The following is a 70,240-nucleotide window of genomic DNA, read 5'->3' as shown; positions in this document are numbered from 1 at the left end:
ACATTCCGTCTATAATATAGAAACCTAGTTCCCACCAAAACACTTTGTATTTCTCAGAGGCACAAATACATCAAAGGCTCTCTCGATATCTAAAATACTTTCAAATCATAGAAAGTGTTATCAGTTGAAACTCTGTGATATTCTGATTGGCTTATTGCTCACTTGGTGTGACTCTGATGCTGCCCGCGGCACAACTTAATTCCGGAGGTTGACCTTCTTTCCCTGTTTCCCAGTATATTCTAGCAACATAGGTAGCATTCCATCACTCCTTAGACAGCGTTAAAATAATTGTGATTGCATTTAACATTTGAGTACAGAAAAAGATGGTGAAAGGTGGCAGAATGTGTCACCTCAAAATACGCCACATTGTGGCACAGTGGTTGAGAGTCTGCCTGCCGATGCAGGAGACGTGGGTTCGTGCCCTGGTCCAGGAGGATCCCACATGCCGCGAAACGGCTGGGCCCGTGAGCCGTGGCCGCTGAGCCTGCGTGTCCGGAGCCTGTGCTCTGCAACGGGAGAGGCCACAACAGTGAGAGGCCTGCGTACCGCAAAAAAAAAAAAAAAAAAAAAATGCCACCTTGGCATAAGGGCTATTTTGAGCTAAAGAACAGCAGATGCAAGAATGTCATTCTGACCTCCCTTTTTTCCCTGAAGGCAGGCGTTAATACTCCCATGTGAAAGATGCCCTCCTGTAACAGAGAAGAATAAACCTGCCTCCATATTGGATCTATTCCTTTAGCTCTAACCTTTGTGCTCTGTTGCCTATGCTTAGTCATGCTGGCTCTGCAGCTTTTGTAAAAGAATGTTGCCTATAGACGGAAATACACAGGATATACACAGGAGAGCCCATTCTCAAGGCTCTGACCTTTAAATGTATAACACTCTTCCATTCACAGAGAGAGAAAAAGTTGCAGAACAGGGAATAATATTTGTCTTATTGGAGGTTTATAGGAACACTGTGACCAGACCTACATAGACAGCTGCAAGAAAGAAGGATTCAGCACCAAGAAGTTTGCAACAGTCGGCCACACTCCTGCCCCTTTTAGTGTAAAAGAAGTCTGAATTCTAACTTGGGTAAGATAAATTGTTGGGACACTAGTCCACCATCTTCTCAGTCTGCTGGCTTTCTGAATAAAGTCACTATTCCTCGCTCCACCAACTCATCTCTCAATTTATTGGCCTGTCTTGCAGCAAGCAGTATGAGTTTGGACTTGGTAACACTCTCTATACCAGGAGGAAAGAAATATTATCATCACCAGAGATGGGGAGTCAAAGCAGAGAGAAATCCATACAAACAGCCCTTGTTAGGATTACTCTTATCTCCTTTTAGTATCCTCATATATTGTAGTAAACTTTTCCACAATTGCTACTCTTTGTTCAACCTAGTATATGAGCACTTGGGCCTATCAGCTTTTTTGGGTCTTCCTTTTCCTCTGGCAGCTCCCATGTACGTGCAAAAATCTATATGCTTGTCTCCTCTTATTCTGTCTTATGTCAATTTAATTCTCAGGACCAGCAGAGACCCTAGAAGGGTAGAGATAAAGTTATGCCTCCCCTACAATGATCTACGTTTATTTACCAAACCGAGCCACCCAAGATTTGGGTGACATTCATCCATCCCACGTTCTTGTGGTCACTCGCCTCTGGGATGCTTCAGCTGCGTTACTTGACTTTTGGAATAATCTGGCTGTCCTGTTCATATTGCCATTGCCCTGCATACCACTGACCCAGGCACTGGACTTGCTGGGACTCATAACAGGCTGCCCCAAGACATGCCACATTGATTATTTTGAGTTAAAGTTACTTAAGAAACAGCCCGTGAGAAAAATGATATAAAAACACACAATGACACCCCCTCTTTCCCCTTGAAAGTAGGAAATAAATCTCCCATGTAAAAGTAACCTCCCTACATCAGGAGGGTAGAAAGTATCCTCACCACTCGAGTTAGGGAATTCAAGGCTGAGAAAACTGTATAAACAAACGTTGTTACTTCTTCATTAGTCTGCTATCCCAAGCACAAGGCCCTTTGTTAAATCTTCACACAAAAAATTGTTTCCTTGTCGAAAAATGATATAGAAACAGCCTGCTTTGGTCGCTTCAAGGGTCTTATTTCTATGAGACCTCCATGCATACAAATTAAATTGGTTTTGTTCTCCTGTTAATCTGTCTTATGTCCATTTAATTATATGACCAGGCCAAAGAACTGCAAGAGGGGTAAGGGAGAAATTTCCCCCTCCCACATACTCAAACTACTTTCCCAGTTTGGGGTGTGTGTGCGTGTGTTGAAGGCTCTACTAAAAATCAGTGCATGTGTCACATATATAATTCCTTTTTCATTTTGATTTGTAGAATAGCTTTACAGTAGAAACACCAGCAAACAACTTTTAGACTATTAAAAGGCTTTCTTCCCTTCCTAAATGTTTTAATTGTGCCAAGAAGCTTTTTATGGACCTTGCAACTTTGTTGCTAGCTTCAGGTTGATTATTGTGATTGTACTGTTCACTGTGCGTAGAAATAGTATGAATACGATTTACATAGATTGTTCAGTTTTTAATATTAGCCATAGAACTGGTTAGTATCTCAGTAGTTCAATGAAACGTTTCCTATATTCTCATCTATTTTGAGAAATTCTGTGGGGTTTTTTTAAATTGTGTCTTATGGTTCAAGTTTGTAGATTTTAATAAGCAAAAATGTTTAAAGATGTGGTAATCTTCCAACTAATACTTATCTGTCTTTCATGACCGCACAAACTGCATCTTTAAATCCATAAATAAGTTTCCTTAAGTATCATACTTTTCTGGTCTTTCATGCTTAGTGATAAGGGGGAAGCACAAGAAAAATTTCAGTAGAATACAGTTTTTATTTTGTAAACACTAATGTATTAAACTTGCTATACATTGAAGCAAATAATATCTATTTTTATTTGAATCATATATATGAATTGGGTGTTATAACTAGTTGATTTTTTTCATTGTGTTAGAGGTATTTTCACTGAGCAAGGTCAATTGGTTACCTCAGTATTACAACCAATATAGTCCAAGGGACCATTTCAAAATAAATAAATAAATAAATAAATAAATGAAAATAAATCAGTGCATGGCCTCTTGCTTCCTCTTTCCTCCCACCCCCCAGATACAGGAAGTGGTTTGTCTCTCTTTTGTTGCTTACTGGCCAGGGCCTTCAGCATCTCACCTTCTTTGTTCAGTCAGTCAATAAATATTTATTGAAGGCCTGCTACGTGCCAGGCACTGTGCTAGGTGCTGGGGGAGAAGCAGTCACGTAGCTTAACTTCAGAGAGCTTACTGCCTCATGTCAAAGACAAACCTTATTCAAAGAATCACACAATCAAATATAGTTCCCTAAGTGCTTTTTTCTTAACTTCTTATTCTGAAATAATTTTAGATTCACCTAGAAATACTATAGAATTCCTGTGGACCCTTTGCTCAGCTTGCTTCAATGACAGTACCCTATGTAATCACAGTACAATGATCAAAACCAAGAAATTAACGTGGATACAATACTAAGCTACGGCCCTTATTGGATTTCTCTAAGGGCTTTTTATTACATTAATTCTTTAGTAATTATAACAATCTTGGGAAGTAAATATTGGGTTGGCCAAAAGGTTCATTTGGATTTTTCCCTAAGATGTTATGGAAAATCCCAAACTAACTTTTTGGCCAACCCAATACTACCATCACCCTCCATTTTATAGATGCAGAAACTGAGTTTCAGAACAATTACATAACTTGGGCAAGACTCCAGCTTGAAAGTGGCACAGTGAGGACTGCAGACCCAGGCAGCCTGGCTGTGAGGGGTCTGCTCCCCACCATTGAACTACACCTCCTCTTAACATCAGCCAAGCAAGTTTCCTTGTTCAAACTCAAAGAACCTTCCTGTCACAGCACTACAATAAACGGCTGGGGAGGTATTAGAACGAGTTGTAACTGTTGGATGCCATCTTTAAAGTCAAAATATTTGCTTCCAAAATCAAAGTTTGTTTCAATGGCAAAGGCTTCCCAAAGGAAATTACTATTTCAATCACTATGGATGAAACAATGTTCTTTGGGCTAACAAAGGCTGAGCTCTCAAACATTTCCCTCTGGTTGAAAATAACTTTAGTTGAAACATTTTGACTCTCAAAAGGAAGTTTCTTTGTAAGAAACTGCAAGAAATCCAGGTGCAGTTAAGGCTCACCCCAAACTGAAGCCTTCGGAAAAGCCAGCTTCCTCTCAAAATCATACCGTTTCCAACTGTCTCACCCCTGCATGACTCAAAGCCAGAGGAAATCTGCAAGAATAGAGGTATGTTGATCTGCTTTGCATAGGAGGATATCAATCCCAAAATGGGAGCGAGGGGGAGATCAAAAAAAAACTGAACAAGGAAAAATACCTTTCTTGCTTAACTATGCATCTGTGGAATTTGTACTTGTTACCGAAATGCAGAAGTTACTTAAATGACCGCAGGGTTCCACTTCTCCCTTCTCCAGCGCTGAGATGCAGTACTACTGAGCATGTCCCAAAGGCAGTTCAGTTACTATAAAGAGGAGTCTCTTTTTTAAGATATCGCTGTTAACAGTAACATCTCGTGATTCCGTCTACAACAGATTATAGCTCGGGTTTGCTCTCCGCTTTGTCCTTCCTCTGATTTCAAGCCAGTCGCCAGGCCCTTTGGAATGGCTTACTTTCTGGATTTTGCTGAGCAGAAAGCAAGGAAGCTACAAATCAATGACTCCTTTACATTTTTGGGAGGTGGGGGGTTGGGGAGGGGAGAGACAAGAGCTACGGAAATGTAGTGAAGAGGTGTGTCCTCAGAGTGGAGTAAGAGTAGCAAGAGAGAATCTTCCAGCCTGCACTGGGGAGCCATGCATTGCTTTCCAGCAAGATCTGAAGGGATAGCCAGCTATCTGGTGCACCTAGGGGTGCTGAGCCCCAGACACCAAGGCTTCAAGTCTTCTCAAGAGTCCCTTGCCCCAAATGTGGCACAGACACAGCAAGGGCCTAAAGGAACATGCAACAGGGACATAGGGGTCCCAGAGTAGCCAGTGGGACTCAGGACAAGCAGAGTATTTCAGACGAGGCTTTAGAGCTTAAGGTTTCAAGGTCTTCGTGTAACCTGGAGAAGGTGGGACACTGTGGGGAAGACCCAGTTATCACTGAAACTTAACTTCCCACCAGTTCAACACGTGGGATAAACCCAAGATGACTTAATACAAAGAAGTTTAATATTTTTGAACATCTGAGTTTGTGAGCTGACATTCACACCAACTATACATTCATTTATACATCTATACATACATTCAACTATACATTTGTTCATCTGAAAAACACATCATACACTGAGATGGGACCTGAGGACATGGTGGTTCCCCAGGCTCCCGTGATCAACAGTCAGACGTGTCCATCCTAAAGCAAGGAGAGGCTGCTACACGGTCACTAACGGTAAGATAAAGTCCTGGGGTGACTTACAGGCGTCATTATAACCTTCCAGGGACTTTAAAGCATCCCCATTGGACACAGCCTGGCATCCACAGCACTGCTGGTCTAGCCCAGCAGGATGGCTTCCTGCTATAACCAACCAACAAGACAGAACCTCTGGTTTTCAGAAAACGTCACTCTCCTGCTTACCAAAGAGAATGGGTCCACGCCCTGTCCTTCACCCACAAAGATGACACCACCAATGCACACTGGCTTTATTTCTCCAGGGGTGGAGATGGTTAGCCATGTTCTAGCCACACTCTCTGACCCGGTCTGACAAGCATATAGGCAAAGAGGGCAGGCTTTGGTAACTCTGGAATGGCACTGACCAGCACTTTTAGAGTTTCACTCGTGGCACCAACGTGTCATAAACCGGTGATGTTTGCCCAACTGTGAAGTTTGTCAAGAGGTTCGATTTTACAAAGACAGCCTTTCGAGTATGGATTTTTAATTTATACGTTCACATATTTATTTTTGTGTTTGATATATATGGATTAAGCATCTCCTCAGTGCCAGGCACTGTTTTAGGAGCAGGAGACATGGTGGTGAACAAGACAGACACTGGCCCTGTTCTCATGTTGCTGGAAGGAGAGACACTGAACAAGGGTTCAGAGGGCTTTGAAGAGGGAGAAGTAATGGGTGCATTGTGTGTGTGACAAGGAGGCTGCACCCAGTCTAAGGAGGCAAAGATCCATGCTCCCCAAAGAGCCAGAGTTTAAACCCAAACATGGAAGGTAAGTAGGAGTGGGCCAAAAAGGGCGGGGGGTGGGGGGCGGATCAGGAGGAAGAAGAATGCGTCAGGCAGAAGGATGTGCTAATGGCCAGAACCTAGGACTGCAGTCTGTGCGTAGCTAAGGAACTGAAGGCGTCCGAAAGGGTTGGTGAGTATGGACGAAAGTCAAGCTGGAAAGGCAGGCAGGGGTCAGAATGTGAAGGGTTATTTTAAGTCCAGTTAAGAAACTGAGGCTGTCCTTACTCCAATGGGAAAGCATCACAGAGTTTTAAGCAAAGGGGTGCTTTGCTCCCAGGTGGAGAATGGATTGCCTGAATCTCCAGTAGTGGCCCTGAGTCATGAGTGATGGTGGTTGTGTAGCATAAACCCTATGGAAAGGCTTACTGCAGCCTGGTTTAGACAACTGAAAGGAAGCAGAGATGCCCACCGGGACTTCTATGCTTCCCACACTCCCCATCACAGCTTTCAGAACCATACAAACAAGGACATCTTAAAACAAAATGGAGTAGAGGCAGGAATGCCACACTGTCCTAAGCACTACAGACTTATCATACCTCTGATCCTGCTGGCATACATCTTCCAGCTTTCTTTTTTTTTTTGCTCCAGACGCGCAGGCTCAGCGGCCACAGCTCACGGGCCCAGCCGCTCCACATGTGGGATCTTCCCGGACCGGGGCACGAACCCGTGTCCCCTGCATCGGCAGGCGGACTCTCAACCACTGCGCCACCAGGGAAGCCCTCCAGCTTTCTTTTTCTTCTTCAAGATTATCTTTACTCTTCTTGGCCATTTGAATTTCCATAAGAATTTTAGAATCAGCGTGTCTATTTCCACAATGTAAAACCTGCTAGTATATCGATTGGGATTGCATTGAATCTAAAGATGAATTTGGAAAGAACTGACCTCTTTGAAGTATTAAGCCTTCCAATCTATGAACATGGTCTAGCCCTCCATTTATTTAGGTTTTCTGTAATTTCTTTCAATAATGATATGATGTGTCCAGTGACGAGGTCTTGCATATGTTTTGTTAGATCTATTCCTAGATAGGCGACGTTTTAGGTGATTGTAATGGGCAAATATTAGAGATGCTAATTAAAGGAAGTAATGTCTGGGGAAAGTACTTTGCAAAATGTAAAACTTTATACAAATCCAAGATATTCTTTCTCACCAACACTACTGAGCACATCACTTTGGAAAGCCAGTCTACACACCCATAAGGCATCTTTCCCAGTAGCTATGGAATAACCAAGACGCTAAGGCTCTAGAACCAGGAACTGCCAAAAAGTGACATCAGAGGCCAAAGAAGAGAATTACTGGCCTGGAATAAACTCTTAGAAAAAAACAACTCCTCAGTCTGAGTCTGAATTTTACCCAACAGCCATCAGATGGCCTCAGGGGGGGAAAGAGCTCAAAAAGCACATCCTTCATTCAAAACTCAGGGACTTGATACAAGATCTTATTCAGTCTATGAGCTCCTGACACTGTTGCTGAAAATTAGCATAGACCAGCCCTCAGTGGGAGCTGAGGTCCTGCTTCAGCTTCTCATCTTCACAGGAATTCTGCGCAGAACCAACGAAGGGCAGATCTAGCTTCTTCCTGGGCACAGTCCCTGGCAATGCTGACGCTCTCACTTTCAGCTGCCTCTGAGTCTGAACTAGTGACTCACAGCCGCTTCTCTGAGCCCAGCCTCACAGGCACCCTCCCCCTCCTGCCAAGCGCTGCCTGCCACAGACACAGCTCGGGTTCTCACCTCCTTCCTCCTTCCCCCAGTCTGGAGGAGACAGTGGCCAAGCACGAAATCTTCAGGATATTAAGAGTACTTATAAAATACAAAAAGGAGACAGACTTTGCCGTTATTTACCCCCAAATCATTCCATTCCAGTTTCTCGGACTCCTCTCTCCATTCATCAGTGTAGCAATAATCATTATTCACTGAATCAACAAATATTTTTTGAGCATGTGCCACATGCCAGGCAGTATTTTAAGCACCCGAGATACAGTAGTGAACAGCACAACTAAAGTCCCTTCCTTCGTGCAGATTATACCACTGCGGGAAGGGGTGACCGCGTCCCCAGGGAAGGAGGAGAGGGGCAGGGAACAGGGCCATCAGTTGCAAATCGAAAGGATTTTAGAAGCCCGAGGTCTTAGTTTGGGTTCCCCCCAAAGCAGACGCTAAGATAAGGATTTGAGAGCAGGTTGCTTATTGAGGGAGTGATCCCAGGAAGTATAGGTGAGCAAATGGGGAAGTGACAGGAAAGAAGGAAAGCCATAGTTTGTTAATGAGGGGGGTAAAGCTGTGGGCGACTGAGGCCCAGTCCTGGGTGTCCCTCATAGAGATATAAAATGTGCCTCAAAAGTATCCCTCTGCAGGACAAGGAAGCTCAGGGGTTTATGCACCAACTCCCACCCTTGATTAGTCGAGGGTCACTCCTAGGATCTCAACTCCCTGGCATCTCAGGCAGAGAGAGGCTGGAGGCCACGAGCATGTACAGGAGCTGTCTGCAGGTCACCTCTGAGATGCGCTCCGGGGATGTGGGTGGCACCGTTGGCATCCGCTACTCCCAGTCATCTTGTTCCATGACATGCCCAGCACCTAGTGTGGTTTCAGGTGCACGGCAGGCATTCAATAAACATATGTGGAGTAACTGGGTGTTTTATCACCTGAAGATGCCTTTAAAGCTGTCCCAGAGTCAGCAGGAGAAAGGGCCCTGAACGTGAACTTGTCAACAGTGGGCTCCAAGCACATTAAGCTAATGATCTTGGGCAAGTCCCTAACCCTTTCCAATCTCAATCTTCACAGCCATAAAAAGGAGACTCTAGCAACTTCCTTGCCTGCCTCATTGGACTGTGATGAGACGCCAATAAAAGAAATGCAGTGAAAGTGCTTTGGAACACCAGAACATGCTAGAACTATCTTTCTTGTGGAAAAAGCCTGGAATATGGAATGTGTTCTGAAAAAGTAGATTCTTGGTCAAGTCAATTGTGTGTGTGTTTCCTCAATTATAAAACAGGCACAATGATAATCAGGCCACGACACGCCTCAGAGTGCTGTGATGGGGCTCACGAGGCAAGATAATGGATGTAGCGTGCGCCACTTCCTTCTGAAACTCTACAAAAATGACAAAAAGGGATGTGGATTTTTAAAGGGGGGGGCATCATAAACCCATGATGACATGGCAACAGGAGAGGAAACAATAGCAACAAAACTCTGGAAGCCGGAAAGTAAACGGCCAATTAGCAAATGGCTTAGCCAGCAGAGCAAATTAAATACTAAAATAGTGCTAGGGAATGAAGGAACGTAGCTCGCCCCAAACTTTAGGCACAGACACCTCTGGCAGTGAGGGTGAAGGTGGGGCAAAGAACAGGAAGATTGGCCGAAAGTCTTTTTAAGAAGTCAGAGCTTCAAACCCCTCCTCAACCCTGGCAGAAACTCTGGGGGCGGCCCCCAGCCAGCTGTTTCTACAAGCCCTGCAAATGATCGAGGGGCTCGCTGGAGATTATCTAATCCCACAAGGGTGCACATTGCATTTACAGCTGTCTTTCTATGGCCTTGGCTAGTTTACAACCCTGTAAGGATAAAAGTTTACTTGTAGAAAAACTGAGAGCAATGCAAATGTTTCTTGGCCATAGAAATGCAAATTAATTTTTTCCAGTAGAGATACATTGGTTTTTAGAAAAAAATAACCCCATTCCAGTTCATTGCCCTATAGCATATTAACTAGATTTACATCCACTGGCAAATTCGTTTCAGTATTACTGATTATATAGTTCTGTTCAAATTTTCCCCTTAACTGGTTTTAACAACTTCCTAGTTCTCTCATTAATTAAATAAATAAATCTTTAACACAAATTCATTTTACACATGTATGAGAGCTACTTTCAGCTTTTTGAAAAGTATACTTTAGCACAGGGATTCTCAGAGTGACGTCCTGGACCACCGGGGCGTCACCTGGGAACTCGATGCAGATTCTCAGACCTCACCCAGACCTGCTGAATCAGAAACTCTGGGGGTGGGGGCCAGCCACTTGTGCTGTTAGGAGCCCTCAGGTTCTAATGCACACTCAAGTGTGAGAAGCACTGCTTTAGCACTTCCATCAAACACTACCAAGATGCTACCTTAGTCCTGACTCAGTTGAAACCTTGGAACTTGACAGTCTACGTGGTCTCTAACATAGCTCTGCCCGTGACAGATGAGAACAGGCCAGGCCCTCCTTCTCTCTCATCTCCAGGGATGCCTCAGCTGTCCCGTCACTCACTCCCTGTCTCCTTGCAGCACCAAGAGATGGAACAAGGGTCCTTCGTGAGCTGGACAGAACATAAAATTCAAGATTCCTTGAGAGGATTCGTTTAGGGCCCGTTGGCACCTGCTGGTCTGACTCTGTGGGACTAAAACCCTCAAGCTTCGGAACTAATGGTCCCAAAGGGACCATTACCCCAAAGAGAAGGGATGAGCATGAAGGAAAAAACTACCTCAGAACCCAGCCCCAAATGTTGTGTTTATGTATTCTCTGCCTCCTGCAATAATAATAGAGTGTTATTTCATTGCTGACAGATGCAAAATAACAAGCCCGTTGTGTGCTGATCTGGAGCACATATGCCACCCATTTGTCTTGCAGCCTGACCGGGCGCTCTGCCCTGTTCACAGGCAGCCCTCCCTGACAGCCAAATGCCATACAAGCCCGATAATTGCCCTTCACTGGGGGGAGGATCCCCTTCATCTGCACAACTGATGCTAACGTGTAGCTGGGCTTGAGAACCATGGTTGTAATCTGGTCAGACCAGTGAAGTGAGCTGCTTGAGATAACCTGAAAACCTGAATCAGCATGGGTCTGACCTCCATTCTGGGCTTGTATGGGGAAGGGCATTCTAGCCACTCCTCACTACCACAGCCCCAACTCTGCCACTTAGCAGAGGGGTCAACTTGGACACGTTTTTTTCCCCTCTTCTAGCCTCTGTTCCCCTGGTAGAATGCAAATAATAGAAACACCTTCCTCTAGGGGTGCTGTGAGGACTAAATGAACTGAGGATTATAACGCCCTTAACACAGAGCCACTCCCCAAATAAGTGTGGGTGTTTGTACTTGGTGGTGGGGTGTGATGATGAAATAGATTCCCTGACAGCCCCTTGGAAGGGGAGTAGGGGCCATAGGAAGAAAAACAGGCTGAACTAACTGAGGCCAGGAAGGAGCTGGTTCTAGAGGACCCGCTCCATCAATGAGAAGCCCCCAGCCTGCACTGAGGTCCCGTGGCAACTTCTTGTGACTGTCCTTTGCCTTGTATACGACAGAGTGAGCCGCAGGGCCAGTGGGAAGAGGGAAATCTGAGTGGACGCTCTTTGTCAAGCAGGAAAACACTAATTAAATGATTTTTTTCCTCCTTTCTTCATTGCCAAAATACTTGTCTTAACAAGATCCTCCTAGGTCCAGGTGGAAGGCCACTGCTTACCTAAAACCAGTGGTTCCCAACTGGCAGTGATTGTCACCAGTGGGAACTTGCTACTAGCTTCTAGCGGGTAGAGGCCTTGGATGTTGCTAAACATCCTACAGTGCACAGGACAGCTCTTCACAATAAAGAATGGTCTGGCCCCAAGCGCCAACAGTACCTAAACAAACATGGTTGCCCATATTAAGCGAATCTCTCCCTCCTCTATGCTCTTCAGACACCTCGTTTGAGCCTGTGCTGGGGCACTGGCCTGACTCTGCCAGGTGTGGTGGTTAGCTGGTGGCCTCCTGGAACAGCAGAAAGGGCAGAGGCTCTGAAACCTGGCTCAGCCACCCACTGGCTAGGACCCAGAAACAGTCATTTAGCTTCTCTGAGGCCATTTTCTCATCTGAAAATGGAACTTAGAATCCTAATTTGCAAGGTTATGGTCAAGATTAGATAAAATACTCTGTGTAGAGCACCTGGCACATGGTAAGTACTCAGTAAGTTATAGGGTCACATCTTCCTAGATACAACCCAGAGGGCCACAGTGATGTCTTGCGTATCTTTACATCGCCTACAGCATCTCAGGCTCTGCCATGCACACAGTAGGTGCTCAGAAACTGTTGAACTAAAGTGAAGTCTTGCCTGGAAGCCAAGGCTCAAGAAATAAACCTAGCCCACCTCATGGACCTATAGTCCTGCCACTTGTAAATGGTTTTAATTCAGTCCTCAGGATGCACCCGTACCTCAGAACAGGACCTGTTTCTCCCTGTCACCAAGTCCTGGGTCCTTCCAGTGAGCAGGGACGCTGAGCTTGGCCTTTGATTCTTTCAGGGACAGCCAGAGCCTTGGCCACTGGGGAGCAACTACCACAGTCCAGCCATTCCCAGCTGACCAACTCGATAACCTGCCAGTAGCCAAATACCTGCCACAGTACCTGGAGAAATAAGTCCAAGGAAATGCCAGTTTCCTAGCAAAGGAGGGACGCAAGTCTGGATGAGTATGATTTGCTTGGAAAATGAGAGGGGCCATCACCCAGTCCTCCAGATTGAACGGAGCCTTCCTAAATACACACCCTGCCCACACCCACCCGCTGACACACACAGCTCGGCCAGAGCGGGAAGCAAATGTGAGAAGACCATCTCTATCCCTTTCCACTGAAAAGCTTTCAAGGGTTCATCTACCACCAGCTTCTCCCCTGCTAGAGAAGACATCAGGGAAGGCATATTGGACCAGGGGGGAGACCTGAATGCAGGTGTGATCCCTGCCAATAGCATGTTGTGTCATTTTGAACAAGTCCTGTCACCTCTCTGAGCCTCAGTTTCCCAACTATGAAATGAAACCTGGACAAGAAGGGCCCTTCCGGCTGTGATATCCTATGCTCTTTCTACGGCCAGTCGTGGCTTCGCTCCCACATAGACCTGCTGAATGCCACGCAGACAAACGCTGATCCATTCCGAGTCCAGCCCTTGCTGCTCTCCAAGGCCTGGATCTCCTATTACTTTACCAGGTGGCCCCCAGCGAACGGCAGGGGAGCCCTATCTCCCCCTCTGTTAGAGTTCTTTGGAATGGACACAATAGTCCTGCCCCTCCTCAGCACCCCACCCCCACCCCGGAGGCCAGGCCAGGCTGCCCAGGAAGTATCAGGCAGGGACTCAGATTGCAAAGATACACGGTGACACAGACACTCTGCCAACCTCCAGGAATCCTGGCCAAGAACAGGTAATGCTGACACCAAGCAGGCACCGTAATTGCTAGGTGTCTAAGAGCTAACTGCTCCAGGTGTAACATCGCTCTAGGCTGCTTTCTCCAAATCCCTGGATAAAAGGACTCTAGGCACAACCATCAACAAAAATGAGAACTCCACTCCAAATCCCCTCTCCTGTGCTATTCCTGAATCTTCTTCCCTCCAGGCTTAGTACCCTCTCTGAGTACAGTGCCTAGGTCCCATTAGCTCAGGGGCTTCCCCTGACACACAAAGGACTGCATCTCACCTGCACAAAGCTTTCTTTCCTATGGGGATGCAGAGCAGTACACAACTGTCTGCCAGCTGCCCTGCACACTTGGTTACGGGGTAGGCTCAGGGTGGGGAAGCGGAAAGGACACCAACTCCGGAGTGGGAATCCCAGCTGTGCCAAGTAGGACAATTTATAATCCTCAGTCTTTTTGCATCTTAGTTTGCAGATCTGTAAACTGATATTAGCAAAACCTACCTTACAAGAGTGTCCTGGGGATTAAATGAACTGACCTACCCTAGGTGCTCGGGAAAGGGCGCTATTTTTATAAGGGGTTTCACCAACTTGGCTGAGCGATACAGTTCCAGGCACAAAACACTCAAAACAATTTGTAAAAGAAGCATTTGAAAACCAGAGTTCTATTGGCACTTTATTGGAAGTGAATCGGATTCCCTTTAGACTAAGGAAGAGCAGACTTCTTCTTCTCTAAGAATTGTTCATTCAATTCAGACAGATGCCAAATGCATGGAGAACTTTGATTCTGTTGTAAGAAGCCCAGAATGGAGGTCATGGGACCCATGCTGATTCAGGTTTTCAGGTTATCTCAAGCAGCTCACTTCACTGGTCTGACCAGATTACAATGGTTCTCAAGCCCAGCTACACGTTAGCATCAGCCCAGGAGCTGTTCCAACCTATGGGTGTGCAAGCCCCATCCCAAAGCAATTTCACCAGAATCTCTGCCAGGTAGGGTGAGGTATCAGTACTTTAAAGAGCTCCCTGGATGCTTCTCATGTGAGATCCACTGGACGAAGAGATCTCCATGATCCCTCCCAGGCATCCTGGTGTGTACAATAACGTATGATTCAGAGTAGACATTTAGTATACGTTTATTGAATAAATGGATGAAGATTCTGACTCATCTTTTTTGCTATTTCCATATTCACCAAAAAAAAAGAAGAAAATAAAAAGAGCTGAATTCCAAGTAAGAATCCTAGAGCAGTACTGTCTAGTAGAAATTTCAGCAATGATGGAAATGTTCTATAATCTGTGCTGCTCAGTACAGTAGCCACAAACGGTCTGTGGCTACTGAGTACTTGAAATGTGGCTAGTGTGACTGAGGAACTGAATTTGAAATTTTATTTAATGCTGATTAAATTTAAATAGCCACATGACTTCTGGCTACCACACTGGACAGTGCAAACGAAGAGTATGTACCTTTCATGAACACATCTACAGCTGTGTGCTTCCACGTCCCTCTTTTACCAAGAGCACCCCATTTTCATTTAGGGCAGCCCCCTGTCACCACCACCTGCAGTCTTTTGGGGACAGCTAATGAAGTTGCCCTGCCCTTCTCCAGCCAAGGGGTGAGCCCAGGACACAAGCTACATCAACCTCTCCAGAAATTTTACTCTAGCTTCAGTGTCACAAGAATAGTAAATGATGGGCTTCCCTGGTGGCGCAGTGGTTGAGAGTCCGCCTGCCGATGCAGGGGATACGGGTTCGTGCCCCGGTCTGGGAAGATCCCACATGCCGCAGAGCGGCTGGGCCCGTGAGCCATGGCCGCTGAGTCTGCGCGTCCGTAGCCTGTGCTCCACAATAGGAGAGGCCACAACAATGAGAGGCCCGCGTGCCGGAAAAAAAAAAAAAGAATAGAAAATGAGTTAGAGTAGATAAATACCAATGTTAGTAGTGGCATTAAGACACTGTGTATCGGTTTCCAGAACATTAGTCCAGAGTTTGACGATCACAACAGTGACATATGAGATGGGCTAGGCATTATCATCACCATCCTTGTCATCATCAAAGTCCCTGGTACCTAGAAGATCTGATGTGCCAGCTTCTGAACTAAGTACTTAAGTTGCCTAGCTTCCCTGTGCATCATTTCTTCATCTGTAAATTGGGAATTAACTCCTCCTAACCTCTTCCAGCGTTTTTGTGAAGACAGATCAGGTCCATAAGAGCTTTGAGCCAAATAAGGAGTTACCCAAGGTTTCCCTCTCTGGGCATTAGTGTGGGGGAATCATGAGAGGATTTGATGCAGGACACAGTACCTAGGCCCAGTTTACAAGCTGTGTGACACCAGGCAAGACACTTGTCCTTTCTGGGCTTTCAGTTAAAATGAGATTGAGTTAGACAACTCCCTTTCCAGTTTCTCCATTTTCTAACTTATTTGCATGCCCCTCCCACCTGGACTGACACCTATCCCTTCCCACTTCTAAGAACACCCCCCAGAAAACTCTCTAGCCAAGACCATGCTGGCCTTTTGGCCAACTCATTTCTTCTTTCCCCGACACCCACCTGACCAGAAAGTTGCCCGGGGTAAGCACTCCCGTACCTTCCTGTACTAAGCGTCTGGCAAAGCACTTTACTGGAAACATGTTTAAACATCTCCTCTACTAGTAGACCATAGCCCTACTAGGGCAAAGACCATGTCCCTCTTATTCACCACTGTATCCCCAGTGCCTAGTACAGGGTCAGGCACATAAAAGGTGCTCAGTAAGTACTTACTGTTTGAATGAATACCCCAAATCTATCTATTTCATTATTTATCATTGCAGGAAACCCACAGTATTCATTATCTAATGCTGTGTAACAAAGTATCTCAAAACCTACCGGCTTAAAAACAACAACGATCACTTCTTATCTCCCAATTTCTGTGGGAGAGAGATTCAGACAGGATACGGTGGGGTTGGCTTGTCTCTGCTCCTTATCTGGAACGTTGGCTGAAAGACTCAAAGGCTGGGGGCCGGAATTGTCTCAGTTCACCACCTAGCTGGTGGTTAAGGCAGGCTGTTGCCTGAGAGCCCAGCTGGAGATACCGGCCAGACCACTTCATGTCACCTCTCCCATGTGGCTTGGGCTTCCTCACAACATGGTGGCTGCGTTCCAAGGGTGGGTGTCCTGAGACAGTAAGAAAGAGACAGGAGGAATGTCTCCTTTTTATGACCTAGGTTTGAGAGGTACATCCTATCGCTTCCACCACCTTCTATTCATTAGAAGCCAGACACTAAATCCAGCCCACATTAAAAAGGAAGGGGAGGGCTTCCCTGGTGGCGCAGTGGTTGAGAGTCCGCCTGCCAACGCAGGGGACGCGGGTTTGTGCCCCGGTCCCGGGGGATTCCACATGCCGCGGAGCGGCTGGGCTCGTGAGCCACGGCTGCTGAGCCTGCGCGCCTGGAGCCTGTGCTCCGCAACGCGAGAGGCCACAGCGGTGAGAGGCCCGCGTACCGCAAAAAAAAAAAAAAAAAAAAAAAAGGAAGGGGATTAGACTCCATCTTTTGAGAGAAGTGGTAAAGAACTTGCAAACATATTTTAAAACCATTACAACCATTTAGCTAGCACAAGAGGCAAAATGCATGGTGAAAGCTAAGTGTCTGAAGAAGCAGGAATTCAGGTCAAGTTATTAGCTGTGTGAACGTGAGGAAATGACTCTCTGAGACTGGGTTTCCCTATCTAAACAATCAGTAGGTTGCAGTTATTGGTCCCTGGTGGTATTTACATGCTTGGAGTCTTCTTGCCTCAGTCATCTTAAAAGGATTCCCTCGTAACTTTCTTGACATCCACTGACCCTTCCCATCATTGATCACCCTTGGTTTCTGACAGTGGAGGCAGCAAGAGTTTGCTACTGGAGCTAGGGGACCTAGGATTCAGACACCAGGGGCAACTTTAAGGAACAGATGTTGAACCATTGAGGACCTCGGGATTCCCCAAGGTCTTCTCAGTCCCAGCCCAGGAGAGGTGAGAAACGCAGCAGTCACAGACCTGAGGAATCTGAATCTGCCTGCCGGGGCCCAGAGATCTGCATTTACTTTTTCACACTAACTGCTGCTGGGGGGAGGGGAGGAGTCTTAAAGCACGTACCCCGGCTGTCTCACTTTCGTCAAGTTCCTTGCTTTTGCTCCCAGTTCGAGGCTTTTCCGCTCCACCACTCTGTGAAAGGGGGAAGGGGAGGGTGCCTTGAGTCTCCGCAGTCCTGGGCCCCGCATACAACAGTGAGCCGTACTTTCGCCTTTTTCTGGGCCGGCTGACCCTCCCCAGCCACCGCCTCGCGTGGGTCATGGTCCTAAGACTCGGGCGCAGCATCCCCCTGCCGTGTGCGCCCGGCGCCCAGAGCCGGGTCCTGGGAGGCCCACAGGGGCGAAGTCAGCACACCCCGCTATCACTGGTGCAGGTTATGGGGTGGAAATGGGTGACTTTTAACTCTTTCATTTTCAAGGGGTAGTGACCCTGACCCCTTGATAGCCTCCTTTAAGGAACACGCGCGCCGGGAGATCTCTGTGCTCACCCAGTGTGAAGACCTCGGCTGACAGATGGGGAAACCGAGGCCCATAGAAGGCAGTGATCTGTTGCATGTCCCACACGATCTAGAACCCTGGATTTTCAAACCATAGTCTGGTTTCTACACCCTGAGGGAAATTCAGTCAGGCAGTCCCCTTAGGAAATTCCCGACCGCGGGCCTTCCGAGCCCGGAATCTCCGTGGAGTTTGAGCTCAGTTTGGCACGTTGCGAACTTCGCCTGCAGCTCTGCACCGGCTTCGCGGCGTCCTGAGAGAGGGGTGAGAGGGGAGCGCAAGCCCACCGGCATCCTAGAGGTAACTGGGGGCAGAGGAATGGCTGAGGGAGACGGAGGCCCCGGCGGGAACGCACTGGCCCTTTAAGGGGGGGACGGAGCGCATGCGCGGCGCGGGCCGGAGTCGCGCCGGGTGGGCGGCGGGCCGGCAGTGGACCCCGCCGGCAGCTGCTGGGTCCTGAGGAGGCGGGGGTGGCGGTGGCCTGATCTTCGCCGAGCCGCGGAGAAGCGACCTGCGCGTGGACCCCGCGCTCGGCGGGCTGCTCTCCGGGGACTAGCGCAGCCCGCGCTCGCCGAGGCTTTGTCACTCGCCTCTAGCTTCATCCGCGGCCGTGGCTGCGCGAGCCTCCGGGCTTGCTCTCCCCGCCCAGCTGTCCTGCCTCCAGCCCTTAGCTGGGGGCGTGGGGTACGCAGCTGGAGCCCGAGCTAACAGCCGCGGAGCATCCTTCGCCCGTCCCGGCCGCGCCACCGCCCATGCTGCAGCCAGTCCAGGGCGGCGACCCTGTGGCCGCAGCCCGCCGCTCGGTGACCCTGCGCCCCGCCCGAGCCTTCCCCGCTGAGCCCCGGGCCCGGGAGCGGGACCCGCGCCCCGTGATGGCTCGGCTGGCGCAGGTTGGCGCCGGGTGCCCGCCATCCGCCCGCTGAGACGCGCCCGGCTGGGTACCGACGGGGCCTTGGCGCTCCCCGCTTCTCTTCCCCGCCGCGCCCTTCCCCCTTCTGGGGGCTCCGCCGCTCCTTCCCGGGGGCGAGGGCACAGGGGGCCGAGACAAAGCCCACTTTGTGCGGGGAGTTGGCTGCGGGCGTGGAATGTGCGCGTCGGCGCGCGCTCCCTCCCCGCGCCCCGCCAGCTGCGAGTCTTGGCTCCCAGATTCCTCTCGTCGGAGAAATCGCGCCCCCTCACCGCCCTCCGGTCCGGGGGTCCCGGCTCGGAGCTGACGCGGCCTGGAGTCGGGTCGGTCCCCCACCCCGGAGCGCGCGCAGGTGTGAGAGTGCGATATTTTGTAGTGGAATTTGCTTGCCTTCAAAACTGGGAGCTGGGGCGCCCAGTCGGCGTGGGCACCCGTGCCTTGACCCTTTCGTGGCCGCAGATCTGAGCTGCCGGGCCTCAGTTTCCGTCTGACTTTCCTCTGCCAGCCCAGACTGCTGTCCGTTATTGTTCTCGCCGTCAAATGGGGGTGCTTTGTGAAAGCTGCCAAGTTGGGAAGTATTCTCTAGATCCCGTTTTTCATAAAGAACAAGGCCTCTAAGGCTCATCCGGGACAACCAACCCCCTCTGCCCCGCACTTCATGTTGAGGCACTGATTTTTTTTCCCCCCCATCAAGTAGTATTTTATTGTACGGGAGCCACGCCCTGGTTTCTTAAAGGCGCCTTGCACTCTGTTTGGCCATGTGTTATCTCTGCAGCTGGTGTGTGGGAGGCCTCCTGTGAACCACCTTTCTTACCCCTGTCCGCTGAGACCTCCTCCCACCCCCGTCAAGGATTTGGGGATGCCAGGGGGGAAGAAGGTGGTCGGGGGCGGCAGCAGCGGTGCTGCCCCCACTGCTGCTGCTGTCCCCTCTGGGGCCAGGCGTTTGGAGACCAGCGAAGGAGCCTCAGCCCAGAGAGATGATGAGCCAGAAGAAGAAGGGGAAGAGGACCTGCGAGATGGAGGCATCCCCTTCTTTATCAACCGGGGTGGGCTGCCTGTGGACGAGGCCACCTGGGAGAGGATGTGGAAGCACGTGGCTAAGATCCACCCCGATGGAGAGAAGGTGGCTCAGCGGATCCGTGGGGCCATGGACCTGCCCAAGGTGAGGGGTTTGTGTGTGGGAGGGGAGCGGAGAGCTAAGATCTTAGTGACCTTGGGGCTTCCAGAGCAAAGGGACACTTTCTGTGTTGGGGTGGGGAACTACTGGCATGGTAATATGTTAAAAATATAGGTAGCTTGAACCTGTCCAGAAGAATTTTCTCTCAGTTGCCATTGAGGTTGTTCTGTGAGGTCCACATGCCCTGTTTCCAGGAGGCCCTCCTCTGTCTCTTCTAAAAAGCCCATGTTTTGTGGGCAGAGCAGCAAATTAACTAACGAGTACACTAAAGTGGCCTGACATCTTATTTGCTAAGTCAGAGAACTGTGGGCAGAGAGAGAATGAATGACTAAGGAGGCTCCAGGGCTTAAGATGTTGAGAAAATATTTTCATGTGTTGTTTTGCTGAATTCTCCAACAGCCTTGTGCATTAAGTGCAGTTTGGGGACCCATTTTACAGACAAGAATGCTGAAAACTCAAGTAGGAACTAGGGGTCCCACAGCCAGTAAGTGGCAGAGCTTGGGTCTCACCCCCAGGTCTTCCGGTTCCAGGGCCTTTGCTTGGGGGGACACGAGGTTCAAGGGCAGTTAGAAGAGGGCCTGTGGAGAGGGGCAAAGTTCAGTCATTTATCTGTGTACGCCTGGAACTTCTCCATGACAGCTCTCCTTCAGTTGTGTCACCGTGGAGGCTGAGGCTGTCTCATTCATCTTTGTCTTTCCAAGACCTCCTGTGTGCTTGGTACAGAACAGGCACTTGTAAGTGTTTGCTGAATGAAAGGGTTCTTGAGACTTTCTGTGCCCTATAGTGCTAGGTGGAAAAACGTGCCTGATTTTTTTTTTTTCCCCAACGTTATGGTTAAGACTAAGAAAGCACTCTCCCAAATGCAGAGTCCTGAAATCCCCCAAGAAAAGCCAATTGGACAGAGGTCAGAGCCCCAGGCTCAGGTCCTGCCTGCTCAGGTGAGAAGGAGGGGGCCAGGGAGAGCAACAGTTAATGTGGATTAGACATGGAGACAGGTGGCCTATTTTGTTTTCTTTTTACCAAGTTATTGGTAGAACCATCAGAGACTATCTTCTGGGACAGGCTGAATTCAGAGGTTGAAGGTTGAGGAACTGCCTTATATTTCCAGGGGAAATCAAATGTGGTTTGATTTTGAAGGCTACCTCATCGCCTTCTGTACTAATTTAGAATTTAGCTAATTCCCTGTGTCTGGACATTGTTTCCGATAATTTACTCTTAAAGTGAACACTGTGTTGCACATTCTAAAACATGAGTTTGGGTGTCCATCTCTGATTATTTCCTTGGGATAAATGCCTGGAAAAGGAAGTGTGACGTCAAAGGATATGGACATCTGTTCTGATCACCCACCTAGCTATGAACTCAAGCAGACCCCTTCAACCTGTTTGAGCCACAGTTTTCTCATCTGTAGAATGGGGTTGATTGTAGTGAAGCTTAAATGAGAGAATATGTTTTAAAGCATTTAAGAAACTGTAAAGCCTCAAACCAGTACTGGTTACTGGATGTTCATTACCTCTGTTCACATCCTTCATCAGGAGAGGAGGCTAGATCTCACTCAGCATTTGTTCCAGTGAAGCTAGAGCCACATGCTTCTCCCACGTGAGCAAGTTGGGGATTAGCAGATGGCTATCCAGCCATCCTGCTGATGTCTAAATCAGGCTACGAGAGAGTGTGAATGGACCCCTGCAGAACTGTCACAACTCCTGGGGGCTGAAAAAAAAACTGACAACCTCATTAGCAACTGGTTTGGTAATGTCATCTTGTCATCTTCAAGCTTTGTGCATAGGAAAGATAATGATGAAGGAATGAGGCTATTGTCTGTTGGGGGGTGTCATGACTGACAGGAGTGTGCAGGTCCTGAAGGAATTTTGTGAGAGGATTGGGAAAATTGAAACTTCTCCTCCTCAAACCACAGGGAAAGTGTTCCTCCTCCAAAGGAGGGTTCCTCCTCCACCTCGGCCCAGAGTAGGAAGGAGCCCCAGAGTCTGGGCAGGGTGGAGGAGGCCGGGAGGCAGCAGGGTCAGGTCCCAGAGTGCCAGCAGTATGCACCCGGTGCTGGGCTGGCCCCTCCCTGAGTGGTCATGCCCTTGGAGTTGACACAGAGGCATTCACAGAAGAGATTACACTGTGGTGAGACTAAGAGTTTGGGGATGGCATAATGGTTTTTTTTTTTTGGTTATTTTGTGTTGTTGGTTTTTTTTTTTGGCTGCGTTGGGTCTTCATTGCTGCGCACTGGCTTTCTCTAGTTGTGGCGAGCAGGAGCTACTCTTTGTTGCGGTGTGCGGGCTTCTCATCGCAGTGGCTTCTCTTGTTGCAGAGCATGGGCTCTAGGAGCGCGGGCTTCAGTAGTTGTGGCACGCAGGCTCAGTAGTTGTGGCTCGCAGGCTCTAAAGTGCAGGCTCAGTAGTTGTGGTGCACGGGCTTAGTTGCTCCGCGGCATGTGGGATCTTCCCGGACCAGGGATCAAACCCGCGTTCCCTGCATTGGCAGGCGGATTCTCAACCACTGTGCCACCAGGGAAGCCCTGGCATAATGTTTTAAAAGGCCACTTGAGCCAAAATTTAAAATAGGGAGATTTCACATTCAAGGTCCAGATTTTTGGCATCTTTTCAGAAAATGAGAAGATCTGGAAACAGAGAATCTGTGACCCCACATGGCAGCAGGCAGCTGGAGGTGAGGGCTGGTTCCACTCCCCCAGGTGGCCACGGTCCCCACCACTCACTCTCAGCCTGCTTTCCCTGTGGTTACCTGTACGGCCCCTGCAGGTGGTTGAGTCTGGGGCCCCTGCAGTGTAGTGTGATAAAACATCACATCCACCATGTTCAAATCCTGGTTCTTCCGTAACTACTTGTAGGTGGAAGGTATGCAAACTCCTTGTGCCTCAGTTTCCTCAGCTGTGAAATATAAAATGGGCATAATAGCAATACCCACTTTTGAGGGGTTATTGGGAGGAACTGATGAAGTAAAGCATGTGAAATGGGTGAGCATGTAATACGTACCCAGCAAATGGAGCAAGGAGGTGAGGGTGCAGCAGACCACCCCACAGGCGCTTTGGGGAAACGTCCTTTAAAAGGATGATGCCAGTATGTTAAAGGGCAGCAGTTTCTAAAAGGATCACAGATCCAGGAGCAGTTTGTGCCCCTTTGTATGAATGTCTCCTTGATGTTTCAAGCTGCCACTGCCTTTTTTTTTTAATAAATTTATTTATTTCATTTATTTATCTTTGGCTGCGTTGGGTCTTCATTGCCGCGTGTGGGCTTTCTGTGGTTGCAGTGAGCAGGGGCTACTCTTCATTGCGGTGCGCGGGCTTCTCATTGCCGTGGCTTCTCTTGTTGCGGATCACGGGCTCTAGGCACACGGGCTTCAGGAGTCGTGGCTCACGGGCTCTAGAGCACAGGTTCAGTAGTTGTGGCGCACGGGCTTAGTTGCTCCGCGGCATGTGGGACCTTCCCGGACCAGGACTCAAACCCGTGTCCCCTGCGTTGGCAGGCTGATTCTTAACCACTGAGCCACCAGGGAAGCCCCTGCCACCACCTTTGTGAAAACTCAGTGGCCACTGGCAGGGCTCTGGACACCGAGCTCCTGCAAAATGCGAATTTGGACATCTCCCCCAAAAAAGCCAGCATTGCCAGGGTCCTCATGGGCTGGCACGCACAGGAATAACAGTGACCTTGGGCAGGACCCGAGCCTCTGCTGTGTACAGAGGACTGTGTGCAGGGCCTTAGGCCCTGTCCTGAGGCCTGGACATGCAGTGTCTCATCTAGGCTCTGAGGCTGGTTCTGTTATGGAACCCACTAGGATCCTGCTGCCAGGCAGTGAACGGCAGGCTTGGGATTTAGACAGAGATGGACCGGTTCCAGATCCAGCTCCATCAGCCTTTAGGCCATCGTACATCTTGTCCACACACTCAGCTGCAGGCTGCCCCACCTCCCCCAAGCCTCCTTTCTGTTCTAGTCTGAGATGGACTCCGCCGGGGGAGAATGTCTTAACAGAACTCAGGACTTTAGGGGGTTCCTAGAGCAAAGGTAACCCTTGGCCTTGGTAGTGGAGGAGGAGTCATCCCTGAATTGATCTGGGCCAATATCACTTACCTCCACTGTGACCCCACTTAACCCCACAGCTCAACAGCGAGGGCGCATTTCCTGGCTTCTGGTTTGGGGTTGGGGGCTGTGGGCAAACCCAGGCTGCCAGCCCTCCACTAGGCCCGATCATTTGGATGTACAGAATCTTGCCTGTTTGCTTTGAATGAATGAGTGTATGCTTGTGTGAACATTCAGAAGAAAGGTGCCGGCCTGTTGGCAATGGTTAATGTGAGTTAATGTGTCACTGAGCCGCTGGACAGCTCCCTCCAGCTAAGCCTCAGTGATGGTGGCCTTTAAGCCCCTGCTCATGGATCCCAGGTCTTTTTTAACTTTTTCGGAGCCGTTTAGTTTTTGCAGAGCCGCCAGTTCCTGGGTCCTCTGTCTGGGTGGCAGGGGATGCCCTCGTGGGTACCGCCCGGCCCTGGCCCAGGGCTGGCTCCTGTGAGCTTAGTCTAAGGACTCTTGGACCACAGTGCCCTCCTTGTTTGGAGTGTCTCCCGGGAGGGTGTACTTACAGTCCCTACCCAGGCTCCTCGAAGTCACTGGATGCCCTCACGGGAAGTGGGAACGACGTGCCTGGGATCGATCTTCCACCTGAAGAAGCCACGTGCCATGCTGTTTATAGTAAATTGTGCAGTAATTCCTCTCCCACCCCATATCCTTGACACGGGGAGGCCAGCCAGGCCCTCGGAGAGTTCTGGAGCCCGTCTGGCACAGGGTGGTCAGGCAGGCAGGGGGAGAACCCACCGTCCGGGGCTTTTATCCCCCTGCTGATTGTAAGTGGTGGCGACAGTTTGGGCAGCAGGGGGTGGTGTGAAAGGGAAAGTAGCTTCCTCCAGATGAGGTGTCAGTGGCTTGGGACTGCCCAGACCGGAAGGAGGGGACTGCCCAGGCCGGAAGGAGGGGACGGGCACAGACCGGAAGGAGGGGACGGGCAGGGAAGGGGAGGAAGTTCACGCAGAGCTGCCTCCTGGACCTGGCCTTCCTTCTGTGCCTCGGCCCCTTGGGGCAAGTAGGTGTCTGTTAGAGGCTGTGCTGTGTCCCCCTGCCATCTGTGATCACTGGTGTCACTTCCCTTCATATCAGAGCCCCAGCCGCTGTAGCCACGTTATTTAAAAGGCTGTGCCTTCACCGCACCACGGGGAGCACCTCCCCCAGCCCAGCCCTACCTGTGGGCTCCTGCTTTGCCCTTTCCCTTCACTACCTGTGCACACTGACACTCTCAGCAGCCCCTGCCTGCTGGGGGGCTGGGCAGAGGCCTGGGGGGAAGAGCGTGGGACCTTTTCGTGTGAGGAGCCTGAGGCTACCTCACAGCTGGCAGTGCTGGTAACCAAGGGGGACCCCAGAGGGGTGGGCCTTGGCCCTGGAAATCTGGTTCTTCTACCCAGTGAAGGCCGTTCTGTAACCCCGAGGACCCGGTTGATGCTTCCCTTGGCTTCTGAGGCCTCACTGACTTGTGGCAGCCAAACCGCCAGCCATCGGGCTCCCCTGGCCAGAGAGGGTGGCCTGGGGGTGCACACCTGGTGGTGGCCTCTTTCCTGGCAACGGCTTGGTTGCCGAGGGACAGCCCTGGGGGTCCACAGCTCCTAACCTGACTCCCAGCATCCAGGCAGCCCAGGCTGGCGGTTCCCAGCCCTCAGGAGGCCCCTGCCCGACACCCCACCTCTCCCCTTCCTGGGTCTGGCTCTGGAAAGTCTCTTCTGGTGAGGAGGACTGTACAGTTCCCTGGTTACCTGTGCTGGTTACAGGTGTGGAGCTGGTAGGACAGGGGGCTATTGAAGGGGAACCGGAGTTCCTGTGCTGCCGTGGAACCCCTTCAAAGTGGCTACTCCATGGCAAGACCTGTCCCAGACCACGTGCCCCCTGCACTTACTCCTGGACAGCTTAGCTTGGAGCTGGAAGGCCTGGTCGCTGTGCCGTAATATGGGGGGGGTGGTGCGTGACACCACCTGCCGAGGGTGTGTCCGCCTCCACGGAGCGCTCCCCCAGCCCAGGACAGGGACACCCGATAAACCGATTTTGATCCGGCCCTTGAACCAGAGTGAACACCACCCCAATACTGACATGCCTGTTAGGCCTTGAAGTTAATGAAATTTAAAATTCAAACACCTGTGAGTCAGGTGAGTCAACCTGTGTTTTTCTGAAATCATTAAAGAAGCATAAAATTGGCACATGGACGTAAGCTCCAAATTAGAAATGCTGTCCAGTGCCAGGAGGGAGAGGAAGGGCTGTGGTGGGGGCCTGACGGGAGCCTCTTGAAGGGGCTGCCGAGGAGAGAGGCTCGGCCGAGGAGAGAACCGGGGTGGCCCTCCGTGGGATGTGGCTTCTCTGGGGGCTAATCTGAGTGTTGGGTGGGCTGGAAGCTCCACGGTGAGCGTCCCTCTGTGACCAGAGCTCTTTCTCCGTCCCCAGATTCCCATACCGAGTGTGCCTACGTTCCAGCCCTCTACTCCTGTCCCTGAGCGCCTGGAAGCCGTGCAGCGCTACATCAGGGAGCTGCAGTATCCTCCCTGGTCAGGGTCATGGCCACCGTCCGGCTGGTCCAAAGGCCAAGTGGGGCTTGTTTTCGGACAGGGCCAGAGAGGGCTCGGCAGAACAGCCTCACTCCACAACTCCAGGGGCGCCGTTTCCGTGGCATCTCTGTGCCCCGGAGTCGTGTAAGCACAGCCTGTGTCCGCCCGGGTGTTGGAGGTAGTTTGATGAATGCCAGACGCACTCCAGCCTCTCTGCCACCTGCTTCCTCCTCTGTGTGATGGGGTAAATGTCTCCTGAGCGACCTGCTGGTGGAAGCCTAGTCCAGGTCCGCCAGGCCAGACCTCCTCTGCTGACCATCCAGCGCCAGCAGAGGGAGAGAGGGGAGTTTCCCTTGGGGCTGTTTAAAAACTGGTCTAAAATGGGGATGTGGTGGGAGGGCGGCAGGTAGATGGAGAAAAAGGATTTTATGCTTCGGGAGGTAACTTCCCCATCTTGGAAGTTTCTCCCATTTCTTCACCTTTTTCTTCCCTGGCAGGAGGCCAGTTGCCCAGCATGGGAAGAGCCTCCCCTGAGCCCAGGATTCCCCAGTGTCCCTGAGTTGGGCCCCTCTACCCCTGTGCCCTGCCTGGAGCTATGCGACCTAGGCTCTCCCCCGCCCTCCTAGCTGCAGATTCGGTCAGAGATGGCAGGACCAGGCACCAGGCGCGGGTCCTAAGCAGAAGAAAAGCCAGGCTGGTGACTGAAAACTGGGTCCAGCCCTTCCTTTGCCGTGGGGGGTGGGGGGGGGCGTTGGGGCCCAGAGAGGGAGGCGGTTGGCTTGGGAGCGGCACTCAGCAACGCAGTCGTGCAGGAATCCCACCCCAGCCTTCTCCCAGTTCGCGCTGCTTCTCCCTGGTTGGACTATGAAGTACTGCAGAGAGCTGTCCAGGGCTCAGCCTCTTTCCCAGCCCTGGCTGCCTGCCCCATGGCTCCCTCCCTAGGAGAGTAAGGGTGGCAGCAGAGGATGAGAGGGAAGGACGCAGAGGGGCCCTGTGGGGCAAGGAGAAGCAGCGTGCTGCGTCCCCTTCTCCCTTCAGACAGTCAGGTCTTGAGCATCCTCCCAGGTGCCTTACAGAAGCATTTTGTGGGGTCCTTACCCAGCCTGCACCCCTGGGAGTGCTGGACCCCCAGGGTCTGGATGAGGGCAGAGGGACACACCTCTTCCAGGTCAAGCCAGGAAGCCCTTAACCGGCACCCACAGGTACAATCACACAGGGACGCAGTTCTTTGAAATTAAGAAGAGCAGACCTCTGACAGGGTAAGTGTGGGGAGTGCCTCGTCCCTCTGCACCAAGGTAACAGCGCCTGGTCCAGTTGGAGCCCCTTGGGCACCTGTGGGTGGAAGCTTATGAGGCAGGCAGGAACTCTTCCCAGGGGAGCCCGCCAGCAGGACAAGTACCACCGTGGGGCCCTCCTTAGGACATCCTAAAGAGGGGACTCTGGCCAAGACGGGCAGCCGGGGCTCCCTTGGGGATGAGGAACCCTGACATCCACGCTGAGCCAGGAGGGTGATGGCAGCCCCCCAGCTTGGTGATGACAGAGGGCAGTCCCAGGTAGATGTCTGGGTGTGAGCCTCGCTTATTTTTAAGAGAGGTGGGCCTCGCAGGAGAGAGCCCTCCGCCTCTCTCCATTCCCTGGAGCTGCCTGTGCACTCCCCACGGCAGGGACCTGCATGTCACCCCAGTGGCCTTACTGGACTCTCTTCTGATCATTTAATACAAGGCCCAGTTTCTGAGCAACAGGGACCCCACTGGAGAGAACACTGCATCTCTCACTTCCCATTCTACACCCCAGGTGTTGACCCCTGACTGGATCCACCCCGAAGAAACCCTTAGGGCAGATCAGAATGGAGACTGAATGCCACAGCTGGGTCTGGGGGCCCAGCCCAAAGCTGTCCAGGCGTCTAAAACCCTATGCTTTTAAAATTAATGTGAATTTTATGTCTTGCTCCACATATAATCTGTCCATGTTCACTGCCGTGTAAAAAATGCTTTAAATGGCCTATTAGCTAATTACTTAATTACCCCCTTTCCAAGCCCCCGGGTGGAATGCAGCCTTGCTCACCCCAAAGCTTTGCTCTTGTTGTCCTGTGGCCGCTGTGTGTGTGGGCCCAGCTCCAGCCTCATGGGATGGAGGAGTCCAGCACCCTCCCCAGCAAAGCCAGTGGCCAGGCTGCATTCCGAGGCCCAGAGGGCAGCATTCGGTGAGGAGGGAGGAACCAGGCTTCAGGGATAGTCTGTGTTAAAGTGGCCTGAATTCCAAGTTCAAGAAGCAGGCAGGGGAGTCACTGGGCAGCTAACTTCCTGAGATCCCATGTCCAAGCCCCAGGCAGCTGGCCAGCTGCGGGGCAGCAGTTACAATCAATTACAAACTCTTCAGAGAAGTCAGAGTTGGGTCAGGGGTGTCCACTGTGCTGTGAAGAAACAAGATCAAGATCAAGGCCAATGTCTCCAGCACCCTTGGCATGCTTTCCCATGGGCCCCCCAAACACCACCTTCACAGAGGACCCCTAGCCCAGTGGCTGTCAAAGATCTGCCTACCACTGCATGCCCCCCATTCACCCTCCCCGCCAGAGGTCTTGGAGCAGAGCCTGAGGGGAGGGGGAAGAGGCCTCTTTCCTTAACTTCAGTGGTTGCCTCTTCTCCCATCCCCTTAGGCTCAGGAAGGATGTGAGGGGAAGGAGAGGGAGGTGCTGGGCCTGAGCTGAGGCAGCTTGGAAGGGAGGGGAGTCTCTGTCCATCTAGCATCTCTAGTCCACCTCGTGATACTCCTTCACCGGAAGGAGCCTCTGTCCTTATGACTCTTGCCTCCCTTCCCCCAGGCTGATGGACCTGGCCAAGGAAATGACCAAAGAGGCTCTGCCAATCAAATGCCTGGAAGCCGTGATCCTGGGAATGTATCCTTCCTCTGAGAGGCCTGGGTGGGGGTAGGCACGTGCTCAGCACCTCTGGGCCAGCTTCGTCCTCTGGAAGGGGAGGGCTGAGTGAGCTCCAGGGCCCTCCCAGCTCCCTCTCCCAGCAGTCATGAACTTGGCCCAATGTGAACGAGCTTGAGGAGGACTCAGCCCCTTGCATCTCAGTTGCTAACTTCCGAGGCTTACTGGGCAGCTTTTTTTGAGTCGTGGACGCGGTGACCCTGTTCTCAGAACCACAGATCAGGGCACATTGTTTCATAAGGCTGTTGTGCTATTTCCCAGAACCAGAGTCTGGAAGAAGCAGGTTGGATGCCCAGATGTTGGCATTTCCAGGACATGTTAATTTGTGGAGATAATGGATGGGTTCTTTGATATAAAACTGCCTATTAAAAAAAAAGCAAACAGGGTTTCTCAGTCTCCCCCACCCAAAGGGTAGAACTGGGACCTATGGCTGGGTTACAAGAGTAGCTAAGTGGGACATATAAGCCCCCCAATATCCCCAGTTAGAGCAAAGTAAGGAGACAGGTGTTTATGGCCAGTCCTCTGTCATAAGTGGACCCTGCCTGAGCCCTACCCTGTTTTGTTTTTTTGCAGAAAATCTTAACCTTGTATAAGCATAGATTAATATAATGGAACCCATGTGCCCATCACTCAGTTGTACCAATTGAAGGCCAATCTCGATCCATCTCTGCCCACCACCCCTCACATCACCCTCTTTCCTGCACCTACCAAGGCTTTTAAATATTCTGTTTGCCACCCCTGGTGCAGGCACCTGGCTCTGTGCTGAGCAGGGCAAGGTGGCAGGTGCCTAATGGGACGGAGGAGTCCACTCTCTAGGGCAGGTCCCGGAGGAGAAGACGACGGTCAAAGGCCAGGAGCACAGCTTCTTTGAGGAGGACTGTGATCTGAGGGGGACACTCCCCACCCCCGTAGGCATACCTGCCTTAAACTATGTGAAGACACTGAAGGGTTGCCCCCCGGTCCCCCTGCCTGAGGGGTCCTCAGAGCTAAGCCTACTGTGGCAGTCCTCTATGGACCAAAGAGCCCCACGAGCATGGCCCTGTCCAAAGGGTTCTTTGCTGGGACGAGTGTGAAGCCAGCCCAAGAACTCCAGGCTGCTGCCAGCAACCCCTTCAGAGCCACACACCAAAGTGGAGGTTCCCACCCCATCGTAAGAGGGAGACTCAGCTCCCCTTCCCCTGAGCACACAGAGAAGCTGGTCCAGATGGGATCACGTGGTCCTGCAGGCTTTTCAGGGGTTACCTGCTGGCTCGTATGTAGGCGGGAAGAAAACAGGAGCAGCCCCCATCTGGGGGGACCCCTCCCCACTGTCCCCGCAGGACCACCACGGGTCCCTCCTACACACGTGGTGAGCACTGTATTGGGTTTGTCCCTGGGCCTCATCCTCGCTGCACACTGAGCCTGCGCCTTGCTCATCTGTGTCCCCAGTCACTCGCTTGCAAGGAGTCGGGCTCCGTAAGCATCGTGGTGACTGAGAGAACAGACTTCGGGGTCAGGCCAACCTGGACCTGAATCCTAGCTCTGCCGCGTCCTCACTGTGTGACGCCGAACAAGTTCCTTAACATCTCTGAGCCTCGGAGTCCTCCTCTGCAGAAGGGGACGATGGCAATCCCACCCTGCAAGTTTGTTAGGACAGTTGAATGAGCGGGTGCATGTAGGACGCTGGAGGCAGTGTCTCCGTGGTCTCTCCTCCAAGCTTTTATCCTGTTTATCTCATTCTACCCGTTTGTTCAAGAAGAGTTTTGAGTGACTGTTATGTGCCCACCTCTGTGCTGGGCCCCAGAGATACAGCAAAGAACGTGACAGACAAGGTCCCCATTCTCAGAAGATTAGATTCTAGTCGGGGAGACAAAAAATAAGCAAGTAAACCAAGAAGTAAGAAAAATAATTACAGATTGTGGTGATGTGCTGTGGGGAAAATACGTAGCGCAGACTTGCTTTAGAAAGGGAGGTCAGCGGTGCTGGCCAAGCCTGAGGCCTGAGGACGAGCTGGCAGCTGCAGCGGGGGGTGGAGGGGCAGCTAGAGGAAACAGCTGGCACAGAGGGTCCCCCGTGGAGGTTGCAGTGGGCCACTGGACCAGGCTCTCGGCCTCCCAGGCCACAGGGGCAAGCTTGGTTTTATTTGAAGAGCAATAGGCAGTATGTCTGTGCGTAGGGGGTGGAGAGAGAGAGAGAGAACAGGATTGTCAGTGCATCTGTGAGGAAGTGTGTGTGAGAGAAAGACGGTGTGAGAGGCAAGGTAGAGGTGAGGAGGGCTGTGTGACTGACAGGAGGAGAGAGGGAGACGGGGTGGTGGGCAGAGGGCCCTCTTACCCTTCCTTCAGCCCAGGACTCTGGAGGGCCCTGTGGTTTGGAGTGCCGGCCTCACTCTTAAGGTGTTATTTGGTGAGCCCTGCTTGAGGTCATAGCAGCAGCTGGTAATCACCGAGTGCCCTGACCCATAGAGATTGAGTTTATTGAGCACCTACTTATGCCAGGCCCAACCCTGACGACAGGAAGTGGAGGTGAGCAAGACCTGCTGCCAGCACTCAGGAGCTGGGGTGCAGGGCCGCTCACTTAGCCTCTCCCAGGTTGGGGTGGAGGCCGTCCCCGTCCCGCCCCTGCGCGCTGGCCCTCGGGCCTCTCCCTGGCTGTTTCCTTAGCTGGGGCGGCGCGGCCAGTTACCTCACCAACAGCATGCCTACCCTGGAACGCTTCCCCATCAGCTTCAAGACCTACTTCTCAGGGAACTACTTCCGCCACATCGTGCTGGGGGTGAACTTCGGCGGCCGCTACGGGGCGCTGGGCATGAGCCGGCGCGAGGACCTGATGTACAAGCCGCCGGCCTTCCGCACCCTCAGCGAGCTCGTGCTGGACTACGAGGCCGCCTACAGCCGCTGCTGGCACGTGTTAAAGAAGGTGAAGCTGGGCCAGTGCGTGTCCCACGACCCGCACAGCGTGGAGCAGATCGAGTGGAAGCACTCGGTCCTGGACGTGGAGAGGCTGGGCCGCGAGGACTTCCGCAAGGAGCTGGAGCGGCACGCCCGCGACATGCGGCTCAAGGTCCGTGTGAGCGGCCGCCCTGCCCGCGAGCGTCCAGGGGTGTGAGCATCCAGGGGCCGACAGGGGTGGAGACGGAAGGGCTTCCGCTTCCTAGGGGGTCGCTCTTCCAGGGAAGCCCCCTCCCTCCTCCCCTGTCCCCCGCCCCCGCCCCAGGAGAGGTGGTGCCAGGATTAAGGGAGATGAGGGGGAGAAGTTTCCGGGCTTTGCTCAAAGGTCGTCATCCATGAGACAGTCCCCTCCGGTGAGCAGGCCAGGGGAGGCTCTGGAGGGGGCAGCAGACGAGCCGGGTCTGAGCACGTAGAGGAGGGCAGGGGTGCCACAGGCCAGGTGGAGGGGGCTGTGCGTAAGGACTGGAGGGAAATCATAGCCTGTCTGGAGGGAATGGTCGTGTGGGGTGGGCAGCAGCAGCCATGACCCCCCGTGTATCCTGACTCTTGACCCCTAGCCCCAGTGAAGGGCTAGGAGGAAGTCAGAAAAAGGAGGAGGTTCAGACTGTGGGGACACAAGGCGGGGTGGTCCCTTCTCCCGCTTTCCCACACCCACTGAGCAGGGGTCTTGGAGGAGGGGGAGGGGCTGCTGGACCCAGAAGTAGTCGGGCTGAGCTGCTGAGGAGTTGGTCCCCAGAGCCTTACAGGTGAGCAAAATCTTGGCCTCTCCCTGGTTTCCCGTGGATGGGGGTGCCTCCTCTGGGGCCTGCCAGCCCCTCCCCATTGCCCAGTCATGCAGCCCTGTGCGCTGCCCCTCCGGGTAGCCTGGGGCCGCAGCCATGACTGTGGCACTTTTGCATCCACTGCTGCTCCCCAAAACGCCGGGAGGGCAGCGGGCAGCGGTGGGTGCTCCCTTTTCAGGGTAAGGAAGTGAGGTGCGGGCAGCCCAGAGACTTGCTCGCGGGCTGTGGGAGGCAGATGGGACTGGGGCTCAGTGTCCGGATGGCGAACCCAGGCACATCACAGGTGCTTTCAGGTGTCCCAGCGGGGATGCGGCAGAGCTAAGGCAGCCCTGCCCCGCCAGCCAGCCCCTAGGCCAAGACTGTGGGGCAACAGTGCCTTCCCCAGGGCAGAAGCGGGCTGTAGTTGACCCTGCCGCTTTCAGGGGCTGCCCTCTTCCCCTGCAGAGCTCTGGGTGCCCAGCTGCTGGAGTGTTACTGCGTCTTCAGGGGAGCAGGTTGGATCTAGAGTTGGAGGCACTATTACCTAGTTTTTCGTGCTGTGTTTCCCAATCTGTTTGGTGCTGTGCATTTCCCATGTAATTTGCCCCCTTCCAGTACCACTCCCGTATACCCCAAGTTTTGAAGATTCAGGTCAAACGGACAGTGCTGCATAAATTCACTTGCTTTTCTCATTTTTTTCCTTAATCAGAGATATAGCTGCTAGTCTGAACTTCTGATTGACTCGAGATAACCAGTGTCACCCTTGGGTCTGGTAGGATCCCAGCCCATAGCTCAGACATGGGCTGTTTCCCCAGCCGGCCCATCTACCTGGCATGGGTAAATGGCCCTTTTCTCAAGGGCCACCATGAACCCTCAGTAACTTCCACCCACATCCTTGCTATTTCAGGGGCCAACAGAGATTAGGCAGCCCTGCTGTGGAACCACTGCCCTGGCAGTTGTAGTGCCTGGGAAACAGGTTTGGGAAGACCCTGGGACGGCAGAGCATGGCTCGAGGCTTCCTGGGCCCTGCCCAGGGCAGCTTTGGGGCTTGTGGCTCCTGCCGGGCAGGACGGGCTCTGGGGCAGTCCTGGAATGAGTGTTTGTTTCTTCCTCCCCACCAAGATTGGCAAAGGGACCGGCCCTCCCTCCCCCACCAAGGACCGCAAGAAGGATGTGTCCTCCCCACAGCGGGGCCAGTCTAGCCCCCACCGCAGGAACAGCCGCAGTGAAAGGCGGTGAGAAAAGGGTTTCGCCTTGGGTGGGGGGCTGGGGAGACAGCAAAAGGCGTTTTCCTTCCCTCTCATCTTCCAGATCCCTCTGTTCTTCCCCCCACCTCTTCTCTTTCTCACCTTTCTCTTTTTTGCCTCTGCTGGAGGGAACTTAGGATGGTGTGTTTGTTTGTGTGTTGATATGGAGGCAATGCGATCCCATTTCTCGAGAGAAGACATTGCTGGCCCACTGGTCATCCTATGCGGGGCCCAGATGCCAAGCCGGAGACCCACAGGGAAGGCTGGAGGCCAGCTGCAGAATGGGCTCTGTGGGAGGGAGGGTAGAAGGGGCGGGGCCCTGCCTACAGTGAATCCTTCCAGGAATATCACTGGAGAGGGTTTGACGTCAGATGGCAGCTGGTGGCTGGCTTTGAAGGAAACTTTTGCCCCTGTGAGTCTGTGGTTTCTGCAGAAACATCCCGTTAAGACACCAGGCTTCCTCATCAGATTTGTCTCCTACACGTCGGCCTGGCTCTTGCTTTAAATGTCGTTGTCATTCTGGAAGCACCTCTCTGGTGTAAGGGCCGCCAAGCTGGCCTCCAATATCCAGCATCCTTCACTTTGACCTAGGAGGGTTTCAGAGAGAACAGATCCCCCTCACAGAGACGGACGCATTACACTATTACTTTCTTACTTAACTGCAGCCGGAATTGCTGACCTCCGTGAAAAGCAGTACCCTGCAAGGGAGTGCAGGGACCACACTCAGGACAGCAAGGCGTGTGGGTGCTCCAGGAGCACACTTCCACAGGGGCTCTACCGATTCCTTTGGGACACCTTGGAGACTGGGGAGGTGGGGAGCCAGCAGGGGCAGCCACCCCTTGCTCCCTGCTCCCGCACCTCCCTGACGGGCCACTCACCCCTTCCCCCTCCTCTGCTCTCTCCTCCCTGCAGGCCTTCTGGTGAGAAGAAGCCTTCGGAGCCCAAAGCCATGCCAGACCTCAATGGGTACCAGATCCGGGTGTGAGGCAGGCGGCAGTGCCCCAGCCGCACCCACTTCTGGGGGCCGGCATCTACCTGCCAGAACCGGCCTCGCTCCTGGGGAAGTTGGGGCTGATGGTGGGGCAGGGTGAGGGGCAGCGGGAAGAGCGTGTCCCAGCTCGGCCACCCAAGATGCTGCCCCTCCCGCTGGGCCAAGCCCCCTCACTTTGGACCACGAGGCAGTGAAGAGTTTAATTTTGAGTTTTGAACTCAACAACTGAAATTTAAGGTATTTGGGAAAAAACTTAAAACTAATGGATCTGCCAGTGGCTGGAAGGCCAGTGCTTAGAGGATCTAAGCGCCACAGGGCTGGGTGAGGAGGGGTTGCTGGCTCTGCTGGTACCCCTGCCCCAAGGTCTCTCTGGGATTTGGGTCCATTCCATCTATGGGAAACCTCCCAGCTCTGCTAGGCCTGTGGCAGGATGGAGGGAGGGGTGTTTCTCCAGTCCTGTCTGCCCTGGCAGATCTTCACCCAGGGAAAGGAACGCAGGGTAGGAACCACCCTGAGAAAGGGCTGTATGGCCCGTATCAGGAGCTCAGCACAGGCCACATCTGCCCCGAGAGCCAGAGCCTGTGGCTCAGAGGGTCCTCGGGCCCTTGCAGCCCCATGGACAGTGTTTTGTGGGCTGACATTGCCTCGTGGCAGGGCCCGTGCTGGGATGGGCTGGACGAGAGCCCAGGAGAGAACCACTGGGGGAAGGGTTCCCGGACCCCTACCTGGCCTCCTTGCTCAGCCCAGCTCTGCCTGTTGCTGAAGCCGGGGCCTCCCTGCAGAGGGGCTGGGCTGTGCCAAGGGCCCAGATATGCACTGGGCTCAGCATGACTGTGGGGACTGAATAGACCTGGTGGGTCCAGGAACCGTGGCTGGGGATGGGGTGGGCCACTCAGGCCTAGGTCTGTCCCCCTGGTAGGTAGTCCCCAGGGACTGCTCCCCCTTCCTGTTACCTTAGCTCTTGCTGGGGAAATGAAGACCAGATCAGGCTGCCTGTGTCCCAGCCCTACCTCCCCTCATTCAGCAGCCTGGGTAGGTGTGGAGGGCCCAGTGATGATCAGGCCTGTTGTGTGAGGCAGCTCATCAGGGAAGAAGCTGAGCTGCTGGCGTCTGCACAGCCTGCCTGGCAGGTGTGAGATACCTGGCGGGCAGGTGAGAGGTTGTGGAGAGAGGTTGGAGGGCCTGCGGGAAGGTTCTGGAGGCCCAAGTAACAAAGAGGTGTAGGTCAAGGGGGCAGTGTGGCCACTGAGGAGAGGCAGGGCCCGAGAACTGGGGAATGTAAGTGAGAAAAGAATGTGGGGGAGAGTTTAGAATCAGGCGGCTTTGGGGAGTAGTGAGTTCCCTATTGCTGGAGGTATTCAAGCAAAGACTAGATGGCTGCTTGTCATCTTGAAAGCTATAGAAAGGATTTAGGTTACGGAAGGATAACTGGATGAGATGACCATTAAGGTTTCTTAATACTGAGAGGCTAGGATTCAGCCAGGGGCAGCTGGCAGTAAGGCTGCAGCGGGGCTGGGGGCCTGGAAGAGGGAGGACCAGAGCCAGAGTTGTAAACTCAAATGTCTGCGGGGCCAGGCAGATGACTAAAAGGAGGGCTGCAGGGCTGGGTGGGGATTGTGGCCAATTAATGAAGACATACCCCATTAAAGCAGCCGCTGTTGCTCAGCCATTCTGAGCGCAGGCCCTGCAGTATCAGATTGCCTGATTTTTTTTGTTGTTGAGAGGCCAGAACTCTGAATTTTTATGTGAAATATGCTGATTTTTAAATGTTGGCAGTCAGTTCAGAAAATTGTAAAGCCCAACGTGAAAAAGAATGCTGGTTTGTAATCTCTGAAGTAGAGAGGGCTTGGGCTGGGGAGAGGTCCACCAAGGTACTTTGAGGTGGAAAGCGTGAAAAGTTGTAGGCCTCTCAGAGCAGGCCGGGCCTGGGCAGCGTCCTCGCTGCTGACGCTGCTCAGAGTGGGCGGCTACCCCACGTTCATGTTCGCTCTCCCTGCAGACCAGAGACATACCAGGAACTCCCTGTGGTTGCTGAGACACCAGAGGGGGTGGAGTGGAATTGAAATAGTGCAATTCTCAGCCTGCCAGGGAGATGGATTGTGCCTGAGAAGCAAAGAAAGGGAGAGGGGGAGACAGGATGTGTTTGCTGACGCAAGTGCCCGCCAGGGAAGGCACCAGGCTGGCAGCTCTTAACACCAGCAGCTCTTGGCCCAGAGCCAGGCCCAACAGGGAAGCCGGCTGCTCAGTCCCCTGGGTTTCTCATGGGTCACTGGGCCCTGGGGAGGTGCCTAACCTGTCCCCCGGACTACACCCCAGCCAGACCAATCCGAGGGCCACTGTGAGCTCTAACTCACCATCCCATCCCATCCCAGTTTTCAGGGAGAGGGGTGGTGGGTCCCCACGTTCACACATTCGCCTGAGGCAGAGATGGATCCGTTTGGGAGGCGTGAGGCTGAAAGTGAGGACTTTTGTGGGTCTGGATGTGGGTGCCTCGTGCAGGCTGCTCATCGGCAGACACCCCAGATGCCCCTGTGGACCACAGGGCTTGAGGGTGAGATGTGAGGGAGCCGCTCCTGGTAAGGGAGCCCAGCAGGGTGCTCTGACCCTCTGGCTCCTTCCTGAGCCCTTTGGGGAGAAGGAAGCAGGACGAAGCCCCAACCCCTACTGCTGTCTTCCAGGGAGGGAGCCGACCACCCACAGCTGATAACCCCCTAGCACTCCCCCTTCCTCGCTCAGACCTCGGGCCTGTGGACACCCACAGGATACAGCGGTGCTTTTTAATTTAACTGTTTCACAGATGTAGCAACCCCTCCTCCCCTCCTGGGCGTGTTTACACAGGCTCTGCTCCCCAGGGCTGGCCTGGCTGCAGAGTTTCTGGGGAGGCAGAGGCAGGGACTTCAGGGCCTTAGTCACCATCCTCAGTATCACCTCATCTCAATTCCTGTGAGGGACCAGGCCTCGCTCCTCCCGACTCAGGACTGCCTTCCAGCTCTCAGCGTGGGTTCCTCAGGGGTAGGGGCTGCTGGCTGGGGAGGGGTCAAGGGAAGGGCAGAGAAAGCTGCTTGATGAAGGGGGCTCGGCAAGGGCGGGCAGTGATTGCTCCCCAAGGCCTGGCTGCTCGTGCTCTGTGCTGGGTGCCGGGTCAGAACACTGGGACACTGGGTTTCAAGCCTTCCCACCCACCTACCTGCCAGTCCTCTCCCTCCCGTGGCCTCAGTACGGTCATGGTCCCCTCGCCCATCTCGCCAGCCAACCCATCCTTCCTGGGCGTGGCCAAGTGGGGAGAGCGGCGCCCCCGGCCCCCAGGTGCCATGATGAAGCCTAGGGCCAAGGTTCTGAGCAGCAGAAAGAGCCTGGAGGTTGGCCGTATCTGGTTTCTGGCCCACTCTGTCATCTTATGCCCCCCGCTTATGCCCCCATCTTATGCCAACGCTTCCAGCTCGGACTGGACTTCCCGGCCCAGGGACGGGGTCTAATTCTGGCTGGTGGCACCCAGAGGCCTGTGTGCCTGTGCGTGCCTCGGTCTCCTGCCTGGGTGGTTTCCAGCTTAGCTACAGTGGCTTCCCCAGGCACCGCCCCCCGGCCTCTGAGTATAGGGAGGTGTGAGCTGGGCCCAGCATATCGACCACGTTCCGTGTGCCAGAAGTGGGCTGTGTTGAAATCCCCACTTCCCTTGCTCCACTGAGAAACCAGTGGGAAGGGCAGGGAGATCCTCTGGGGGAGCGTGGGGTGGGAGGTGAGGTCTGCCCCCGGCCAGGCAGGGCTGCTGCGGTGCTAGCTCCAAGTCCATCAGTATTGACCCGCTCGCCCCATCTTGGTGCTCCAGAGTCCCAAGTTCCCCTTTTTCTTCAAGTCTGATGAGAGAAGAAATCGGGTGCGCTTGGCCTGGGGCCTAGTGATGGTGCACGGCCCCTCCCTCGAGCTCTGTGTTGGCTGCCATGTTGTACTGGACTTTGTTCCCCCTCTTCTCGTATCAGTGTTGGCCGTCCCCCTTTGACTTTTACACTTCGTCTCATTCCTGTTCTCACTTTTTCCTTGAAATGAATAAAGTCTCCCCAGCTCAGCTCTGTGGGCTGGGAGGAAGCCCCAGTTTGTAAACCTTGTCTTCTTCTCTCTGGGAGCTGAGGCTGGAGCTGCCCCACCCACCAGTGTCAGCCTCGGCAGCTCCGGAGAGAACCTTCCCCAGAGGTGAGGAGAGCCCCAAACAAGCCAACAGGACACCTCACAGCCCGTGCAGTCATGATAAAACTTCTGGGGTCCCAGGCTGTCACCCTCAGCCTGCTGAAGCCGCTCAGCTCTTGCTAATCCTAATCTGGGAGATCTTTCCTGCTGGCTGTAAATGAATGCATTCTCCCTCACACAGCCAGTTCAGCCCCCAGAGGCGCAGGATGCATTCCAGAGCCCTGCTCTTCCTGTCCTAGTCCCCAGCAGTCCATCAGGAACAGGAGAGGAAGGCTGTCCATCAGGAACAGCAGTCCATCAGGAACAGGAGAGGAAGCCTCATCTCCTGGGACATGAGGCTATTTCAGGAAACCATAGCAACAGGGATCTGCAGTCCCTTCTCATCACAGTTGCCAGTGCAGAATCTATGGTGGTTAAAGCCACAGCTTTGGAAAACACCGCTGGTTCCACCCTTCTTCCTCTACACTGTCCCTCCAGCTCTGGACCTCTTCCCAATGCTTTAAGGCAAGTCCAAACAATTACAACCAGACCTGCACAGAAATATCTTTGAGACCCCACAGCATTTTTCACCTTTAACCCTTCCTCCCTGTTTCTCTGGTCTCCTTTCATTCAGCTTGGGAGTAAAACCTAGACTTATAAGAGGAGGGAGTATATTTCCTACTTCTTATCGCAGCCAATCCCCATGAGGTCCTAACTAGAAGTGTTGTTTAGCACAGCAAGAGTCCCTCACTTTCAGTAGCGTGGTGGTGAGGCATGGCCACTGGGAAGAGGAGGGGTGGGCCGGTGGAATCCATGAACATCTTAGACTGTACGCCATTAAAAAGAGGCAGTTATGTTAATTACAGGTTCATTTAAATCCAGCTTAAACGATAACGAAAAAGAGCCTTTCAATAAACCAGAGTTTGTGAATAACTCGGATTATACACCTTTACACAAAGGCAGTCTTGAAATTTACACATTCAAGTCCAGCTAAAGTACCAAGTAAAGGGCCTTGTGGGTGGACTGCAATGAGATGGGCTCATACACAGTAGGCCCCTGGAGTGCTCTCGTGGAAGGAGGGCTGGGTTAAGTGCGGTGAGTCTGTATGAGTCAACCAGGCTCACCGTGGACACTGCCTGGCCACTTTCTTAGAATTGACGCAGAGGTAAGTGCCAATTGTGGACTCCCAAGAGGACCAGAACGCAGCTTGCTGGGGGCATTACCGCACTTCCTTCTGCTCCCTTTCTTTCAAGCTCACGGCATGTGCCTGCCTAGTTTAGGCACATGACTAGAGTGGGTCGGGCCTTTAAACGCAGGTGGCACTTCTCAGAGCCCTGGACGCGAAGAGATTGAAGCTCTGCACCCACATCTGCCAGGATCTGACATCTTGACCACGACTGTGGAGGGCAGTGGTGACAGGAAGTGCTGGTCATACGAAAGACCAAGCCGACTGGGCCACGTGCAGGCTGCCTGGTAACCCTTACAGTGTTTGCCAAGGGGGTGAGGGGCCCGCTGAGGCCTGGCAGGTGGTTGGAGATGGGCCACCTCAGGTGGGCTGAGGGACAGCACTCTGAGCAGCCCACATGGGAATGTGCACTCCCTCCAACCCCCAGCCAGAAAGGACCTGGTCACGGGAAAGACAGAACCTCCAAGAATGTTAAGTGTGGAGACTCCACTCTTCTTTCCGCAGCTGTGTGAGGCCTCTGGCCTTATGGGCACAGGAACTGACTAGGGATGGGGCAGAAGGCAGAGTTCCCAATTAAGGTCACGTTCTCCTAACCTGGGAGAGATCACCCTACCAGGTTCTCATCTGGCTGCCTGGCCCTTGCCTGGGATAGTTCTGTTTTGCTCTCTCTCCCCGGGGGGAAACTAGAGGAGGTGGGCCCCTGCTGCTCCCAGAAGACGGGAAGCCATGCTTTGCCTTATGTAACCAATCAGAAAACAATCCTCTAGTCCAGCAGCTACACCAGGGCAAGAACTGGGGAGAAAAACCAGGGTTTAAAAACAAGCCAGCAGAGGACTGGTTGGTCATTTCCCTTCTCCCAGCCCCAGCCCCACGTATCTGCCTTAGAAGACAACCTGTCTCCTCTACTCCCAAGAAAGGCTGTGTTCTGAGGAGTTGGGTGGCAAGAAATAAAGGAGGTTCTCAGTTTACCTCTTTGGGATCTCTGTTTCCTTGGATATAAAGGTAAGATATGCACACCTGAACTGCCACCTTGTAGTGCAACTGTCTACTGATCATGGAAGTGGAAGCACTCGAAACTGAATCAAAGTGCCGTGCAGATGCTACATGACTCACCTCAACCAGGGGGAAGCCCTCCAGGCCAGGAAAGGGGTCTCTGGGAACATACCTCAAAGCTTAGGAGCTATAAAATAATTCCAAGCCCCCAGGGCCAACTGTCCAGGCTGACTAGGGAGAACTACCCACCCTCAATTCCTATTGTAACCAGTAATTACCAATTATTGTAATTACCAATAATACTCTGGGATTTTTAGCATCCCTTCAAATAACGTAATTTCAGATCTGAAAATTCCTCACACGTGGAAAAGAATATTACTTTTAATTTCTCTTTCACCAAGATATGTGCAACATAGGGAGGGGTTAACTTACCCACGATCACCAAGTGACCAGGCCAAGATGACAAGTGGTGTTCCTAATCCCTGGCTAAATCCCAGCCCAGGCGGTTCAACTGGTACCCAGGTAGCTTTAACTAACCCAGCTTCTCAGGTACTGATTCAGAGGTGTGGGGTCTGGGATTCTGTTCAGGTAAGGCAGAAAACCACACCTGTCTCAGGGCTTCTTCCCACGGGCACAGGGGCTGGTGGACCTGCTGCACAGGAAGGCCGGAGGAAGAAGTCCCAGCACAGTGAGGCCCAGGAAAGATGAGAAACCTTGCCAGCAACAGGTGGCTCACAGCTCAGCCCTGGCTCCTGAACACAGAAGAGATGATCAAAAATAGAAGCGCGGCAAGAGGCATCTGCCACGTGCATCGTGCCTCACGCAGCTGCCATAGCTTTGACCAGGAAAACACTTCTCATCCTGCTTTCGCCACAGATCCTCCTCTGCTTGGACTAGGCGGAGGTATGGCAGGTACAGGGGCAGCAGATGGAATAAGAATGAGAGCAGCTGAAAGCAGTATTCTCCTCTAGCTTGGCGAGGATGGAGAAGAGAGCTGCACCCCACGAAAGTCCGGGCAGGAGGCTGCGCTCAAGCCGTTCCTCCCAGGAGAGTAGTGGGCATCTGCTCAGTTACCAGAGGGAGATGATAACCCTTTTCTCTGGTCTAGATCTCAGGTTTGAGGCCCCACCCCAGGATCAGTCTCTTCTTCTCTGCCCACCTCATTCCCCAGGCCTTCCCTCCCCCATGCCTTTCAGGATCCTAATAAAATAACCAACAGTAGGGGGGAAAGGTAAACCTTTATTTGGAAAAGAGAGTTCAAATGACCATTTAAAACCCCCTTTCATTTCCAAAACAGAAAATAAGAAAACAAGGAAAAGATCATCTATCAAGCTCCTGCCCTCTGCCATCTTTAGCCATTTTTAAACTACGTTTCCTGGCAGAAAAAAACAGTGATGGGCCCTAGTCCTACAAACCAATAGGGCACTGTCTTGAGACCATCTCAGGAGATGCCCAGGGAGAGACAAACAGAGTGGATGGTGGAGTGTGGACAGATAGGCCTGGGGCTCAGACAGGCACATGCCCAGTACCCAGGAAACAATGTTTAAAAATATACATGAATAGATAAATTCCCCAGAACCCAGGCATGGAAAGCTTATAACCATGAACGCAGCAGCAGAATTATTCAAGCTGGGTCTTCGGCTCTCAAAAAAAAGAAAGGAGAAAACATTAACCTCTAGCTAACTGTCCCGAACTCCAGCCTCTCAGCTATATCCTCCAGTCCCATTCTGGAGGCCAAGTGGGCCAACAGCAAGTCAAGTCTGCAGGGCCAGCAGCTACACCCAGCGATGCAGGATTCAGGCATGCAGGTGACTCATGTGGGCAAGGGAGCACCCCCTGGAGGCCCCAGGGTGCTCCTGCACCAGGAGAGGGAAAGCAGAGGCCATGAGCCGCCTTGCCGGAGGTGGGGCACCGCCACCTCCAGTTTGCCCAGGGCCACCTTTCTGCTGAGAAGGTCTGGCCTGAGCTAAATACCAGGCTTTTCTAGTGGAAAAAAGGAAGGGGATGGGGGAGGCAGCAAAGAGTAAAAAGCAGTGGGAGGAGAGGACCAGAGAGCTGCAGCTTAGCTGTGCAGAGGGAAGGGAACAAGTCCCTGAGGTCTTGCGTCCCAGCTGAGGCAGCTGCAGAACCTGCCGGCTCTCTCCCCGCTGGGACTCCCGCCCTCGCTGCAGTCCTCCAGTGAGATAGGAGCTCCCTGACAGTTCTTCCTCCTCATGCTTAAAGAGTTTGGCACCTCAGTCCACTACCCCTGCCCACCGACCCCACACAAGGGTTCAAACTTTGGCCTCCCACAGGGCAGCCTGGGGAAAGGGATGAGCCCTGGAGGAAGCATGCCAGGCCTGTGGGGAGCTCTGGGTCAAGGGCATCCCTGAATCCACTGCTCCAGCTCGTGGGGCCCACTTGTTACCAGAGCCCGGACGATGAGGATGCTCTGGTTGGCAGGATGGACACCTAACGAAACACAGATGATAAAAGGAGAGACGGGCCCACGCTCCTGCCGCTGGCAGCCAGGTGCCCATGTGCCTGGCAGCACACAGCTACCCGGTCACGCCCTCCACCTGCCCCTAGGCTGACAGCCCCAGTGTGGAAAGTGGGCTAGTCAGAGACAGGCATGACTACGCAGAGCAGTCCCACCCCGAGAGGATGCACACACAACACACATCTCACGCGTGTGTGTCTGGCAAGAGGGCTGGGCCCAGGGGTCTCAGGCAGGGAGAAGGTCAGGTCAGAAGGCACCCCACCAAGAAACGGCCTGAATACAAATAACCAATGAGATCAATAGCTCCCGCAACCCTGGTAATTAAAAATCAAGGGGGAGCGCTGGATACATGGAAGGAAGGGGAACCCCCCCTTCTGCCTCTCCCAGGGCCACCCAGTATGTGGCACAGGTTTAGGAAGAGGCTGGGGCGGGGCAGGGACCACAGGCAGAGAATGTGGACAGGCCTGGAGGAAATCTAGCCATGGGAGAAAGGGAACGAGGAGGGGAGGGGAGGGGAGGGGACGTAAGTTTCTTGGAGCTAAGTTTCCAGAAGCATGGGATATTTCCACAGTCTCTGATCCAGGTGGCTCTTCTGGAAGAGAAGCTCTCTTCCCCTGGGAGACCGTCATAGGGCGGTGACTTCCATCTCGAAGCTGGCCAGTAGGCAGAGGTGGTCTGAAGAGCAGAAGGGGTTGGGTAAGCCATTGGCAGCCCAGAGGATCTCTTCAGAGAGGAGCGAGAGCCGGCCCAGGAGCTTGAGAGTTCCATCGTGACAAAGCCTGCGATCTGGAGCACAAAGCGGAGGCCGGTGGGTAAGGCAGCCGCAGCCAAGCTGCATGGGGTGGGGGGCCCCGTGGGAGCCACACCTCAGGAGGCTGCGTCTCCTAGGCGGCCCTATCCTCCCTCACCTCCTGCCGCCTCTGGCAGAGGGCTCATTTTCTCAGATATGCCATGATATGTCAATGAAAGAAGCCAGGTGGCTTCGGTGGGACTGCAGCAAACTAGAGTGCACGTCCAAGCCCAGCATTACAAGATCTTCTGATTTTCCAAGAGAAGCCGAAGTCCAGATTTGCTATGTAAAATTTGATTTCTCAACAGAAAATCCAAACATTTTAAAAGACATGCTTTAAACAAAACAGGCATGGGGCTGATAGACTGCTATACTGTGACTATTGTGAGAGGTGAGAAGACAGGAAATAGGGTTTCTAACCTAACCAAGTCCCTTACTAACCAGCTGCCACTGAACAAATCCAATAGAGCACTTCCTGGTGCTCTATTTTCATCTTTAAAACGGAGGGACGGGGCTTCCCTGGTGGCGCAGTGGTTGAGAGTCCGCCTGCCGATGCAGGGGACATGGGTTCGTGCCCCGGTCCGGGAAGATCCCACATGCCGCGGAGCGGCTAGGCCCATGAGCCATGGCCGCTGAGCCTGCGCTCCGCAACGGGAGAGGCCACAACAGTGAGAGGCCCGCGTACCGCAAAAAACAAAAAACAAAAAACAAAAAACGGAGGGATGGCTTGTTCTGCCCACATCTCTCTAATGCTACAAGGATAAAAGAGAAGGCGGGCAAATGGCCTAAGGGAAGTATGATGAGGATGACCAGTGTCAGGTAGGTATGAGATCTGCTCCTTTGCTGGTCAGGTCCCAGCAGCCCAAGCCATGTGATCAAATGCCTGACCTACCATCAGTTCCCAGGGACTCTTGGGGGTGGCTTCTAGGAATCCAGGATCCACCAAGCTTACCAGTTCTGTTCCCATTCTTGCAGGACTCAGCTGAGAAGAAGATGTAATCTACTGTCATTCCAAGACCCAAGGGCATTGTGGTGACCTCTGGGCGGCCATGCTGGGGCAGGAAATGAGTATATACCGAGGTCAGGTGGAGGCAGTGCTGGATGGTGCCTACAGTCCTTCGGGGATGGAGGGGAAGATGTCAGTCAACAAACATTACTGAACTTTTCCCAAGGTCACTTCTCTGTGGGTTTTATCAAGTTTTTTAAGGGATGATCCCAAATAACTCAACCTCAGCAAATGCCTTCCCATGCTAATTAAGAGGCTGAGAGTCTTAGCTAAAATTAGCCTAGAAACAGACACATTTATATACAGTCCTGCTGACATTTCTCACCCCCCACTCTCCTCTTGCTACCTGGTGAAGTATACCCAATGTACCCTTGTCCATGGGTCAGCAAGCTCTTCTGTGAGGCCTTACTCCCAAAGGAAAAGGGCAGGGGCTTTGCATCTGCAAGAACCTAGGTGGGTCACCTCTGGCCTCTGCACGCCAGTATGTTCCTCCATAAACTTAGCACACACAAGGGGAAGAGAGAGCTCAGCAAATGTGTTCGCCCAAATCAGCCCCAGGAAAGCCAACAGGAATCTCTCTAATACACCTCGATGGGGCTGGAATGCAAGCAGAAGGGAACTGGAAGAAGATTACCTGGGGAAGTCAGGCTCAGGCTCAGATATGTCTTCCTCAATGACAGGCTCGGCCCAGCCAGCAGGTCGCTCTGTAGAAGACCGGAGACAAAGGGTTTTATCAATCACAGACAGTGAAGCAGGGTTAGAACCTTGCACCCTGAAATCCCACTCAGATCCTTGACTGGATTGTTCCAGAAGGGAAAAGGGAAAGAGAAAAGGTGAGGAGAGGAAGAAAACAATGGACCAAAGTCAAGAACCTCAGGAAGCAGACAGACAGAGGTCTCTAACACAGACATCTCTTCCCTGGCTCAGCAACTTCTTAAAAAATTTAAATTCATTCTTTAGGTAACACAGTCACATGGTACAAAAATCAAAATGTAGAGAAAAATATCAGTGAAAAGGCTCCCTCCCACTCTGGGACCTTGCCACTCAATTCCTCTCTCCGGAGGCAACCAATGTTAACAAATTCCTGGTGTATTCCTCCAGAGGTTTTCTATCACCCACCATCCATTGTGTGCATATATGTATCTGTGTATGTATGCGTATACATATGTAAGCACACACATGTATCCATACTTATACACACCTATACATGTACACACACATACACAAAGAAAAAAGACACACATTACCAATATCAGGAGAGAAAGAGGGAATATTATTACAGATCTTACTGACATTAATAGGTATTATGAACTGAATGTTTGTCTCTCCCCAAAATATGTTGAAATCTTAACCCCCAGTGTGATGGCATTAGGAGGTGGGGCCTTTAGGAGGTAATTTGGCCTTGAGGGTGAAGCCCTCATGAACAGGATTAATGCCCTTATAAAAGGGATCCCAGAGAGCTGTCCTTTCTGCCATGTATGGATGCAACAGTAAGTTGGCAATCAGCAACCCAGAGGAGGGTCCTCACTGAAAATGCACCATGCTGGCACCCTGACCTTGAACTTCCAGCCTCCAGAACTGTAAGAAATAAATTTCTGTTGTTTATAAACTACTCAGGCTGTAGTGTTTTGGTATAACAACCCAAACTAAGAAAAGGATAACAAGGATCAACAAAATTGACAAACCCTTAGCTAGACTGACCAAGAAAAAAAGAGAAAACTCAAATTACTAAAACCAGGAGTGAAAGAGGGGGCCATCACAACCAACCTTAAGAAATAAAAAAATTATAGGGATACAATAAACAATTGTATACCAACAAATTAGATGACTTAGGTAAAATGGACAAATTCCTAAAAAGACAAAAACTACACAAACTGACTCAAGAAAAAGAAGAAAATCTGAATAGTTCTATAACAATTAAAGAGACTGAATTAGCAATTTAAAAATTCTCACAAAAAGCCCAGGCTCAGATAGCTTTACTAGTGAATTCTGCTAAGCATTAAAAAAGTAATATGAATCCTTCACAAATACTTCCAAAATATAAAAGAGGGAACACTTCCCACCTCATGCTATGAGGTATTATTCTGGTATCAAAACTAGACAAAAAAATCACAAAGAATGAAAACTATAGACTAATATCGCCTATGAATGTAGATGCAAAATGCCTCAACAATTACAGTTCTGTGATTTATAAGAAATGTATATTTGGTCATTCAGATGACCAAATATATATTTCTCATATATAGTCAGTCTTCATATACAGTCTTAGTCCACAGTTGCTGGATCAAAGCTCCCCAAACCCTTAGAATTTCCTGAGTGTTGAGAGTGAGCAAGGTGCCTTTTGTTATGTTCATGAGGCAATTTTGGAAAATACCTAAGGTTGGGGGCTGGTTGTCAATGGAACCAACCATGTGATTAGAGGAACTTTCAGTCCCACCCTATGACCTCTAGGGAGCGGAGAGAGGTTGGAGGTGGAATCAATCACCAATGACTAAGGATTTAATAAATCATGCCCATGTTGGTTCAATGGAACCAACCATGTGATTAGAGGAACTTTCAGTCCCACCCTATGACCTCTAGGGAGCGGAGAGAGGTTGGAGGTGGAATCAATCACCAATGACTAAGGATTTATGAAATCAAGCCTTCATAAAACCCAGAAAGGACAGGGTTTGGAAAGCTTCCAGGTTGGTGAACTTATGGAGATTCGAGGGAGAATGGTGCACCCAGAGAGGGCGTGGAAGCTCCACATCCCTTCCTACATACCTTGCCCTATGCATCTCTTCTGTACAGCTGTTCCTGAGTTATATCCTTTTATAATAAACCGATGATCTAGCAAGTGAAATGTTTCTCTAAGTTCTGTGAACCACTCTAGCAAATTAATCTAACCCAAGGAAGGAGGGGATAGTGGGAACCTCTGATTTATAGCCAGTCGGTCAGAAGAAGCACAGGGAACAACCTGGTCTTTTGACAGGCACCTGAAGTGTTGGAGGGGTGGGTCTTGTAGAACTGAGCCCTTAAGCTGTGGAATCGGATGCTATCACTGGGGAGATAGTGTCAGAATTGAGTTGAATTATTTGTTGGCGTTGGGGGAAACTCCTCCTCTCCCATGTTGGAAAACGAGTCTCAGAACAATATACTGGCAAACTAAATCCAGCAAAATAGAAAAATGACTATATACTATGACCAAATACGAGTTATCCTAAAAATGTAAGGTTGGTTTAACATCTGAAAATCAATTAATATAATACATCATATTAACAGAATACTGAAGAACAAAAACCACGTGATTATCTGAATAGTCACAGAAAAAATATCTGACAAAATCCACTCCTTTATGACCAAAAAACAAACCCACAACACTTAAAAAACTAGGAATAAAAGAGAACTTCCTCAATCTGGTGAAGGGAATCCACAAAACACAAACAAATAAAAAGCAAACAAAAAAACCTCATGGCTAACATCATACTCAATGCTGAAAGACTGAAAACTTTACCCCTAAGATCAGGAATAAGACAAGAATATTCGCTGTCACCACTCAACACTGTAATGAGAGTTCTAGCCAGGACAATTATGGAAGAAATAAAATGCATCCAAATTGGAATGGAAAAAAGTAATACTATTTCTATTTGCAAGGTGACATGATCTTATATATAGAAAATCCTAAGAAATGCACTAAAAAAACTATTAGAACTAATAAATGAGTTTGAGGGACTTCCCTGGTGGTGCAGTGGTTAAGAATCTGCCTGCCAATGCAGGGGACACGGGTTCGAGCCCTGGTCGGGGAAGATCCCACATGCTGCGAAGCAACTAAGCCCATGTGCCACAACTACTGAGCCTGCGCTCTACAGCCCGAGAGCTGCAACTACGGAGCCCACGTGCCGCAACTACTGAGCCCACGTGCCACAGGTACTGAGCCCACGAGCCACAACTACTAAAGCCCATGCGCCTAGAGCCCCTGCTCCACACAAGAGAAGCCACCGCAATGAGAAGCCTGTGCACCACAACGAAGAGTAATCCCTGCTCATCGCAACTAGAGAAAGCCCACGTGCAGCAATGGAGACCCAACGCAGCCAAAAATAAATAAATTTATTTATTTAAAAAAAATTAAGTTTGAAAGATTGCAAGATACAAGACTGATATACAAAAATTGCATCTCTATACACTAGCAATGAACAATCCAAAAATGAAATTCAGAAAATATTTCCATTTATAAAAGTAACAAAAGGAATTTTAAGTAGTTACAAATAAATTTTACAAAAGAAGTATAAGACACACTGAAAGCTATAAAACATGGAAAGAAATTAAAGATCTAAATAAATGGGAAAACTTCCATGTTCACTGATCGTAAGATAATACTGTTAAAATGGCAACACTTCCCAAACTGATCTACAGATCTGTAAATCCCTACCAAAATCCCAACTAACTTTTTTGCACAAATTGACGTGGTGATCCTAAAATCCACATAGAAATGTATAAGAGACCCAGAATAGCCAAAATAATCTTGAAAAACAACAATGAAGTTACAAGATTTACACTTCTCTATTTCAAACTTATACAAAGCTAAAATAATCAAGGCAGAGTGGTACCGGCATAAGGCTAGGCATATAGATGAATGGAGTAGAACTGAGAGTCCAGAAACCCATAGGTCCACTGTTGATTTTTTACAAGGGGAGGGGTAAAGGGAAAATAACTGCTAATGAATATGGGATTCCTTTTGGGGGTGATGAAAATGTTGTAAAATTATATTGTGATGATGGTTCCACAACTCTGAATATACTAAAAGCCACTGATATGCACACTTTAAATGGGTGAATTTTATGGTATGTGAATTCCACCTCAATAAAGTTATTTTTAAAAAAAGGTAAGAGAATGTTACGGACAACTTCATGCCAATAAATTTGTTAATTTATATGAAATGAAATATTCCTACATTTTCCCTGTTAAATTGTTTTCTTTTTGTTGCTATTATAAATAAGGTCTTCTTAAAATTACATCTTATAACAAATATATCATTATTTTATTATATGAATACTATTGATTTCTGTACATTAATATTCTGCCCAGATACTTTCCAGAATTAATGCTAATAATAGTTGTTAGGTGATTCTCTTGGATAACCAGTTATATAACCATATTAACAGCAAGTAATAGTTTACCCTCTCCTTTCCATTGTTTACTTCTATTTTCTTGTCTATATTTCTATGTTCTATTTCTAATTCTGTGGCTGGTGTCTCTCACAGTTGAATGACAGTAGTCATCCCTATCTTGTTCCCCACTTTGACAGGAATGCTACTAGACTGTCTTCTTTAAGCAAGATGTTCATTTTTGGATTGAGATGAATGCTTTTGTTTTTTTTTCTTTTTCAGGCATCTGGCGGCTCCACACCCCTTCCTCCATGGTGCACCAAAGCGCTGACTGACCAAGATAAATGTATTTTAAGGGTATAAGGAATTATCTATTTTTTCCTTAAGAAGGTTCTTTTTAAAAGAATCCGGAATAGATGTTGAATTTTAACAAACGTCTCTGACATCTACAGGATGACATGCATTTCTATTTTTTAATAGATTTCATATATTTATTAGCATGATAAATACATTAATAGATTTCCCAATACTGAACTACCTTCATATTTCTGATATACTCTATTTGGGCGTAGTATATTGCTCTTGAAATGTGATGTTAGATTCTGTTTCCTGATCTTCTATGTACATTTTTTGCGTCAATATTCATAAGTGGAGAATATTAAGGTCTGTAGTTTTCTTTTCCTGTGTAACTGTTGTCAGGTGTTGGTGTCAAATACTTCTTTTGTAAAAATAACTTGGCCCCCTTCTGCTGTGCTCTTTAACAATTTAAACAGTAATGGAATTACAAGTTCTTTAAAGGTCTGATGATGTTCTCCTATCAACATGAACATGGTGTTTTTGTGGGACTGTATCTCTGAGAACTTTCACTATTTTTTCACCCTGTGGTAATCTATTTATGTTATGTCTCTCTTTCACAATCAGTTTTAGTAAATTACATTTTCTAAAATTAACATAGGCCATCTAAGTTTCCAATTTCTTTTGCACTCAGTTGAGAAAAGAACCCCCTTATAATCCTCTAAATTCTTCTGCATCTGAATACTTTTACTTGCTCCTCCCCTGCCCCCTTAAATAGGTTAGCTAATCTGACAGCTGTTTTTCACCCAAAAAACCGATTTTTAGAGCTTATTAGTCCTACTGTTTTTCTGTTCTCTAAATTATTTTCATTTTCATCTTCTGCTTTCTTTCAGCTTGTTCTCTTTTCTAACTTGGGGGATACTTAATTTACTTACTTTAATTTTTTCTTACCAATATAATTCTCTGATTCAAGATATTCTATATAATTCTATGAATTTTTCACTGAACGCTATTTTAGCTATATACCACAAATATATGGTATTTTCATTATTGTTATTTTCTACACACTCTGCAGTTTGTTTAAATTTCATCTTTGACCCAAAAGTTGTTTGAAATTTTTTAAATGTCCAGATGATAGCATTCTTTTAACTTCTATTTTTAATGCATGTGTGATCACGGAAAGTTGGCTATACTATTTCTACTGTTTGAAATTTACTGATTTTTTTTGTGGTAGTCTAATATATGGCCAATTCTCAGGAATTTCCTGTGGATATTTTAAAAGATGTCTTTGCTCTGCTTTCAGTGCTCAGAGTTTGATATGTATCCATCAGATTTACCATACAACATGTTATTTAAGTCTTCTATATTCTCAGTTATTTTTTATCTACTTTAACTATTGTGAACTGAGAAAGATGAATTAAAATCTTCAACCATTAGTTATTTTCTGACTATTATTCCTGTTAAATACTGCAGTTTCACTTTGTGATGACTGATGTGATGTTATTTGGAACATAAATGTTCCTAACACTAATATCTTCATTTTGAATCAGAAAAATCACAGTGACCAGCAGGATATTGAAAATGGTTTTCTCTTCAGCAAGAGGCAAGCTAATTTAGGCTTCTGAATCATGTAAGAGGTCAGGAATCAGAGGTACCATTACTCCAGAAAAGAGGTGGGAGGTGAAAATCAAAACTGGCACAATGAACTCACCAGTCAATTAGAACCATCCCTTACACAGAGCCATTACGTTTTCATGTCTCATTCCTAAATGTGAATGGACACCTGATGGAATCTTTGGGAACAAACAGTGGGGTAGGAAGAAACTAACTCTTAATTAAAAGAACCTTGGGGAAAAAAAAAAAAAAAAAAGAACCTTGGAAGGAACAGATGGAATATTAAAAATTATCATCCTCAGTAGTAGAAAGGCAATATTGCATTCATTAAAAAAAAAAAACAAAAAACAATGGTATAAAAAAAGAAGGAACTTTTAAAAGGAGATTTGGAAATTAAAAATATAATGGCAGGGCTTCCCTGGTGGCACAGTGGTTGAGAATCTGCCTGCCGATGCAGGGGACACGGGTTCGAGCCCTGGTCTGGGAAGGTCCCACATGCCACGGAGCAACTAGGCCCCTGAGCCACACTACTGAGCCTGCGCGTCTGGAGCTTGTGCTCTGCAACGAGAGGCCGCAACAGTGAGAGGCCCGCGCACCGCGATGAAGAGTGGCCCCCGCTCGCCGCAACTAGAGAAAGCCCTCGCACAGAAATGAAGACCCAACACAGCCAAAAATAAATATATATATATATAAAATGGCAGAAATTTAAAATCACTAGAAGGAATGAACAAGCTGAGAGCATCTCACAGATGGTAGATTCTAATATCCAATTAACAGTAATTCCAAAAAGAGAAAGCAGAAGATAGGAAATTATTGAAGAAATATTACCAGCAAAATTATGTGATTCGAAATAAATTAGTTTCCATTTGAAAGGGCCGTGGAGTATACAAAATAATGAATGAAACCAACACCCTGAGTAGGGTAAACCATCATGAGATTTCAGAAATCAAGGGATTAGAGATAAGAACCAGAAAGTCTCAGAGAGGCAACATACGTGATATACAAAGAAAGGATCAAGAATCAAAATGGCAGCAGACTTCTCATTAGCAATGCTGGAACCTGCAAGACAATGGACTGATTTCCAAACTAGACATTTACACTTGGCAAATTTTCATATTAGTGTGAGGATAAAAAAAATCAAGTCTTTTTTTAGTACATGAAAAGAAAAACAAAAAAGAAAGAAAGAAAACTGCTTCTCTCAACACCAGGTTCTACCCATGCAGCACTATGTACAAACGGCACTGCTCCAGCAGTTACATGGGACTCAAGGCCTCTGCCTGTCCCACCAGGCCACATGAGCACATGGGCCACAACTGCCTCTACCTGAGCTGCAACATCTTCCTGGACCATTCAGCACTGGCAGCAGCCAAGCAAGTAAGTTCTTCTGCAAGTGTACTTGGGAAGAGGATAATAAGTTGTGCAGGGATGGGCCAGTGGAGGAGCTGGATTCAGAACTTTCCTGGTTCAAAAACTGATCAGACAGCCTTTCCTCTGTGGCCATCTGGTCAGTTTGTTAATAATAGTTTATGGAAGTCATTTATTAGCAACTGTTTTTTCCTAGAATGCACTTAATTGGGCACATGATTTATTTTTACATGTTAAAAGACCTGAAGCTCTGGAGATAAATGGAAATGTGCAAGTGCTCATGAAAAAGAAAACAGAGTAACCCCTTTCAGTGTCTTTAAGAACCATACTGGAAAGAATAAACCACTAATAATTAAAAATATTTACAAGAGGGGGACTTAAAATTTAGATTCCCATCTTATGAATTATTCCTTCACAAAGGGAGTTGGGGAGAGTGAGAATCACAATTTTTTTTTTATTATACAACTTGTGTGATGTAGAACACTCCAGCACAATGCAACGTCAACTTGTTGGAAAGTTAGACCATCACTCCCCAGCACTGTAGCTACTTTGGCAATTCAGATGCTTCCCATTAAAGTCAGTGTCACAGTCAACTTGGCAAGTTTGAATGTCTACAGTTGAGTTGGATGACTCTGGTATTGGACTGGAAATATTATTTGTTAGCACATCTAAACAAATCCTCTAGAAAAAAAGATCACACACTATGATCTCCTTGTACTGCACCTGAAGTCTTTCTACTCATGGTCTAAAACTGGTGGTAGGTTTTTAGATTTGGAGTCCTTAAAAGAGATTCATCAGGACCCTATTCGGCCCTGGGTGGGGATACTAAACAAACGGAAGGGTACGTTCACAGTATGTGGAGGATGGGTGTGTTTACCCAAATTTAATCTCAATTTTGAAAATACTGCTATTATTGGGTACTGTTAGTGAACTGGATATTTTCCCCCATATAATGATTCTACTTACAAAGTGACTGTCAGTGTATTTTAAAGGTTCTTATTTTGTTATTAAATTGAAATGCTTATTTTATGTTTCAAGTACAGTACTGATTTTTTTTTAATAACCTATTCTTAACATGGAATTACCTATGTGGGATCCTACTACTGTTTAACTTTAGGATTTTGTATTCTTTTTTTTTTTTTGGCGGTACGTGGGCCTGTCACTGTTGTGGCCTCTCCTGTTGCGGGACGCGCAGGCTCAGCGGCCATGGCTCACGGGCCCAGCCGCTCCGCAGCATGTGAGATCTTCCCAGACCAGGGCACGAACCCATGTCCCCTGCATCAGCAGGCGGACTCTCAACCACTGTGCCACCAGGGAAGCCCAGGATTTTGTATTCTTAAAACATTGAGCTACTGCTTCCCTGCCTGAGCCCAAGTGATCCAAGCACTTATCCCAGTTCCTAGCACACGCCAGTCGCTCTATGCATGGTGGCCACCACTATTATTATTGCTATCACCACAGCTGTAATAATACACTAGCTTTGCAATTAAAAAACAACAACAAAAAAAACCCAAGCCATTGAAATGTTCACTGCTCTTTGCAAAATGCCAATTCAAGTTAAATTCCTTCAAGAAAAAAATGAATTCATTGCTTACCACCAGTCCTTTTACTATAGTTTTTTCAGTCATTGCTTGGTTGTCTTAAGTTTCTTGGTTGTCTAGCAGTTTCTTCATGAAAGGCTTTGGGTTGAGTATAAAATTTTTGACCATACCGTCTTTCTTTGAAACCTTGCTCTCCTGTGTTCCAGAGTCGAACGTTAATGTTAAGAAATCTGAAGCCTACCTGATTATTTTTACCTTTAAAAATAGCCCAATTTTTTTGGTTCTGCCCAAACGATTCTTTTATCTTTGACTTCTGTTAACTTCACTAAGATGTCTTACTGTTGACTCTCCTATGTCATTTTTTACTGAGACATGGTATATCCTTCTCAATGTGGAGTCAGATCTCTTGATTTTGGGAAAATCTTCCCTGAACCATACCTTTAAATATTCCCTTTGTGCTATTATACTGGATTTCTTCTTTGTGAACTCGAACTATGTGTATGTTGAATCTCTTTAACTTCCACTACTGTTATTTTCTTTCTAGTGCTTTTTATCCTTCCTGGCCTCTGCCTCTTGCCTTGTTTTCAGCAGTGCCTATTCTCTCTTGGACTGCTTCTAATTTTGTATTCATTATGTGATTCTTAAATTTTTTATTCCACTTTTTTCCTGAGCTCTGCAGTTTACATTTCATCTACTGATGTCTTGCCATGTGCTTGAACTTATTTTATAAAAGCAATTATTTTATTTTTGCACTCTTATGTTATAAAGACAATTGCTTAATTTTTTTTATTCATGGGAAAATAATCATAATGTTTATATGCTCCATGGCAACAATTTTTATCTTCGAAGTATTCTTTATCTGCCTTTTACTTTTCCTGCTCTTCCACCTCTTTTTCTTATAGTATTTTAGTACAGATCTCACGCTGGCTCCTTTTGGGCAGCCCAGCTTGGAATTAGTTGAGGTTTTTATGTACAAGCTATTGGTACAAAGCTTATACAAGCGAAGACCTGGGTACGCATTCCAAGTAACAGGCATCTTTCCTTATGACGCAGGGTTGTGTGTGAGTCCTGTTCATCTTTACTTCCCCCTAGCCAAAAGAAATATGCAGTTTAAGTGTTACACCTCCCCCCACCACTTAAACAGACTGCTTCGTGCAAATTTGGCTTGATTCCTTGATCTGTCTTTCCTCTACTGCCTCTTTGGACCAAAAGAGGTTCAGACAATATCCTTTCACAACCTGTGCATCTTATTCTTGTTGATGAAACAAGGGATTTTGACTTCGTGCCTCGGGGTACGCTCCTCACCTTGGAGAAAGGCACACTGCTGGTTCTTTTGGAGATCCATATGGCCCCACAGACCAGTCTCTCCATACCTGCTCCAGCACCCCTGCATGACCTCCAGTGCTTCTTGCAACCATTCCACCTGTGCTGTGGTTCATGATTTCAAATATCTTCAGGTCTCCTAGCTTTCTCAAAGATGGAGTTTGCATTTCTCCTTTTCATTCTCCTTGTTGCTTTGGAGTGTTTTCAGAGACAAGAAGGGGAGAACATCAAGCATACTCTGCTACTTACAATCTGGAAGTTCTCAGTAGGAGTAACTTGTTATCACACCCAGGAGTACTGTCACCTTATGATTTTCAAAGCCATCAAGTGTATTTTCTCTCTTAAACATGCTGTATACATGCTAGTTATTAGAAACTTAATACTAAAAAGCTTGTGGCTTACTCAAGGTCTCAGAGCTAGTTAGAACCCAGGTCTCTTGATTCCTGGTCCATGTTCTGAACACATTGCACATGGCCGGTGAACTCCACTGACCTTCCTCCTAAGCATACTTATTACCAGAAGCTGATCTCTAAGAATGATACCTAGAAAAGACTAAGAAACCACATAACTGACAAATATCAGAGGTGCAGAGGAAAGAGGACCAAGCTTAGTTGGAACAAGTTAGGGAACAAGCTTAGTTCCCATTACCTGGCTTAGTATCTGTCACTCCTTCCATAAGAACCAGTCCTACAGGTCGCTGACAGGCGATGCTGCAGAAGCGGAAACGTAGCAGGAAGTCTCGGCTATACTTACGTTTCTCTGTAAACCAGGAAAAGCCATACAGTGAAAGACAGGAAGAGGAGCCACATGCTGAGACTTCCTTAATACCAAGAAGTTTACAAGTAGGGACACAGAGGAAGTCTGGCTCTGAAGACAAGGAGATTTTCCAATGGCTATGATTTAAAGTTGTCCATTTCACTGGGTGACCATGAGGAGGACAATGAAAAAAACAAAGGAACGTGCTAAGAGAATTGAGGGAATTACACTTTCTCTTGTCACTGAGGTGCCAGCTTTCTCCCAAAATGGGCATGGAGGGACAACCAACCAAGAATGTGGCATGTGCTCACCTGATCTCTTGGGGTGACAGGAGGTGACATACTGACAGCAATCAGTGATGCCCAGGGAGCTGGGCCATAGTGGGGCCTGCAGCTTCCTCTGATAAAGCTGATGGGAGAAGTCTTCCTGTCCAGATACCTACAAGGAAAGAGCAGATGGGAATAAGGAATCTGAGATGGAAAAAGGAAATAGCCCATGTTTTGGGACATGCAGACAAACATACACACACACACACACACACACACACACACACACACAGTCACATACTAGGTACGTAACACAAGCAAAACACATAAGTCTCAGGGGAAAGTTAAAAATAAGGAGCTATTTAAAACCATTATTTTATTTTTTTTACTAGAAACACTGAAATATCTATGAGACAGGAATAAGGGGTTAAGAGAGTGAGGTATGTGAGTCAAAGAGAACAGAACTATATGAACATATGGTCCCCTAAATTTCAGCTCAGAAAAATCTACACTACTCTGCCCAGGGAATGTCAACTTTCAGGGGCTTTAATTTGCAGTGGGAAAAGGTTTATCCTGATCTTTGGATCTTCTGGATCAAAGTCTAGCATCTTAAGCCTATTAGTGGGAAACCACGGGGTCAAACCAAATGGGAAATTCACCAAAGCACTTTACCGTATCTACGTCACCATCCTCGGTCAAAGCCAATGAGCAGCCTGGGAACGGACGGAACGTAGTAGGGGAAACATTCGGCAACATCAGTCATCTGCGTATCTCCAACGTGTGTAGCAAAACCCCCTTTATTTCATTTAACAACAACAAATATTTGAATGCCAACTATGTGCAAAACACTAGCTAAGTGCTGGGGAGAGAGCAGTGACAGACACAATCTCTCTGCCCCTCGAGGACACACATTTTCAGAATGCCATCAGAAGTAAAACACACCTTCAATTTAATGGCCATTTACTAACTGTGTGACTTTGGGCAAGTTAGTTAACTCTCTTGGGTTCAACATGCCCTACTATTGAATGGGATAATAATACCACATACAATTAAGAATCCTGGTAACCATAACTACTACCAGTTACTGACTGCTTCCTTTGAAGCAGAAACTGGAAAACACTGTGTGCATTATTTTATGTAATCCACCAAAGAAAACCCTCTGAAGTAGGTCCCATTATATCCCCAGTGTATGACGAGGCAAATGGGGCTTACGGAAGTGAAGTAACTTGCCCAAGGTGGCAGAGCAGGCATCTGAACGCAGGACTATCTGGCTTCAAGATGGTGCTCTTAATCACTATGCTTAACGGCAGCTGTCACGTGGTAGGCACTTAGTAAATTCTTCTTCCCATGCCCTGAGCCCCTTGATAACAGCAGCTTCCTGGCAGGATAATGCCTTTCTCTGCGCATGTAGCAACCAGGACATCGCTGGCACTTGAGTAACCTCATTAAAATAAAAGCCCAAAGTGCTCAACAATAATTCAGTCATTTTATGTCTTTTCTCTCCTGTGCCTTGCCAAAAGTTAAGCAACAAATTGGATCAGCAGGGGCAAAAGAGAGGAACAAGGAGATTAAGTGACATGTAAAGAAATCAGCACAAGCTGAGTGCTCCTCAGTAGGGCTAAATAAACTACAATAAAACTATAAGATACCTAGGTTATAAACATTCAGCAGTTAAAAGGAATGAGACAGACACATATGTACATTGTTGAGTGAAAAAAAACAAGCTACAAAATGAAATATACATAATATAGCCCATTTATAAACACACACAGTACATTATATACCAGCTGTTAGAAGCAATCACAGCATAGTATCGGAGGGCAAGAGCTCTGGGGCCAGACTACCTGGTTACAAATCCTGGCTCCACCACTCACTACCTGCAAAAACTAGAGTAAGCAAATTGCCTAACTTCTCTACACCTTAGCTTTTTCATTTATAAAATGGAAGGAATGACAGAAATTGTGAAAATTAATGAGTTAACACATGTAAAGTGCTTAAAATAGCACCTGGCACACAGTAAGTGCTTAATAAATGTAGATTATAATTACATCATCACAACAGCTTAGATACTACTGCAAATGCATAGAAAATGACCTGGAGGAACACCACCAAACATTGAACAGTTATTACTTGACTCTAAGTGGAGACGTGGGAAATGTAGGTAATAAAAGGGGCTTTGGTCTTATTTTAAAATGTCTGAATCCTTAAAGGGATGCACTTGTGTACTTACATGCACTTACATATATACTTATGTACTTGTAAATTAAACATAATGATAAAAACTGAAAGGATTCCAATATACCAAAGGCACTCACGAGCTCCTAACTTCCAGGCTTGGGTACCAGATATCAATAGAACAAGAAAAAGCCAGAGGAAGCCAGAACAGGTGTAACTGAGGTCCCTGCCACAGAAGCAACACCAGATGCCAACACCAAAATCTCTCCCTAAGCCAACCCCACAGCGGCCTCTCCCATTTCACCTTCCAGGCCGGCATCCCATGGTACTGGAGTTCTCCATCCCTGATGAAGTTGTAAAGAGGTGAATCAGGGACAGAATTCAGGTCCCCACACAAGATGATGGGGCAGTGGCTGCCATCTGACAACCTGGCCACCTTGTCCACTTCAGCCAAGAAAATGGCCATCTGGGCTAGCTTGACATCGCCCCGACGTGGGTTGTACAGGACGTGAGTATTTGCCACACATAAGGGGGCCACTGAGACTTGCCCCAGGCCTTCTGGGACTAGTGGCTGCAGCAGCAACACTAAGCCCACATTGTCCCGATTGAGGAGCTCCAAGCCAGGCCGAAAGTACTCCACAGGGCTGGCGCAGAGCAGACGGAATCGCGTGGGCTTGTAGCAGACAGCACAGCCATCTGTCTTACACCCGGTCCTCCTCTTGTAGAAACAGGTAAAGCCTGCAAGGAACACCCCACCAAGGAGATGGGTCAGAGTCCTTGAAGATGGGTTAGGGTCCCTCTACCCAGTGGCAGTAGCCCAGGCATGGGTGCCTAATGCACTGCTCCTGCAGTTCAATAAGGGGAGTCCTTGCCCTTGCCAATTCCTTGGTTCTGCAGAGGCTCCCTTACAGTTGTAACCACATGACTGAGTAGCTAGAAGGGGAAGAAGGGACAGAAGGGTATGAAGCAATAACCTGACAGGAAAAGCATGGACTCTAGGGTCAGACAAGCTGGAGTCCAGGCTCCACAACCTATGAGCTTCATATTTATAGCTTTGTGACCTTGAGCTAGTCACACAAATTTTCTGAACCTCAGTTTCCGCACTGTAAAATGGGGATAATGATATTCAGCCTCTCAGGGTTGGTTACTTCAAGGATTAAATGGAAATATATGTCCGAATTGCTTTAAAACTTCAGGACTCTCCTCACCCACACAAAGAAGCTAGCTCACAGATGAGACTGAGGGTTTACTGAGATGAAAGAAAGATACAGTGCATTCAGGAGAGAGCAGACAGGGCTGCAGGAAGAAAGACTGGTAAACGTGCCAGGGAGCGGCATTACCCATCATTCTCAGAGAGGGCTCCAGCTGCTGCCAGTAATGGTCTTCCTGGACTTCCTGGAGACACAAGATCTGGGAAATGACAAGGAATCCAATCACTCCAGAGTAATGGAGGGCCCTGGAGTACGACTCCCACCCCAGGAGCAGGCACTGAAGCCACATGGGAAGCTGCTGTGGGTCTCAGGCTGGGTCACACTGAAACTTCCCCTGGTGCTGACTCTTCCCTGATAGCCACTACCAGCAACAACAGGCCCAGAGTTAAGCTGAGATCAGATACATGCGCTGGATCTTCCTGCTCCTTGAATCCCTCACGTCTCCCTGCCTGCACAAAGGTGCTAGAAAGTGCGCACCCACGGACAGTCTTCTTAGCATCTGCCCCAAACTCATTACACCAGGCAGGCAAGCGCCAGTCCTAGGCAGGAGGCCAATCATATGAACAGCTGTGGGGTTCAATTCATTTTCTAAGAGCATTGGGACAGCCAGGGTCCAGGGCAAATGCAGGATGGCACATCTCCCCATCTTCACTCACATCGGGGTCCCAGTGCTGGAATTCCTGCATGAGGTTCGCAAAGCGGTAGTTCCAGCTGAGGATGTCTGGATGGCAATGCAGATAGAGCTCTGAGCTCTGCTGCATCAGGTCCTGAGCCAGGATGTTATAGGACATCAGAGTGAACTGGAACTGAGGGCCATCCCCCGCCTCCAGGCCCTGAGCATCTGGCTGAGTGGAGAAATCCTCCCATTCTCGCCACAAGATTTCTGCAAAGGTGTCGGGAAGAAGAGGTCCATGGTAAGTCCATGTTATTCACAGGGCCCACCATCTCCACTCCTGACTCCATGATACTGCGACGAGTTCCTTTTTTCATTTTCCCTGTCATTCATCCCTTTCTGTGGTGATTTGAACAACACTCTAAGGACATTCTCAGACGAGACAATAAACTCCACAAAGCCTAAGATAATCTTGGCCTGTTCATCACTGTATCCCTAGTACCTAGCATAGTACCTGGCACCTAGTACAAGTTCACTAAATATGGCCAACAATTTCTCACTTCTGATAAATCCATGGGTCTCTGGGGAATCACTCAGATGAATGTGCTTAACAGTCATCTGAGATTAAAGACATTTCTAGAGTAATCTCAGCCTTGGGTGTTTTCTGACCTCTAAACCTGAAAATGCCTACAGAGCCAGAAACCATAATGTGTCTCCCATGTGCCCTCGAGCAGGGAGCTGCAGAGTGGAGTTCAAACCTATGTGAGCCACAGCACTCGCTCTCCAAAGTCTAATGGAAGCCTGACATATAACACAGATAAAAATGGAGTCATCCTGGTCGAGGCAGAGAGTGGAGCCCTGAGCGCTCTCCACCGCTACCCCAGGTCACCTCCAGAGAACCAATAATGTAGAGAATCAGAGCTATGGTCTGCTTTCAGTTCTGCCACTACCTAGCTATGTGACTTTAGGCATGTCCTGCTACCTCTCTGTGCCGTGATCACTTCATCTGAAAGGCCACGGGGCTGGATGAAATGCTCTCTAAGGCCCCTCTGGATCTGCCACTGCAGGAGTCTCAGAAAAACACAATGCAGCAGCAGAGCTCCACACAAGAGAACTTTAGCAGTGACTGTGTGCACATCCGAGACAACCTGCTGCCCCGGCTCACCCAGCCGGTTGTCAGACTCACCATGATATGGGATTTCCACTGGGGGAGGCTGCAACTGCCCCAGGCCCTCAAAGGACCAGATGGGAGCCTCTTCCTGGGGCACAGGCTCCGGTGCTATGCTCCAGGCCACAACTGCGGGGTCCTCCTCCCACTGCTCTGCAGCCAGGGCACCCACTGGGAGGACAGCACAGTCTGCATACTGGGGGCCAGTCTGCACCGGGACTTCTGCCCACATTGGGCCCTCGACCTCTGGCAGTGGCTCCTCTCCTAGCACCTCAGGGAAAGACTCCTCCAGGTTCTCTGCTGCCCACAGGTCACTCAGCTGCCTGCTGGACCACTTGTCTTCTGAAGCAGCATCCTGTTCTCCAGGATTATCCATCAGGTGCGCCAGGCTGCTCTCGGCTACTCCCTTATCTACAAGCAGACCCTCGCTCACAGTTGAGAGTGCCTGGCTTGACCCTTCTTCTTGCCACTGCTGCAGCAGGCCCTCACACTCCTCCTGGTCGGGGCCCCGAGGGGCCATGGCAAAGTCGCCGTCTACCTGGGGGGACGAGCTCTTCGCCAGGAAGGCATTTTTTCGACATGTGAAGAAAGCATCTAAGAAGAAAGCCAAGATACCATGTTATAAGATGACAGCATCACCCAACCCATGCTCTTCTCCCAACTTCTAGTAAGTCTCATACAAGCAAGAATCATGTCCACCTTGCTCATCACTGTACCATCACTGAGCCTGCCCATTTTAGTGCCTGGAACATCCTCATCATCAGAGCAAAGTGCTTACTATGTGCCAGGCACTGTTCTAAATGCTCTACAAGTATCAACTAATTCATATAGTAGGGATCTGATAAATATTCATGTGTGAATGAAAGAATGGCTATCCCGCATAATCTAGGACAGAGATGGTCACATACAACCACACTCCTTTTATCTGGAGGTTAAGATTCCTATTAACGTCAACTTTCTGGTTCTAAGAGCCGCATTACACTGGAACCAGCACTTGACCATGAGTCAGAACTGTGGGTTATGGCCTAGCACTGAAATTAACAAAGCTATGTGACCTTGGACAATGGCCCTAGTGAGATGGACTCACTCTTGACTGTAAAATGAGGACAAGGGAAGTTTGAACTAGATAATCCCCAAGAGCTTTTCTAGTTCTATAAATCCACTAATCTATGAATGCATTCTAAAAGAAAAAGGCCTAAAGTAGACAAAAAGGGTGTCTCAAAATCTGTACAATCTCTCTCTTAGCAAAGGCCCTGGGTCCTCTTCTCAAATCTATTTATTCTACTCATAAATCTTCACAGACTTCATTATCATCTTTCCCATTCCATAGTACTCTAGCGGCTGTAAATCGGAAGGTGCCAACAACTGACAGCAAGAGACAGCTGCCACCTCTCTGCTACGGCAGCCACCGTGACAGCCAACAGGCAAAAAGCAGGTGGGAAAAACTATAAAACTGGAGCCCCCAAAATCCAAGCACAGTATTTTGGTGCAAACAAAACCTCCGCCCACCAACACACACTAAGTCACTTATTTTTAGCATAGGACAAGTGACATGTATGATGATGACCCTCAATCACCAGAGATTTATTTTATCAGCTCTTTTTTTTAAAAGGCAAGAAAAACTTCAAAATGGTTCAAACGTTGAAAGACACTATCTTATTTAGGGTCTATGTGGATTTACGTCCCTCAAACTCGTGGTTTTTCAACCAGGGGTGATTTTGCCCTCAGGGAACATTTCTGCATTGTCTGGAGACAGTGGTCGTCACAACTGTGGGGATGCTACACTGGCATCTAGTGGTTATAGGATGAAGATACTGCTGAATATCCTAACAGTGCAAGAGACACCTCCACAACGAACTACCCAGGCCCAGACGTCAACAGTACTGAGATTGGGAAACCCTGCTCTAAACCCATGGGCTGGGTTGCTGGCCTTAGTCTCAGGAACTTATTAATTCCCTGCCCTTTGAAACATCCTCTATGTGTATCGCATGGCAGAAGTTCTTTGATTTATATGTGTGAGGTTATTAGTTTTCAAACTCAGCAGGTTTTGGTTGGTGGTGGTGGTTTGTTTTTCAGCAGCAGAATTCTTTTATTAAAAGAAAATCTGTAGAAACCAAATGTACAAATACAAATGGGACTACTTTAATAGCTGTGTGCAAGTGGGTGGGGGGAGGCGGCCCTTCCTCTGACATACCTAAAACTCTGACTACTGGTCTAGAAACCTCTGGACTAGTATATGTCACTATGGCTGCCATTATGGACACTGGCAGAGCTCCAGAAATGACAGCAACATGGTTAGAAGAATATGCCTTAGTTCTCTGAAAACAATGACTTCTGTGGAGTTCCTCATTTCTGAGAAGTATGTACACACAAGACATTCCCGAACTGAGTGCCTACTGCATTCTGGGCAGTATGCTAGCACTAGATACAGTGAGCAAAACAGACATGGCCCTGCCCTCCTGGAGCCCGCATTCTAGTGGCAGATACAAACATACACATACATACATTAAATGTTTTATATGAAATATATAGGAACAGAAATTACAAACACACACACACATATTGTGTAAAGTTCCAGAAAGGAAAAGCACAGAATGCACACAGTTGGACATCTTATTTCTAAAAGTCCTTCTTGGTCTGTCCTGCCCCCTAAAATGCCAGAGAAAAGTCTGGGGGTTCTGTGGGATCTCCCAGAGTAACTGATGGTCTCATAAGAGCCCAGGAGTGGGGAGCGCAGGCAGATCATGGCAAAGTTAAACAATAACTCTTCTCTAAGTACCCGCTGGGCACTGCCTCCACCCCACCACATCTCTAAACGCACGGGACATTGCTTCAAAGCCGAAGTTTCAATGTGCCTCTGGATTCTGAGCATCCGTTTTTTCAACCAGACTCCGCTGAGAGGCGGCTGGGAAACGTGAGTGTGGAGTTGACCCAGGGGAAAAACAGGTACGTCTAGGTCTTCAGTCCACAGATCCGCCCCCAGGGCCGACTGGCCCCTGTCCACAGAGCATTCGGACATTAGCCTAGGCCCCGAGCGGCCAACCCTCCCCGACCCCCAGGGCAGTGACTCAGCGGGACCGGAACCTCTCCGCAACCCCGGGGCCAGAGAAGGGCAGCTCTGGCCCCTCCCCAAGCCGCCTCACGTTAACTGTGGCCCGACACCTCCAGGTCACAGGGGTGAGGAGGGGCCCGCCCACGACGCTCGCCGGCCAGGCCCGGGCCTCGTTTAGTCCAGGACAGGCACGGCGGGGCCGAGGGCCGCCTCCCCACACCTTGGCACTGCCGGGGGAAAGTGGTCGTGAGGCCGCCCGCGACGCACGCCGCCCCAGGCCCCGCGGGGCCCCGCCGAGGCACGCCCGGGCCTGGCACCCGCCCGTCAGGACACAGGGCCGGTACCTGAGAGGGCGCGGAAAAGGCGCGCGGCCGGCAGCAGCAGGTAACACAGGCACGACGCGATCATGGCCGGCCGCCTGCGCCCGCTCCCGCGCCCGCTCCAGTGCCCGCCTCCCTTCCTCGCCGCCGCCCGCCAGGTCGCCCTCCGTTCGGCCCCGCCCCCGCCCCCGGCTCGCCCCACCCCCGGCTCCGCCCCCGGGACGGCTCACATGGTACCACTGAGCTTCAACAACAACTTTATTAGGAGCTCAGGGCCAAGCGGGCGCCCGCTGGGCGGGGAAGCCAGTTCCCAAGGCAACGGAGCATAGTGGGCCGGGCCTGGCTCTCAGCTGCGGCAGAAGCGCCGGGATTTGAAATTAAACCCCTCCTGGAGGCACCATAGTATTATTTAAAGTCCACAGTTTTATTCCCGCTTCTGCCGCCTCACTACGGCTCCACCTTGGGTCCACCACATAACGTCTCCGCCCCTCAGTTCCCTCATCTGTAAAATGAGGTGCTGGACCTTGTCTAAGGCCTCACCCAGCTCTGACTTCTATGATCTTGACCGGCTTAGCCCAGACTGGAGAGAGCCAGCTCTTTCCCATTTTTCTCCTTTTCCTAACTCTCTTCCCCAGCTCAGATTTAGGTCAAACATTGAGTCCACACCTTGCTTCAGCACATAAGATTTTATCTCCTCATCCTGTTCCAAATGGGCCCTTTTTCCCCTAATCTGGAAAAAAGGGGTGTCCCATTGATAAGGGGGCCAAGAAGGGGAGGGGGTGAACCCTCCACAAGGGCAACGGGACCAAGTCTGGTTGGTTGGTTGGCTTTCCTTGAGGTATCTCTTCTCTCCAGTGTCTATGACAGTGTCAGGCACATAGTAGGGACCAAATAAACCTTTGTTGACTGAACAAAATATATGTCACTAAAAGAAGGCCAGTTCTTCCATCAGCTCTGTGCTACCCAGACCTCTTTAATTCTCTCCTTCCCTTTCCCACTCTCAATCTTCTGCCGCTGTAAAGAAGGAGGGACCACTTAATACTCCCAGTTTCAGTACCCAGTGTATGAGCTGTGTGATTTCCAATTTGTGGCTGGAGCCTCGGTTGTTCAGGGAAGCCCTCTGCGGAGTCACCAGATCTGGGACCATCTGGATACATCATAACACTGAAAGGCGGAAAGGAGGAAGAAGGAGAGAGTCAGTATTGTGGCCTTCCCACTCTGTCCCCTTAGCTCTAGAGGCAGTGTATGCCTTCAGGCAACAGCGCTCTTGCCCTTGCCAGAGATGAGGCAGAGGCTCCAGGGGCAATCTGAAGGTTGGGAAGCCTCTTAGAAACTAGCACACAAATGTTAACTCTACCTAAGGAGGCTCCAAAGTCAGATCACTTCCTTGATATGGCTTAAATAAACCTTCCTTGTATGCCCTTCCATGTTGCCCCAATAAGTACCCAGAAGTCCAAGTTCCAAATCAGATCCTAAATCAAGGCACTTATCTAGAGACTAGGTTTTGTAAAATGATGGTTCCCTTAACACTTGCAAATGTTTTTACTTATTTTTTTAATTTATTTTTTTATACAGCAGGTTCTTATTAGTCATTCATTTTATACACATCAGTGTATACATGTCAATCCCAATTGCCCAATTCATCACACCACCACCACCACCCACCGCCGCTTTCCCCACTCGGTGTCCATACGTTTGTTCTCTACATCTGTGTCTCACTTTCTGCCCTGCAAACCGGTTCATCTGTACCATTTTTCTATGTTCCACATATATGTGTTAATATACGATATTTTTCTCTTTCTGACTTACTTCACTCTGTACGACAGTCTATAGATCCATCCACGTCTCCACAAATGACCCAATTTTGTTCCTTCTTGTGGCTGAGTAATACTCCATTGTATATATGTACCACATCTTCTTTATCTATTCATCTGTCGATGGGCATTTAGGTTGCTTCCGTAACCTGGCTATTGTAAATAGTGCTGCAATGAACATTGGGGTGCATGTGTCTTTTTGAATTATGGTTTTCTCTGGGTATATGCCCAGTAGTGGGATTGCTGGATCATATGGTAATTCTATTTTTAGTTTTTTAAGGAACCTCCATACTGTTCTCCATAGTGGCTGTATCAATTTACATTCCCACCAACAGTGCAAGAGGGTTCCCTTTTCTCCACACCCTCTCCAGCATTTGTTGTTTGTAGATTTTCTGATGATGCCCATTCTAACTGGTGTGAGGTGATACCTAATTGTAGTTTTGATTTGCATTTCTCTAATAATTAGTGATGTTGAGCAGCTTTTCATGTGCTTCTTGGCCATCTGTATGTCTTCTTCAGAGAAATGTCTATTTAGGTCTTCTGCCCATATTTGGATTGGGTTGTTTGTTTTTTTGATATTGAGTTGCATGAACTGTTTATATATTTTGGAGATTAATCCTTTGTCCGTTGATTCATTTGCAAATATTTTCTCCCATTCTGAGGGTTGTCTTTTCATCTTGTTTATGGTTTCCTTTGCTGTGCAAAAGCTTTTAAGTTTCATTAGGTCCCATTTGTTTATTTTTGTTTTTATTTCCATTATTCTAGGAGATGGATCAAAAAAGATCTTGCTGTGATTTATGTCAAAGAGTGTTCTTCCTATGTTTTCCCCTAACAGTTTTATAGTGTCCGGTCTTACATTTAGGTCTCTAATCCATTTCGAGATTTATTTTTGTGTATGGTGTTAGGGACTGTTCTAATTTCATTCTTTTACATGTAGCTGTCCAGTTTTCCCAGCACCACCTATTGAAGAGACTGTCTTTTCTCCATTGTATATCCTTGCCTCCTTTGTCATAGGTTAGTTGACCATAGGTGCATGGGTTTATCTCTGGGCTTTCTATCTTGTTCCATTGATCTTTATTTCTGTTTTTGTGCCAGTACCATATTGTCTTGATTACTGGAGCTTTGTAGTATAGTCTGAAGTCAGGGAGTCTGATTCCTCCAGCTCTGTATTTTTCCCTCAAGACTGCTTTGGCTATTCGGGGTCTTTTGTGTCTCCATACAAATTTTAATATTTTTTGTTCTAGTTCTGTAAAAAATGCCATTGGTAATTTGATAGGGATTGCATTGGATCTGTAAATTGCTTTGGGTAGTATAGTCATATTCACAATATTGATTCTTCCAATCCAAGAACATGGTATATCTCTCCATCTGTTGGTATCATCTTTAATTTCTTTCATCAGTGTCTTATAGTTTTCTGCATACAGGTCTTTTGTCTCCCTAGGTAGGTTTATTCCTAGGTGTTTTATTATTTTTGTTGCAGTGGTAAATGGGAGTGTTTCTTTAATTTCTCTTTCAGATTTTTCATCATTAGGGTATAGGAATGCAAGAGATTTCTGTGCATTAATTTTGTATCCTGCAACTTTACCAAATTCATTGATTAGCTCTAGTAGTTTTC

At 49.3% G+C, this 70,240-nt stretch overlaps 2 protein-coding genes and 1 long non-coding RNA gene across 7 annotated transcripts; 1 reads left to right on the top strand and 2 right to left on the bottom strand.

Moving 5' to 3' along the window:
* Positions 1-14,845: 14,845 nt before the first annotated feature.
* LOC132419478 (uncharacterized) lies at positions 14,846-19,424 on the bottom strand. Its single transcript, XR_011246346.1, has 3 exons — positions 19,172-19,424; positions 16,196-16,483; positions 14,846-15,166 (listed from the first exon to the last, which is right to left on the bottom strand). It is a non-coding gene; the product is annotated as an uncharacterized lncRNA (long non-coding RNA).
* A 155-nt stretch (positions 19,425-19,579) lies between these two features.
* On the top strand, positions 19,580-35,408 carry VASH1 (vasohibin 1). The gene is made up of 7 exons (XM_060003372.2): positions 19,580-19,943; positions 26,450-26,538; positions 27,753-27,809; positions 29,372-29,446; positions 32,146-32,527; positions 34,299-34,411; positions 35,336-35,408. The coding sequence occupies exons 1-7, from the start codon at positions 19,641-19,643 to the stop codon at positions 35,406-35,408; spliced, it is 1,092 nt and encodes a 363-aa protein (XP_059859355.1). The 5' UTR covers positions 19,580-19,640.
* A 9,309-nt stretch (positions 35,409-44,717) lies between these two features.
* Positions 44,718-66,970, bottom strand: ANGEL1 (angel homolog 1). 5 transcript variants are annotated; one of them, XM_060004144.2, is made up of 10 exons: positions 66,836-66,970; positions 63,458-64,033; positions 62,315-62,541; positions 61,788-61,857; positions 60,752-61,185; positions 58,318-58,444; positions 57,899-58,009; positions 46,664-46,733; positions 45,976-46,139; positions 44,718-45,019 (listed from the first exon to the last, which is right to left on the bottom strand). In XM_060004144.2, exons 1-10 carry the CDS (start codon positions 66,897-66,899, stop codon positions 44,859-44,861), a joined length of 2,004 nt encoding a protein of 667 aa, XP_059860127.1. In that variant the 5' UTR covers positions 66,900-66,970; the 3' UTR covers positions 44,718-44,858. The 5 variants fall into 5 exon arrangements, 1 of the variants encoding a protein (XP_059860127.1); XR_009518311.1 differs by lacking the exon at positions 44,718-45,019 and having other exon boundaries at positions 46,064-46,139; positions 46,664-46,825; positions 57,233-58,009; XR_009518312.1 differs by lacking the exon at positions 44,718-45,019 and having other exon boundaries at positions 46,111-46,139; positions 55,982-58,009.
* Positions 66,971-70,240: the final 3,270 nt, after the last annotated feature.

The sequence above is a fragment of the Delphinus delphis genome, chromosome 2, assembly GCF_949987515.2.
Source record: "Delphinus delphis chromosome 2, mDelDel1.2, whole genome shotgun sequence".
Lineage (NCBI taxonomy): Eukaryota > Metazoa > Chordata > Mammalia > Artiodactyla > Delphinidae > Delphinus > Delphinus delphis.
The sequence above is the reverse complement of the archived record's forward strand: the minus strand, read 5'-3'. Positions and strand labels throughout refer to the sequence as shown.

Coding starts and splice junctions, on each gene's coding strand:
- ANGEL1 (XM_060004144.2), bottom strand. CDS start 66,899: ATGATCGCGTCGTGCCTGTGTTACCTGCTGCTGCCGGCCGCGCGCCTT. Junction 64,034..66,835: donor CCTTTTCCGCGCCCTCTCAG/GTACCGGCCCTG, acceptor CTTTCTTCTTAG/ATGCTTTCTTCACATGTCGA. Junction 62,542..63,457: donor AGTGGAAATCCCATATCATG/GTGAGTCTGACA, acceptor ACACCTTTGCAG/AAATCTTGTGGCGAGAATGG.
- VASH1 (XM_060003372.2), top strand. CDS start 19,641: ATGCCAGGGGGGAAGAAGGTGGTCGGGGGCGGCAGCAGCGGTGCTGCC. Junction 19,944..26,449: donor GGGCCATGGACCTGCCCAAG/GTGAGGGGTTTG, acceptor CTCCGTCCCCAG/ATTCCCATACCGAGTGTGCC. Junction 32,528..34,298: donor CCCGCGACATGCGGCTCAAG/GTCCGTGTGAGC, acceptor CTCCCCACCAAG/ATTGGCAAAGGGACCGGCCC.